This window comes from Giraffa tippelskirchi, chromosome 4 (genome assembly GCF_054371585.1).
Source record: "Giraffa tippelskirchi isolate mGirTip1 chromosome 4, T2T-mGirTip1v1.2.pri, whole genome shotgun sequence".
In the NCBI taxonomy this organism is placed as follows: Eukaryota; Metazoa; Chordata; class Mammalia; order Artiodactyla; family Giraffidae; genus Giraffa; species Giraffa tippelskirchi.
In genome coordinates, this window is record NC_137278.1 from 63,287,988 (window position 1) to 63,360,076 (window position 72,089).

Here is a 72,089-nt window from a genome sequence, read left to right on the forward strand (position 1 = left end):
TACTGAGACTTAAGAATGCAAAAAGTCAACTGACAGTTTTTAAGTAACCACATACTGCATGTAGATAGATGTTGGATGATTATTATATACATTTATCTCATTTAATCCACACAGCAGTCCAGTTCGTACCCTTATCTTGATGTGCCAGGTGAAGGAACCAAGTTTTGGACTGGTTTAGTAACTTATTAAGTCACATACCTAGAGGTTTATAATGCCATAATTTTACTCATTTTGTGTATTATCAGAAACCAGATTCTGTTATCATGAAATGCATTATGTTCCTGGATCTGTGTTCTTTATTATCACCAAAACATCTTCATTGTTTCCTATTGATTAATTTATTCTTTCCTATGCTGAGCCTGTGTCCTTTACTTTAGCCTACATACCTGATTGATTTAGGGTTTGTAAATATGTATCTATCCATTTTAACTGTCAGGCAATCCATGCTATTGATTTCCTGGTTAACAGGTATAGTAAAGAGAAATGTGATTTACACAGGTTATTTTACAGCATTATTGTGAAACTTTGGAAGCAAACACATTCATTTGATATGCATTCAATAAGGAAAAAGCCAGTGGTCCCAAATTCCTTGATACCATTCAGAAAAAAAATCATCAAATATAATAGGTTTACTAATATTTTTTCTCATTAAATCACATGTGGATTTATACTATACAAAGGCAAGGCCTGTATATCTGTTGCAAAATCAGGCATGTCTGAAAGATGAAGTCATTCATAGTTGTCAGAGGATATTAATAATATGACTTCTAAGAGTGGAAGTGCTGTTCTCTCTCTGTCCACCTGCCAAAAGGATAGCAGAGAGGGCACAGAATGCCAGAAAGTCTGCAGCTGCACTAATATGACAGCTCCAAAATGATTTGAAAGTGGAAGAAAGTAGAATTATTGATTTTTAGATATTATGATATGTCAGTTCCAGCTGTGACCAAATCCAGTCTTTTGTGAAAAATGGAGAATTCATAAACAAAGTAAATTAAATTAATTTGTCATTCTTCCTCCTGTTCGGAGAAGGCAGTGGCACCCCACTCCAGTGTTCTTGCCTGGAGAATCCCAGGGACGGGGGAGCCTGGTGGGCTGCCGTCTATGGGGTCACACAGAGTCGGACACGACTGAAACGAATTAGCAGCCGCAGCAGCAGCAGCTTCCTCCTGTTCACAGCTAAATTTATATTTTCTATTTGAAGATAGTAGATAGGTAATGAGAAGCAGATGTTTTACAAAGTAGATAAACCTGTATGCAGAATGCAACTAAATTTGCTATTTAAGACAGTATTTGAGCTTGAAAAGCTTTAACTTAAAGACTTAAGCAACACAAAAATAAGTTGCACTTATTTTTTAGGTTATAGATAGAATGAAAACAAAATTGCCATTCATTTCAGAGTTTTACTTTAATGCTTCATGGATTGTGTTTTATAAACTTGTGCTACTCTCTCACTAAGTGGAATTTATGTAACTCTAGAGGACACAACGGTGATTTTGGCTCTTTGGTTGTGGTCTTTTTGAATCCCTACCCTTTACTACTCACATGTGTACTGCAAGTGGGTTGTCATGCCCTCCTCCAGGGGATCTTCCCCACCCAAGGATCAAACCCACATCTCTTATGTCTCCTGCATTGGCACAGTTGGGTTCTTTACCACTAGCACCACCTGGGAAGTGCTTACCACTCACATGCCCTGCCCAAATCCCAGCAAATGCCCCTGTGTCAGAAGGAAAATAGGAGCTACCTAACATAAACTCTTTCAACTTTCTGCCCCACCACCCATAAATTTATCTACTTCTGTATAATTACTTTACTTACAGAGGGAGAGGGTCAAGACCTATTGTTTTCTGGTCCTCTGTAACCCATCCCCTCCTGTTATCTACCTCTAGTTTCTTATTATGTGTTTTATCATTTGATCTCTTCTTAGCTATTAATCTCTTGAACTTCACTGGTTTCTTTTTCTCAATTTATACATATTCATTAATTCAACAACCCTTTATCAAGAATCTGTTTAATAGCAGGCTCTTTTCTAGGCACTGGAAATATGGTATTGATTGAAATGGACAAAAATATATATTTCTGTGGAGGTTAGAGTCTGGTGAGCAGAGAATAGATTTTAAAATTAAATATGTAGTTTTCCTTTCTGGCTTACTTCACTCTGTATAATGGGCTCCAGTTTCATCCATCTCAGTAGAACCGATTCAAATGTATTTTTTTTTAATGGCTGAGTAATATTCCATTGTGTATATGTACCACAGCTTCCTTATCCATTCGTCTGCTGATGGACATCTAGGTTGCTTCCATGTCCTGGCTATTGTAAACAGTGCTGCGATGAACATTGGGGTACACGCGTCTCTTTCAATTCTGGTTTCCTTGGTGTATATGTATTATCATATGTGAAACAGAACACCATTCCATGTTCGATGCATGGGACAGGGGCTCAGGGCCGGGGCAATGGGATGACCCAGAGGGGTGGGATGGGGAGGGAGGTGGGTGGGGGGTCCAGGAAGGGGAACACATGTGAACCCATGGCTGATTCATGTCAATGTATGGCAAAAACTATTACAATATTGTAAAGTAATTAGCCCCCAACTAAAATAAATAAATTTATTAAAAAAAAAAGAAAAAAAAAAAGATGCTCAATATTAAAAAAAATAAAAATTAAATGTGTAATACAGAAGATGATAGGGACCAATGAGGCATTCACTGTAAAATAAGGTAATCTAGGAAGGCTTCACTAAGAAGATGATATTTGTACAAAAGTGTCTAGAGTGTAGAACATGCTGATCTGGGGAAGAACATTTTAGCAGATGAAACATGGAGTAGAAAGATCTTGAGAGGAGCATGCCTGCCATATGCAAAAACAACTAAGCCAAGTGGCTGGAGCAGTCAGTGAGAGAGGGTGGTACAGATTCTGCAGGGTATTTGGGCAATTATATAAACTGTAAAATAATAAAAATGTATGGTTGATAAAGAGGGGAGATATAGAATCTTAAGAATGCTCAATTAATATAAAAGAAGGCAAAAAAGAAATTAAAAAAGAACAAATGGAATAAAGACAGCTAGAAAGTTGTAGACTTGACTACAACCTATTGATAATCATATAAATGCTCTAAACCCACAATGTAAAAGACATATATTGTCAGATTGGAAATAACAGAAAGACCCAATTCTGTACTTTCTGCAAAAAACCTAATTAAAACATAGAAAAAACAAAAAGGGTAAAATATTAGGATTGAAAAATATATACCATGTAAATAATAAAGAAAGCGAGAGTAGTTGGACGAATGTCAGTTAAATAAGACTTCAGAAGAGGAAACAGCACCAGAAGGAAAGGATATTTCATAACGTAAAGGAGTCAATTCTCCAAGAAGGCTTATCAATTATAAATAGCTATGTACCAAAAGAAGAGCAAAAACTGACAGAATTTAGGAGAAATAAGAAAATATACAATTTTAGTTGAAGATTTCAACTCTCCTCTCATTAACCAAGACAGAAATTGAACTTGCATATAGATGACCTGAATAATACAAACCAAGTCAATCTAATTGACATTTATAGAACACTCCTCTCCACACACATACACACTCACACACACATGCAGTAGAATATACTTTTTTTTTTTTTTTTTTGCAAATACACAAGGAATCATCACCAAATTTACCATATTCTAGGCCATAAGATAAACCTTACAAACTTAAAAGAGTAGAAAGCATACAAAATGTGTTCTTAGATCCTAGAGGAGTTACACTAGAAATAATAAATTTCTAGAAAGTACCCAAACATCTCAACTCTTGTTGACTTACCTGTGGCCCCCTCTAGATATGCTTCTACCACCCTCACATCCTGTGGCTAAGAGTCAACAGAGGACTATAATTGAATCCGCTGATCCATTCCTCATTGGTTTTAGCTTTTATTTTCACTCATGCTCCTGTATTTTTGATGTGAGATTGATCTTGATTTCCTTATCTGGACCCTTGGTATTATTTTAGGACTTTGATTAAATACCATTGCCTCCTTTTTCTCTCTACTCCTTTCAGTGGGATGCCCAATACAAGTATGATCCTCTAACCTCTGTTGCTTGACCCAAGGTCCATAAGATTAACATTTGGTAGTAATGTCTTCCCAGAAATGTCAGTCTCTCTCTAACTTACACGCTTACTGTATCTTGCCCATGATTAAATGAAATATATAAAGAGCTGATGCAATCCTTAGCATGTGGCAAGTTTTCAGTAAGTACTAGTTGTTTATATAATTTTTTGATCTTTTTCTTGTTATATTGATATATTTGTTCAGTTTTAATTTCTGGCTTCTCACTCAAGCTCATTTTATCTTTGTATTGATTATAGATAATATGATCACCAGGCCCCAGTTTTTCAATTTATAAAACTGAAGTTGTCTTCAATTTCCGTTTTTCTCCAGTCATTAACTACTGTAGAGTTTATTAAACCTTTTGAGTGCCTATCATATTTTTTATCATCCTCTCAGTTCCTGTTGCTCTTATCTCTTTGTACCTTGCCTGAGCTAGTGTATTATTTTCTTAACTAGATTCATTTTCTTGAAGTCATCCCCTACTGTGATTCTGGAAGTGTATTTCCAAAATGAGATATGATCTCGTGTTTAAGACACATTATTCATTGTCATTGGGAGGCACATGATCGTTCGTTATATCATCCTTCTGAGTCAGTTCAGTTCAGTTCAGTCGCTCAGTCGTGTCCTACTGTTTGTGACCCCATGAACTGCAGTACACCAGGCCTCCCTGTCCATCGCCACCACCCGGAGTACACCCAAGGCATGTCCATTGAGTCATTGATGCCATCCAACCATGTCATCCTCTGTCGTCCCCTTCTCCTCCTTCCCTCAATCTTTCCCAGCATCAGGGTCTTTTCAAATGAGTCAGCTCATCGCATCAGGTGGCCTAAGTATTGGAGTTTCAGCTTCAATGTCAGTCCTTCCAATGAATACTCAGGACTGATCTCCTTTAGGATGGACTGGTTGGATCTCCTTGCAGTCCAGGGGACTCTCAAGAGTCTTCTCCAACACCACAGTTCAAAAGCATCAGTTCTTCGGCCCTCAGCTTTCTTTATAGTCCAACTCTCCCATCCATACATGACTACTGGAAAAACCATAGCCTTGACTAGATGGACCTTTGTTGACAAAGCAATGTCTCTGCTTTTTAATATGCTATCTAGGTTGGTCATAACTTTCCTCCCAAGGAGTAAGCGTCTTTTAATTTCATGGCTGCTATCACCATCTGCAGTGATTTTGGAGCCCAGAAAAATAAAATCAGCCGCTGTTTCCACTGTTTCCCCATCTATTTGCCATGAAGTGATGGGACCGGATGCCCTGATCTTCGTTTTCTGAATGTTGAGCTTTAAGCCAATTTCTTCACTCTCCTGTTTCACTCTATTCAAGAGGCTCTTTAGTTCTTCTTCACTTTCTGCCATAAGGATGGTGTCATCTGCCTATCTGAGGTTATTGATATTTTTCCTAGCAATCTTTATTCCAGCTTGTGCTTCATCCAGTCCAGTGTTTCTCATGATGTACTCTGCATATAAGTTAAATAAGCAGGGTAACAATATACAGCCTTGACGTACTCCGTTTCCTATTTGCAACCAGTCTGTTGTTCCATGTCCAGTTCTAACTGTTGCTTCCTGACCTGCATACAGGTTTCTCAAGAGGCATGTCAGGTGGTCTGGTATTCCCATCTCTTGAAGAATTTTCCAGAGTTTATTGTGATCCGCACAGTCAAAGGCTTTGGCATAGTCAATAAAGCAGAAATAGATGTTTTTCTGGAACTCTCTTGCTTTTTCAGTGATCCAGCGGATGTTGGCAATTTGATCTCTGGTTCCTCTGCCTTTTCTAAAACCAACTTGAACATCTGGAAGTTCACGGTTCATGTATTCCTGAAGCCTGGCTTGGAGAATTTTGAGCATTACTTTACTAGCATGTGAGATGAGTGCGATTGTGCAGTAGTTTGAGCATTCTTTGGCATTGCCTTTCTTTGACCTTTTCCAGTCCTGTGGCCACTGCTGAGAGTAACCAGTCTCATTTCTGATTATTACATTAAATGAATTCATCAGTGTCACAGCAGTTCTTCCATATTACTCACATCTTTTTGCTTTGGGGCTTCCTTGGGAGCTCATATGGTGAAGAATCCACCTGCAATACAGAAGTTGCAGTTCGATCCCTGGGTCAGGAAGATCCTCTGCAGAAGGGAATGGCTAACCTCTCTAGTACTCTTGCCTGGAGAATTCCATGGGCAGAGGAGCCTGGTGGGATATAGTCCATGGAGTTACAAAGAGTCGAACATGACTGAGCAACTAACATTTTAACTTTTCTGCTTTGGTACATAGTTTCTGATAGAAAAAGTATTATACCTCTAGTTTGTTGGTATGAACACAATTTATATGCCTCATTTCCAAAGCCTTCACTAATAGTTAACTGCTAGTCTATCTTCTTTAGTGAGGATGCACCATATATCCCATCAAATTGGTGATTAACAAGGGTGTTGTTATTTTAGATTCATTTGTCTTTTTTTTCACTATATTTTGAGTTTTTTGAATTCAGGCATAGCTAGCATCTTCTTAATGTGCTTCTTCAACCCTTTATCCAATCCTGGACACATGGAAGATTGCTAATATTAGAATGATGACTAAATAGGAGAAAATAGAATAGGTTGAATTAGGTTCAGTTATCTCCCATGGAACTTTCCAGACTTATGATTCCATAATGCACTGAAATTGAATAGAAACAGATAAACGTTTAGAATTTGTTGAAATTATTGAGATGTATAAAACATATAAAATATTATGTAGTTTCTTCATTTTCAAAGCATTAAACTCATCAAAAAATTCTTTGTCTGAATTTTCTAGCATTGTACCATATGTAGCCTGTAGATGTATGTGAATTTAAATGTTTCTGAATTTTATATACACAATATTTATTCTTTTACTTCAAAAAATTGGTAGAAATTTGAACTATTGATCTTTACCTACAGAAAAACTGTGTTCTGTGCATAAAATCTAATTCTGTATATTTTATTGAGTGTTGAAATGTTATGTGTTGTAAACTTATCTGAAGACATGCTGAAACATGGTCAGTGATGAAGTCGTTAACCAAGAAATTTTGAACTAAATGAGATACAATATCCCCAAATTGTCTGTTGATTACAGTGGCTATTTGACCTCTTTATTTGATCCTACCAGGATCAAAAATTGGATGTAGAGAAGACCACTGTTGTGTATACAAACTAATTGTGTAATCCGCTATCTTTGTGCCCTCATATTGTAAGGGCTGTGCTTGTAATTCTTCCTTCTGAAGAGTTACAATAGCAGTATACCTAGATTCAGTAAATCAACATTTTTGAGTTCCTACTATGTGGAGTACATTTGAAGATTTATTTAGAAAGAGTCTCTGCTTCCTATACACTTACATTAATAGCTTGATGTCAAGGAAATACCATTGTTACTGCTCCTAATTTGAGACTATCAACAACAATAATATTTAATGTTTATGTAGGCAGAGGAACAAGAGATCAAATTGCCAACATCCACTGGATGATCGAAAAGGCAAGAGAGTTCCAGAAAAACAACTATTTCTGCTTTATTGACTATGCCAAAGCCTTTGACTGTGTGGATCACAATAAACTCTGGAAAATTCTTCAATAGATAGGAATACCAGACCACCTGACCTACCTCCTGAGAAATCTGTATGCAGGTCAGGAAGTAACAGTTAGAACTGTACATGGAACAACAGACTGGTTCCAAATAGGAAAAGGAGTATGTCAAGGCTGTATATTGTCACCCTGCTTATTTAACTTATATGCAGAGTACATCATGAGAAACGCTGGGCTGGAGGAAGCACAAGCTGCAATCAAGATTGCTAGGAGAAACATCAATAACCTCAGATATGCAGATGACACCATCCTTATGGCAGAAAGTAAAGAAGAACTAAAAAGCCTCTTGATGAAAGTGAAAGAAGAGAGTGAAAAAGTTGGCTTAAAGCTCAACACTCAGAAAACTAAGATCAGAGCATCCAGTGCCATCACTTCATGGGAAGTAGATGGGGAAACAGTGGAAACTGTGTCAGACTTTATTTTTTTGGTTTCCAAAATCACTGCAGATGGTGATTGCAACCATGAAATTAAAAGATGTTTACTCTTTGGAAGGAAAGTTATGACCAACCTAGATAGCATATTCAAAAGCAGAGACATTTCTTGGCCAACAAAGGTTTGTCTATTCAAGGCTATGGTTTTTCCTGTAGTCATGTGTGGATGTGAGAGTTGGACTATAAAGAAAGCTGAGCGCCGAAAAATTGATGCTTTTAAACTGTGGTGTTGGAGAAGACTCTGGAGAGTCCCTTGGACTGCAAGGAGATCCAACCAGTCCATCTTAAAGGAGTTCAGTCCTGAATATTCATTGAAAGGACTGATGTTGAAGCTGAAACTCCAATACTTTGGCCACCTGATGTGAAGAACTGACTCTTTTGAAAAGACTCTGATGCTGGGAAAGATTGAAGGCGGAAGGAGAAAGGGACGACAGAGGATGAGATGTTTGGATGGCATCACCGACTCAATGGACAAGAGTTTGGGTAAACTCTGGGGGTTGGTGATGGACAGGGAGGCCTGGCATACTCAGTCCATGGGATCTCAAAGAGTTGGACATAACCGAGCGACTGACCTGAACTGATGCATCTAACTCCGTTCCAAGGAATTTTATCTATTTTAAAATTTAAACATCACAGAAAAACCCTTTGTAGTAGATATAGTTACTATCTCTATGTAACCACAAAGTTCTATGCATTTTAACAAACTTATCCAAAATCACACAGTTATTAAGCAAAGAGTCAGACACAACTTAGTGACTAAACAACAATTTTGTAATAGAGCTAGAATATCTACCCAGTCTTATGCTGGAGCTTGTTCTCCTTATCACTGTAGCCCATGTCCTCCTTTCTGTCTTTTCTATTGTACCTCCTTACTTAAACAATCCCCTTGAAAATCCAATTTGATAGCAAATCCAGAATTATGCAAGTTAACTCAATGTATTTTTCCTGTACACATTTTTTAAAAACGTACTGATTAAAGTTTTGCTTTTTGGGAATTCATATAAAAACTGAACCCCTGCTTGCATATATAAATCAATTAGCCTACCCACATATACATCAGGCTTAAAATGATGGCTTTTGTTGAGTTTTTGCCAAGTTAGTTAGACTAAAATATTCTCAATATCTTGCAAATATGTCCCTTTAAAATAGCCATACAGTAATAATAAATGTCTGGCTGTAGCCCATATAACAGTTTTTTAATATATGTTTTTATAATACACCTTCATTTTTACCTTAAAGTTTCTCTTCATGATACCTTGGGCATTCACAAAATTCTGAAATAACTGCATTCAGTCTGAATGAATAGGACTGAAGATTTATGATGCAGCCATATGACTATATAAAAGTGAAGTCATGTGATGATGATTTTCTTTGTAAGAAAATGCCTTTTAGAAAATCAGTTGAGCATTTTTTTCTCTCTCCATTTCAGTGTAGACCATCACCACTTTAGTTATAGCTTACATTAGGTTTTGTATAGAAAGAGGAAAAGTAAAGATTTGTTTGAAAGTGCTTTCTACGGTTGATTTATTGAAAAAACAACCTCAGTAGGAATAATTCTAACCCTAGCTTTCCCAAAGAATCAGCAATTTAAAAATACAGAACGCCTTCAAATAAAGATATACTGATGCCAAGAATATTTAGGCTAGTGTAAACACATTATTTTCAAGGTGGATCTATCTAGAAGAAACTTAATTCAGATGGTTTTATGTATAGAGTTCATAAAATCTGTAATATGCTTGAGGGCATAAGGCAGTGAAGGAGTGGGTCTCATAAAGTAACTTTTGTTTGCAACACAAGATTTGAATAGGAGTGGCACAAATCCCTAAGCAAAAAGTGTACAGTGAAGTTTATGATTTTATGAAACTGCTTGACTATTAGAGTTCATTTTGAGCACCTGTGATTTTATTTTCTTTGAGTGAATCTGTTTACAGAGAAACAAGAAGCCCTTGATGTGACTGATTTGTTACCTTCCAAAATATCTTAGTATGTTTTAGATATGATGATGATTTCTTGATTGACTCCAATAGGCTGTAATATGCAATTTATGTCTCTAGCACCAAGATTATATTAAACATTGAACATGCCACACTGTTTAAGAAATTTTAAATAAAAAGGACCGCATTCATAATAATTTCTAAAATGCACGTCCTTGCCTGTTAGGATATAAGTATAGATGCAAAACCACTGATTTGTGAGTCACATGGCTGTGGTTCTAATCCTGAGGTCTTTGCGTCTCTAAACTTTTGTTTATTCTTTCCTAAAAATAGAAAAACATATTATATCATGTGGCTGGTTTGAGTAAAGAAAAAAATTATGTCAAGGAGCTTTGCAAATTACCCTTAGTAGGCAAGTGTTAATTATTCTAGTCATTTTTCATAATAGATATATAGTTATTAGCTTAAACTTTGTTAAGGTTAATAATAATATGTAGTACTACAAACAAAGCAAGTGGAGGTGATGAAATTCCAGCTGAGCTATTTCAAATCCTAAAAGATGATGCTGTAGGTGCTGCATGTAATATGCCAGCAAATTTGGAAAATTCAGCAGTGGCCGCAAGACTGGAAAAGGTCAATGATCATTCCAATCCCAAAGAAGGGCAATGTCAAAGAATGTTCAAACTACTACACAATTGCACTCATCTCACATGCTAGCAAAGTAATGCTCAAAATTCTCCAAGCCAGGCGTCAACAGTACATAAACTGAGAACTTACAGATATTCAAGCTGGATTTAGAAAAGGGAGAGGAACCAGAGATCAAATTGCCAACATCCACTGGATCATAGAAAAAGCAAGGGAATTCCAGAAAAAGCATCTATTTCATTGACTATGCTAAAGTCTTTGACTGTGTGGATCACAATACACTGTGAAAAATTCTTAAAATGATAAGAATACCAGTCTCCTGAGATATCTGTTTGTAGGCCAAGAAGCAACAGTTAGAACTGGACTTGGAACAATGGACTGTTTCCAAATTGGGAAAGGAGTACATCAAGGCTGTATGTTGTTACCCTGCTTATATAACTTCTATGCAGAGTACATCATGTGAAATGCAAGGCTGGATGAAGCTCAAGCTGGAATCAAGATTGCTGGGAGAAATATCAATAACCTCATATATGCATCTGACAACAACTTAATGGTCGAAAGTGAAGAGAAATTAAACAGCCTCTTGATGAAGTGAAAGAGGAGAATGAAAAGGCTGGCTTAAAACTCAACATTCAAAAAACTAAGATCATGGCATTCAGTCCCATCACTTGATGGCAAATATATTGGGAAACTGGAAATAGTGACAGATTTTATTTTTGGGGCTCTAAAATCACTGCAGATGATGACTGCTGCCATGAAATTAAAAGATGCTTCCTCCTTGGAAGAAAAATTTTGACAAACTTAGACAGCCTATTAAAAAGCAGAGATATCACTTTGCTGATATAGTCAAAGCCATGATTTTTACAGTAGTCATGTATGGATGTGAGAATTGGACCTTAAAGAAAGCTGAGCACCAAAGAATTGATGCTTTCGAACTGTGGTGCTGGAAAAGACTCTTGAGAGTCCCTTGGACTGCAAGGAGATCAAACCAATCAATCCTAAAGGAAAACAACCCTTAATATTCTTTGGAAGTATTAATTCTGAAGCTCCAATACTCTGCCACCTGATGCGAAGAGTCACTCATTGAAAAAGACATTGATTCTGGAAAGATAGAGCCAGGAGGAGAAAGGGGCCACAGAGGCTGAGATAGTTGGCATCATCAACTCAATGAACATGAGTTTGAACAAACTCTGGGAGATAGTGAAGGACAGCAAAGCCTGGCATCCAGCAGTCCATGGGGTTGCAGAGTCAGACACAACTGAGCGACTGAACAACAAAAGTTTGTACAGCCAGAAAGTCATTTCTACTTTCCTTTTAATATCCAGGTTTTCTCTTGCCAGACCTTTGAGCAAGTTTTCCTGTTTTGGTTAATTCATCTGTGTTTGATTGAAGGTCATCTCTCCGCAAGGATAGGACAGGACAGGAAAGGACAGTGAAGAGATGGTGAAGGACAGGGAAGCCTGGAAGCACTGCAGTCCATGGAGTTGCAAAGAGTCAGACACAACTGAGTGACTGAACAACTTCTTTCCACAACGAGTTGCTACTTATTTAACCCTCTCTTTTGGAAACTCCCAAGCTTCATTCAACTATTTGAGTAACTTCTGGTTGAGCTGAGTGAAACCTGTGTTTGAGAAAACTGATCATTTTAAAAACACAAAATTCTTACATATTTGAAAGGAATCCTAAAGCCAGAGGGAGAAAAACTAAATATTTGAGCTTGCAATCTTTTACTAGGATATCATCATTTAATACAGTATTGTGTGTTTGCTTATTTGATATGGTAAAATATTCTGCTACACATCAACAGATCCTGACAATCTTTCTAATGGATTGCTATAAATAACTTATGAAAAGAATTAGTACCAAAAGACATTTTTATGGATTTCTCTTTGATCTGAACATCAGTTGATATCTATAAAGGGATCTGATATGTCAAATAATTAGAGAATAGTTGATTAACTCTTTACAGAAGTAATCCCAGATTGCCAGAAGAGCAAAATCAAATAGTCATTTTGAGGTATCCAAAGCTAATACAATGTTTTAAAATGCTTTTATGTACTATATTAGACCTTACAGAACACAGTATTTATCAATTTTATTAAATTAGCAATTAGATGATTCTAAACCAGGACGGCAGAATCTACATGGTATTAGCTTTTGTGTCAGGAATGAAGAAAAGTGCTATTTTAAAATTAGCTACAAATATATTTCATTTACAAGTTTTCTAAAACTTTTCACCATTATCATGTATTATACCATACAATCATAAAATGTTGATAATAAAGTTTTAATCTGAACATTTCAGTGGAATCCACTTATATGGTATACTCATCAGAAATTCACCACCAAATAACATTGACTTACTGGGTCACATAAACAAATTCTGAGGCTTTAAACCCCTTTGTATCCAAATGAGATGGCATCTGTTGAGATGGATAGAATTCTCTGGTTGGTAGTGTTTGGTTGTCTAGCAACTAGTCACCTGGTATTTGGGGAATTAGGCAATGAGCAGTAAGTCTGACAAAAGAAAGAAGCCACCAGATCTTTTAACTGTATGTAATTGTTGTGTATATTAACAATTAATTGTATGGCTTTATAATTAATTATACTGCCATTAAGCAATATGGCAGTAAAGCAAGTCACAGGAACTTTCTGGTTTCCTAGCTCCTATAAAAGTTATGTTTATACTCTATTGTAGTCTATTGTGTGCAACAGCACTATGCCTTAAAAAATGTACATACCTTAATAAAAAAATATTTTATTGCCAAAAAAAGATAACCATTATCTTTATAAACAAAACAATTGTTTTAAGCTATTATAAACAATTAATGGCTTAATTGTATGTATATTAGCATCAGTTTTAACTCCTGCTTAAGTGTATAAAGTAAATGAAGTTAGACCAATAGAATCTTTGGTTAAGCTTCACTACAGAGAAAGATGGATCTGGCAAGAGATATTATTGATTTGCTCATATAATTTCTTTAGAAGGTAAAGATTATATTCTTAAGATACTTCCAAGATGTTCAGTGCCTATAATATGAATTGTAATGACCTTGGGAAATATAACTTGAAAAAATGTTCTTTGAAATTATTAGCAGTAGAAATTTGAATTTATGCAATTGATTATACTTCATTATGCAGATATAGGCATAACTTATTTTACTGCACTCATTTCACTTTATTGCAATTCACAGATATTGTGGGTTTTTGTTTTTTTTTTGTAAATTGAAGGTTTGTGGCAACACTTGGCTGTTAGATGATGGTTATCTTTTTTTGGCAATAAAATATTTTTTTATTAAGGTATGTACATTTTTTAAGGCATAGTGCTGTTGCACACAATAGACTACAATAGAGTGTAAACATAACTTTTATAGGAGCTAGGAAACCAGAAAGTTCTTGTGACTTGTTTTACTGCCATATTGCTTTGTTATAGTGGTCTGAAACCAAAGACAGAATATCTCTGAGGTATGTCTGTGTTTATGTCTTTAGATTAATTCTCATCACATAATCTTTTTCTAGAAACCTTGTGACTTCTTGATATAAAAATTTTCATGACAAAAAAATGGAAGTCATCTAATAAAATACTACTTATTGTACTCTTAATTGCATCTGAATTAGGTTAATGCTAAAATTCTTAGATTAGTTTCTGTAACATTCAGCATGAGCTACAATTCAAACTCTTCTCTACCAATGAGAGTCTAAGATCTACTCATTATGACTTTCTTAAACCCCCTGGGAAACAGGCAGTGTAAAATTAAATATGATTGAGTTTTTGAGTTTCCATAGAATTATTATGAAAAGATATATAAAGAAGTATTTAGCAAAATCTTTAATCTAGAGTGTGGTACCTGTATAACTATACTATAGAGAAGGTCTAGAGCATATTATTTCCCTCTTGTTAATATTAGACTTAACTGTTTACATTTAACTTAACATTTACTTTTTAAGTATCATGAATATTAGGATTTTAAAAAATTGAGACATTTGCATGACATAATATTTATTACTTTAGCAATTTTAAAGTATACAAGTCAATGATTTTTGGTATTTTCACAAAGTTGTACAACCTTCACCACTAATAAGACATTTTTATCATCCCAAAATGTAACTCTTAATTTATTAGCAGTTACTCCCCATTCTTTTCTTCCTCCCAAACCACTAGCAAGAGCTAATGTACTTCCTGTAAGAGTGAATTTGCTTATTCTGTATGTTTCAAATAAATGTAATCATATATGGTATTTTATGTCTGGCTTCTATCATTCAGCATAATATTTTCAAGATTCATCCATGGTGTAGCATCAGTACTTCAGTCCTTCTCAAGACTGAATAATATTTCATTGTATGAATATATCACATCTTTATTCATTCACTGATTGATGAACATCTGGGTTGTTTTCACATTTTGGCTACTATGAATAATACTGATGTATCACTCATGTATAGTTTTTTGCATGGATATATACTTACTCTCAGGTGTATACCTCACAATGGAATTGCTGAGTAATGTTAACTCCAATTTAACTTGTTGAGAAACTGCCAAATTGTTTTTCTTACCACAGCTCCACAATTTTATATTCCCACCAGCAATGTATGAGGGTTCCAGTTCATTCACATCATTGCAATAGTTTTTATTTTCTGTTTTGTTTGTGTGTTATAGCCATCCTAGTGGGCATGAAGTGATAACTTAATGTGGTTTGATTTTCATTTCCCTAATTAGTAAAGATATTGAGCATCTTTTTATGTTGTCCATTTGTGTGTATTCTTTGAAGAACTGTCTGTTCAAAATTTTTGCTCATTTTTTATTGGGTTGTTTGTCTTTTTGTTGTTGAGTTGTAAGTGTTCTTTATGTATTCTGAATGCTAGACCCTTACCAGATATATTATTTGCAAATATTGGATTCCATTTTGTGGATTGTCTTTTCAATAACTTGATAGTGTCCTTTGGCTTATAAAAGTTTTCAATTTTGATGAAGTACAATTTATCTGGTTTTGTTTTGGTTACATATGCTTTTGATGTCATCTTTAAGAACCTGTTATACAGTCCAAGGTCATGAATGTTTATACCTCTGTTTCTCTTTAAGAATTTTATAGTTTTAACTCTCACATTTATTTTGAGTTAGTTTTAGTGTTTTGTGTAATGTAACAATAAAAATTCATTATTTTGCAAGTGGATATCCAATTAGCCCAGATATATTTTGGAAAAAAATATTTTTTTTCCTGTTTGAATGAACTTAGTCCCCTTATTGTAAGTCAATTATATGAGTTTATATCTGGATTCTCAGTCTGTTGATCTATATGTCTATTCTTATGCCAGTACTACATTGTTTTGACTCCAATATAGTTGTAGAAAGTATTAAAATTGGGAAGTGTGAGTAACCCAACTTTGTTTTTCATTTTCAAGATTGCTTTGGTTACTCTTGATTCCTTGCAATTCCACATGAATTTTAGAATTAAATTAGCTTGTTAATTTCTGCAAAATCAAAAAAGGAAATTAACCATTTAATAGGGACTGCATTGGATCTGTACATAAGTTTGATCATTATTAACATATTAAGTCTTCAATCCATGGACACAGGATTTAAAATTTTTTTTTCAATGATATTTTGTAGTTTTCAGGGTGTAAGTCTTATACCACTGGTTAAATTTTTTTAAGTATTTGACTTCTTTTTGATGCCTTAATAAAATAAAATTGTTTTCTTATTTACATTTTAAGACGGCTCACTACTAGCATAGAACAATACAACTACTTTTTATGTTGATCTTGTATCCTATAATTTTGATAACTCTTTTATTGGCTCTAATAATTAATTTGTGAGTTCTTTAGGGTTTTTTGAGTATAAGGTCATGTCATATGTGAATAATTTTTTCTATTTCTGAAAAATATGGGTAAGGATTTTGATTGGAATTTCACTGAATATGCAGATCACTCTGGATAATATGAACATCTTAACAATATCAAGTTTCCAAGGCATGAGTGCAGCCTGCCTTTGCATTATTTGTGTCTTCTTTAATTTGTTTCAGCAATATTCTGTAGTTTTCACTGTACAAGTTTTTCACCATCTTGGTTAGGTTATTACTAAGTATTTTATTTCTTTGTTGCAGTTGTAAATGGGATTGTTTTCTTAATTTTGTTTCAGATTATTCATTGTTAGTATATAACTTTTGGTTCCCTTTTATAATTATTTCCTTTTGTTGATACTATCAGTTTGGTGAGTCATTCTCATAGTTTCTTTTTGTTCTTATGGCATGATTTCATTTAGTTTTTGAACATATTTAAATATTTGTTTGTTTATTTAGGTGCATCAGGTCTTAGTTGTGTCATGTGGGATCTTTAGTTGTGGCATGTGAACTCCTAGGTGCAGCATGTGGGATTCAGTTCGCTGACTAGGAATTGAACTTGGGCTCCCTGCACTGGGAGTGCAGAGTCCCAGCCAGAGACTGTCAGGGAAGTCCCTGGACATACTTAAAATAGCTATTTTAAATTTTTGTTTAGTAATTTCAATGTCTAAGCTTCCTCAGAGAGAGTTCCTATTAATTTCTTTTTTGATGTGGTACGAGTCATGCTTTCTTGTTTTCTTATTGCCTTGTAATTTTCTTTGAAAACTTGACATTTTGACTATTATGATTATGCAAACTTGGAAATTATATTCCCCTCCTCCCTTTGGCTTTTTGTTGCTGCTTGTTGTTGTATATTTGGTGGCTTTTCTGAACTAATTTTGTAAAACCTGTGTTCTTTCTTATGTTTGGCTGCTGAATTTTCTGTTTTGTTGCCTTAGTGATCATCTGGTGATCCCTAAATTCTTGGAACTAAAGTACAATCTCTCAGTTTTCAGATGGGCTCTGTGCATCATTTTGGGAGATAGCTTCAGTACTCAGCCAGTTTACAGCTTTGTTTTAGCCTTCACTTCCTGCTTGTGCATAGCCTGAGAATCAGTTAAGGGGAGAATTTAGGGCCTTCTCATGTCTTTTCTGAACATGCATACATGGTCTTTTGGATTGTTAGTATTATCTTGGAGCTTTTCAAAACTTTTATTCCTCAAACTATCTCATTCTATGATCTTCCCAAGCTTTCTGCTTAGTCTATTATTTGCCCCAACTGTCATCCATTGCCCTTAGGCAGCCATGACTAGTATTTTTGCTTGTAAATTTGGTAAATACCCCTCCTCAGATAGCCACCTTTCAGCTCTGCAGAAGTTGTAAGTTAGGCAAAATGAAAGCAAACAGTTTGATCCAAGGAGTCACCAGACAGGTCAACGTCAACCCACATCTTTGTGAATGAAGTCTGTTTTAAGTCTCTGTGGTAGCACTCTGTATTGGGACTGTGAGCTGTCAAGTCAAGGCCACTTCTGAACACAAAATTGGTTAATGGGACCAATGTAAAAGTACCACGTGCTCTTAATTTTTATCAAAAGTCCACCAGTTTTTCTTGTTTAAACATTATCTTAGTTGCTTCAAACTTCTGATTATTTTCCAGAATTCCAGAAAAAGTTCATTCTGATAGATTTTGCCAGTGTTTTTATGATTTTATGACAAGATAGATTTAGATTTTAGTGCTGTGCCATTTTTTATTAACCTTATTCTCTTCAGGATTTTAATAAATTATAACATTGAATATCTACTAATGAGAATCCAAGCTAAAATATCCATATCTTAATGCAGTGTGATATATTTTATTACATTATATATAACCTACATGATACTCCATACCTTGACCCATTTTAATCTGTGTATATTTTTCTTTCTCAATAATTAGAAATAGAACTTGGTATAAAAAACAGGAGAGTTAAAGCCTCTTTAACCTTCTTCATCATTGCCCTCCCTACTTGCCAAGACTCCGTGTTGGTGTAGTCAGTTAGCAGTTACCATTAGATAACATTTTCCATTTAACAATGATTACCTTCAGTATCACACACTAATAAATACCAAATGTACTTCTGTGCTTCTTTCTTCTCTGTAGGTACTTCCCCAGCATCACTAACTCTCAAATGTGGCATCCTCACATAAGAGTAGAATTGTGTGGGAGATATATATTGACTTAAAATTGTTTGCCAAAAAATATAATTTTCTGCAGCTATACAGGGAGATACTAGAATGGTAAAAAAGGATTTTTCTACTTTGAATATTAAGTTTAGTTGGCATATTCTCTGTGTTACATATGTTTAAAAAATTATTGACTACTGTTGAAAATAAAGTTCTAGTATACTTTTTCAACTTGTTTAATTTTAGTAAAGAGACTTGGGAAAGTTGTTCCTGTTATTCAAGTATATACCCTAGATATTAGTAATTGATATAGAAATGTATGGTTTATAAATTTATGTAATAAATTTCGACAGTTTCTTCATATTACTGTCTCTTTAAATTATAAAAAAGTATAATCACAAAGGGGAAAATATTCAGAAATGTTGAGGATAACCTGAGGTCAAATCTATAGTAATTGACCAAACCAAGATAAACTATAAATCATATACTTTTTTCAGTACCATTCATTTAAAAATAATGTGTACATGCTTGAGTGACAGATGCTTAGTGTGAATCATTTCTCTAACTAAGCAATTCATGGAGCTGATTGAATACAATTCTGAAGTTCTACCTTAGTATATCATCTCAAGGGGACCATCATTAAAATCATTCCTTAACGTAATGGTGTAAATGGGTTCTCCAATATTTCAGGCTTGTCTCCAAGGAGGGATTTGCTTGAAACCTTTGATGTTTTATAATTAGAGAGCCTTTTTGATCTTGCTTGGTTATACCAATTTGGCATAATACTCCCCAGTCAATAATAATTCTATCATATCAAAATTACTCTGCTTTATCCTTGATGGTCATCAAAGAATATTTGTTTCAGCCAAATTAATTGCCTGTGGTATAAATGCAACCAAGGGATTAATTTCTGTGAGAAGTTTTAAAGTTGTTTCACTATCTAAGTTTAAAGTATCTATTGGGTTAAATTTACTTGAGCCTTTATTTCCAACCTTGGGAGAGAACGAAAGTCACACCACTATTCAAAATTACCTTTGATATGTATCAGAGTTTTGGAAATACCAAAATAAGTCTAGATAACCAAAGAGAATAGAAGTGTGCTTGATTTAAAAGTAAGCTATTGATATTTGAATTGTACAAGAAATGGAAGAACCTCTGTGTAAACCTAAAGAACATTTATTAAGAAGTCAGTGTGCTGAATCTCAGTGAGAGTAGTAATCATAGGCATTCTTCTGTGAAAAAACATGCCTGGATGGGTGGATGAATGGGTGGAGGGATGGGAAAAATGAGTTTCAAGTCAGACTCTTTAGTCTTGTTTTTCTGTTTGTATACAGGATTATCGTGTGTCTGGGGGGGAATAAAAATGAAAGAAATGAAAGAATGAATGAAATGTTTGAAAACTAAGCTGGATCGTGGTCATAAAGTACTTTTATTACTTAAGAGTAATAATTTTAATAATTCTTAAGAGAGTGTATTAGTGTGCTGCATCAGATATAGATGTTGGAAGGAGACTTCCTAGTGACCCCTTCTTAAGTTTGCCATCGCAGCAACATTTCTAGCCTTGTCTCACTAGTCAGTGGAGAAGAAGTCTCAATTCTTAGCTCTCCCTCTAATTCAAGTGGTATTATAGGTTCAATTGAGATAAAGTAGGCTAAAGCCCAAAAAAAAGAAAAAAAAAAATTTATGAGTCACATAGCCAAATCTCAAAAACAGTGTTGGCAGTAACTCTAGGATAACTGGAATCTGCATTCAGACAAACTCATGGTTTCCTTTACATTTGACTCTGATTCTCTCATTGGTTTCTTCATGTTGGCTCTACCCTCATGATCTCATCAAATCCTAAGTACTTCCCAAGAGCTTTATCTCTTAGTGAAAGTGAAGTCGCTCAGTCTTGTCCGACTCTTTGTGACCCCGTGGACTGTAGCCCACCAGACTCCTCCGTCCGTGGGATTCTCTAGGCAAAAATACTGGAGTGGGTTGCCATTTCCTTCTCCAGGGGATCTTGCCCCCCCAGGGATCGAACCCAGGTCTCCCGCATTGCAGGCAGACGCTTTAGCCTCTGAGCCACCAGGGAATCCCCTTATCTCTTAATACCATCCCATTGGATAGCAACATATGAATTCTTGAGGAAACAGCATGCAATGCATAACATTCCATCCCTGGCTACCAAAATTTATGTCCTTCTCACATGAAACAAAATCGTCTCAACAGTCCCCAAAGTCTCAACTCACTGCAACATCAGCTCTAAAGTCCAAGATCCAAAGGCTCATGTAAATATCATCTAAATCAGAAATGGGTGAGATTTAAGGTATCCTTCACCCTGAGGCAAATTTCTCTTCAGCTGTGAATCTATGAAACCAAATATGTAATGTGCTTCTAAAATACAGTAGTGGGACAGGCATAGGGTTGATATTCCTGTTCCAGAAGGGAGAAGTAGGAAAGAAGAAAGGGTTAATGAGTCTCAAATAAGTCTAAAACATAAGGCAACCAGCAGTAAACCTCAAGGCTTAAGAATAACCCTCTGGCTTGATGTTCTGCTCTCCAATCCCACTGGGTGGCATACTACCCTCATGACAGGGTTCACTTCAGTCACTCAGTCATATCTGACTCTTTGCGACCCCACAGACTGCAGCCTACCAGGCTTCCCTATCCATCACCAATTCCCAGAGCTTGCTCAAACTCATGTCCATCAAGTTGGTGATGCCATCCAAGCGTCTCATCCTTTATTGTCCCCTTCCTCTCCTGCCTTCAATCTTGCCCAGCATCAGAGTCTTTTCCAGAGTCAGTTCTTCCCATTAGGCAGCCAAAGTATTGGAGCTTCAGCTTCAGCATCAGTCCTTCCAGTGAATATTCAGGATTGATTTCCTTTAGGATAGACTGGTTGGATCTCCTTGCATTCCAAGGGACTCTCAAGAATTTCTCCAAAACCACAGTTCAAAACCATCAATTCTTGGACACTCAGCTTTCTTTATGGTCCAACTCTCACATCCATACATGACTACTGGAAAAACCATAACTTTGACCAGACAGACCTTTGTTGGCAAAGTAATGTCTCTGCTTTCTAATATGTTGTCTAGGTTGGTCATAAATTTTCTTCCAAGGAGTAAGTGTCTTTTAATTTCATGGCTGCAGTCACCATGTGCAGTGATTTTGGAGCCCAAGAAAATAAAGTCTGCCACTGTTTCCATTGTTTCCACATATATTTGTCATGAGGTGATGGGACCGGATGCCATGATCTTAGTTTTCTGAATGTTGAGTTTTAAGCCAACTTTTTCACTCTCCTCTTTCATTTTCATCAAGAGGCTCTTAAGTTCCTCTTCATTTTCTGTCATAGGGATGGTGTCATCAGCATGACAGTGTGGGACAGTCTTAAGTGAGTTTCTGCAAGGGCCCTGCTCACATAGCAACTTTCTGCCTGGATTTTATGGCTCTCTAGGTTTAGATCCAGAGAAGGCAATGGCACCCCACTCCAGTAGTCTTGCCTGGAAAATCCCATGGACGGAGGAGCCTGGTAGGCTACAGTCCATGGGGTCGCTAAGAGTCGGACACGACTGAGCGACTTCACTTTCACTTTTCCCTTTCATGCATTGGAGAAGACAATGGCAACCCACTCCAGTATTCTTGCCTGGAGAATCCCAGGGGTGGCGGAGCCTGGTGGGCTGCCGTCTATGGGGTCGCACAGAGTCGGACACAACTGAAGAGACTTAGCAGCAGTAGCAGCAGCAGGTTTAGATCATGTGCCTGTGGCTCTTCTGAGGTCCTGAGCCTGTGGCTTTGCTGAGTGGTCCCATTCTTTGAAATCTAGGTGGAAATGATGCCCCGTGGCTCTGCTGAACACAGCTCATGCTTAGTTCTCTGCAGGGGCTCAACCTTTGAGGCACTTGATAGGAGCATCCTGGCTTGTCTGGTGACCCCCTCCTTTGAAACCATTCTTTCCAACCCCTTATCCCCCTACTCTTCTGCACACCGACTCTGTGATGGAGGGAGCAGCCTTGAGCAGCCTTTAGTTCACCTTTGGGGTCATTCTTTAGTTGTCTTGAATAATTCCTGGCTTCTGTTGAAATGACTGATTCGTGCTAAACTTATCAAAGAACTGCCTGTCCACATCCTTTGTGTTCTTATTTTTCCGATTATGGATAAGCTGAGAATTTTCCAAATCTTTAACTTCTGCCTCAACATTTGCTTAACAATTCCATCTTTCAGTCATTTCTCTCTTCTCACATTTTAAGTAGTCAGGAGAACCCAAGCTGTACTTTCAACTCTTTACTTAGAAATAGTTTTAGATTGATACCCAATTTCATAAGTTCTACCTTCCACAAACTATGCCAAAGCCTTTGACTGTGTGGATCACAATAAACTGTGGAAAATTCTGAAAGCGATGTGAATAGCAGACCACCTGACCTGCCTCTTGAGAAACCTGTATGCAGGTTAGGAAGCAACAGTCAGAACTGGACATGGAACAACAGACTGGTTCCAAATAGGAAAAGGAGTATATCTAGGCTGTATATTTTCACCCTGCTTATTTAACTTATATGCAGAGTACATCATGAGAAACGCTGGGCTGGATGAAGCACAAACTGGAATCAAGATTGGTGGGAGAAATATCAATAACCTCAGATATTCATATGACACCACCCTCATGGCAGAAAGTGAAGAAGAACTAAAGAGCCTCTTGATGAAAGTGAAAGAGGAGGGTTAAAAAGTTGGCTTAAAGCTCAACATTCAGAAAACTAAGATCATCACATCCAGTCCCATTACTTCATGGCAAATAGATGGGGAAACAATGGAAACAGTGGCTGACTTTATTTTGGGGGACTCCAAAATCACTGTAGATGGTGATTGCAGCCATGAAATTAAAAGATGCTTGCTCCTTGGAAGGAAAGTTATGACCAACCTAGACAGCATATTAAAAAGCAGAGACATTACTTTGCCAACAAAGGTCCATCTAGTCAAGGCTATGGTTTTTCCATATGTATGAATGTGAGAGCTGAACTATAAAGAAAGCTAAGAGCCGAAGAATTGATGCTTTTTAACTGTGGTGTTGGAGAAGACTCTTGAGAGTCCGTTGGACTGCAAGGAGATCCATCCAATCTATCCTAAAGGTGATCCATCCTGGGTGTTCATTGGAAGGACTGATGTTGAAGCTGAAACTCCAATACTTTGGCCATCTGATGTGAAGAGCTGACTCATTTGAAAAGACCCTGATGCTGGGAAAGATTGAGGGCAGGAGGAGAAGGGGATGACAGAGGATGAGATGGTTGGATAGCATCACTGACTCAATGGATAGGAGTTTGGGTAAACTCCGGGAGTTGGTGTTGGACAGGGAGGCCTGGCATGCGAAGGTTCATGGGGTCGCAAAGAGTCCGCCACGACTGAGTGACTGAACTGAACTGAACCTTCCACAAAACACTGGAACATAAACACAACAATTTAGCCAAGGTCTTTGCCACTTTATAGCAAGAGTTACCTTGTCTCCAGTATCCAATAACATGCTCTTCGTTTCTGTCCAAAATCACATCAGAATGGACATCATCATCTGTATTTCTACCAACTTTTTGTTTCAGAATACTTAAGTATCCTCTAAAGAGTTTGAAACTTTCTCTACAGGTTTTCTTTCTGAGCTCTCTCCAGACTCCCTTAACGATCCAGTCATGGCAATGTAGGCTTTTTCTAGCATGTACCTCAAAACTGTCCAAGCTTCTACTATTACCAGTTTGTTACAGCAGCATATCCCCTTCTCAGTATTAATTTCTGTCTTAGTCAACTTGGGCAGCTATATCAAAAATGCCATTGACTGGATGGCTAATAAACAACAAAGATTTCTTTCTCAGGGTTATGGCGAGTGGCAATCTGAAATCAGGGTGCAAGTATAGTCAAGCTCCTCTTCTGGGTTGCAGAATGCTGACTTCCTAATGTATCCTCACATGGCAGAGAGCAAAGAGAAAGCAAGCTGTCCTATGAATCTTATAAGGTTATTAATTCCACTCACGAAGGCTCTACCCTCATGATCTCCAGTCCTAATTACTTTCCAAAGACTCCACTTCCTAATAGCATTTTCTTTTTTCTATTGAAATATATTTGATTTACAAAATTATATTAATTTTAGATGTACAACATAGTGATTCAACATTTTTATAAATAATACTCTATTTAAAGTTATTACCAAATAATAGCTATATTTCTCTGCTGTATAATTATATCCTTGTGTGTATCTATTTTATTCATAGTAACTTGTATCTCTTAATCTCATACCCCTCTTTCCCCCTCTCCCCAGTGACAGCCACTAGTTCATTCTCTGTATCTATGATCTGTTTATATTTTGTTGTATATATTCATTTATTTTTTAGATTCCACATATAAGTAATAACATATTTGTCTCTGTCTGACTTATTTCACTAAGTGTGCTATGGCTAAGTGATATTCTGTTTTGTATATATATATATATATATATATATATATATATATATGTACATACCACGTCTTTTATATACATTCATCTGTTGATGGACATTTAGGTTGCTTCCACATCCTGGCTATTATAAGTAATGCTGCTGTGAATGTTGGGGTGCATGCATCTTTTCAAATTAGTGTTTTCAATTTTCTTCAGATATATATCCGGTATACAAAAGTTCCTTTTCTCCACATCCTTATCAATATTTATTTGTGGTCTTTTTGATAGCCATTCTGACAGGTGTGAGGTGATTATGTCACTGTGGTTTTGATTTGTACTTATTTGATAATTATCCATATTGAGCATCTTTCCATGTGCTGTTGGCCATTTGTATATCTTTGGAAAAATGTCTATTCGGTCTTCTGCCTATTTTAAAATTGTGTTGTTTGGGTTATTTGATATGATGGAGTTTCAACATGTGAGTTTTGGGACAAGTATTTGGTCTATAACATATGTATTTGCCACATTTTGTTTACTCTGTCATCCATTAGTAAACACCTGGATTGTTTCCACCCTTTAGTTATTGTGACTAATACTACCGTGAACAAGGGTGCACAAAATTTTTCACGACCTTGCTTTCAATTATTTTGGTTATTTACCCAGAAATTGAATAGCTGGATCATATGGTCATCCTGTTTTTAATTTTTTGAGAAGCCTCCAGACTGTTTTTATGGTGGCTGGACTATTTTACATTCCTACCAACAGTATGCAAGAGTTCTAATTTCTCCACATCCTCATCAACACTTGCTGTTTTCTGTATATTTTTTTGATAGTAGCCATCTTGCTGGATGTGAGGTTATATCTCATTGTACAAATTTTTCATTCTTAAGCTGTGTCTCCATCGCCTTCTCTTCCACTTAATGTTATAATGTGAATGAATTGGAGTGATTTTATTGTGTCTAATCATGAATCTGTTGTAATTCATTTTTAATTGTTACAAATTTAATAAGTTTCCTATTTCTGTGCTGTGCTTAGTCACTCAGTCATGTCCATCTCTTTGTGATCTCATGGACTGTAGCCTGCCAGGCTCCTCTGTCCATGGGGATTCTCCAGGCAAGAATACTGGAGTGGATTTCCCTGCCCTCCTCTAGGGGATCTTCCCAACCCAGGGATCAAGCCCAGGTCTACTGCACTGAAGGCAGATTTTTACCATCTGAGCCATCAGGGAAGCCCCAAAATACTGGAGTGGGTAGCCTATCTCTTCTCCAGGGGATCTTCCCGAACTGGGGCCTCCTGCATTGTAGGCAGATACGTTACCAGCTGAGCTAGTCCAGTTTTCCTATTATTAGTGATAAATAATATACAACCTACTCCTATGTTATATTGTCCAGAAAGAGTTATAAATGGTGGCTCTGAATTATGATGATAAAATTGTAGTGTGCACACAAGACTAAGTTCTTAAGTACATTCCTACTTCTTTGCCTAAAAAAAAGTGTTGATTCATATTTTCCATTTTCTATCAGCAGTCCTTCTTTGCTACATGATTTTTTTTTTACTCCATAATCTATGTTAGCCTTAGTTCTATTGCTGTTGTTGTCCAGTTGCTCTATTGTGTCTGACTCTTTGCGACCCCAGGGATTGCAGCACACCAGGTTTCCCTATCCTTTACTATCTCCCAGAGTTTGCTCAAACTGATGTCTATTGAGTCGTTCTATAGATACAATTGAGCAATTGAATATATATTTCATAATGATTACTATCTAGTTTTGGAAGTGTACATCAGTAACCAAATATTTATTTAATTACAATTGTGATAAATTCTGTGAAAAGAAATCACATGATGCTGTGTGTACCTTAATGGGGACTGGAACTAAGCAAGAATGAGGAAGGGAAAGAAAGACTTCTCTGAGAATGGACCCGTGTATTGAACTTGAATGATGTTTAGTAAGATGATATGGTGTAATGATATACATGACTATGCATGGATGGGAGAGGATTTCAGGCTAGGTTAGGAAATATGAAAAGATCCTTAAGATGGAAAGATATTTGATTTAGGAACCAAATGTAGGCCTGCTTGAATGAAGCATAAAGAACAGGAGAGAAATAGGTAGGAGCATCGGAGGAGAGATGGCAAGACCTAAATATTACAGGCTATGCTAGACCACATTTTTGAAGAATTTTTTTGGGCTTTTGATCAAGATTGTACATGAGTTTATATGAATTCCTTCAATACTAAGCAAATAGCAATGATATAAAACAGTATATATAAAAACAGTAGCAATCCCCCCAAAAAATTATGCAGTTGGGGTCCAGAACAAACTTATTTATGCAGATCAAAAACATAACAGAAACTCAAGTAGTATAAAGCCATGAGCTTTGGTATCTGATACCTTCCACTGTCAGTGGCGGCATAAGAAATTATTGGCTTCTGTAGCCTATTGGGCACACAATTCCAAAAAATAAAAATAAAAAAACACATGATGGTGAATTAGTCTATCGAATCAACAGTCTTTCCGTGAATTTTTCTATGGAAAACAGAAATGAGCAAATTCATTTTAATGAGTCTAGTGTAATATTGAGATCAAAATGAGCTAATAAAACTTTAGAAAAAATTATAGAAAATCACACCTATGAATTTGAATGGAAAAAGTCTCCCAAAATCCTAATATATTTAACTCAGCAATATATAAAAAAATACATCTTGACTAATTGCAGTTGATCCCAGGAAAGCAAGGATGCTTCAGTATTTAAAAAGCTATCAAAATCATATATGATTAATAGACCAAATTTAAAAATCTATATGATTATTTCTGTAGAAGCAGTAAAAATAAATGTAATTTCAGTGCTGCTTCATAGATTAAAAAATAAAATCTCCTAGCAGATGAAAGGTAGACAAAATGTGTCACTTCTGTTTTTTATTTTTTTATCCATCCAATACCCATTCCTAAACACTTTTTTCTTACCTACTTCTTACTATCAAGGTGAAAAAGCCAACTATTCACTTTTCTAGTCTCTCTTGTGTAGGAATGGTCATATGACCCAGTTCAGTCATATGAACCCAGTAAGCTACTACTTACCAGTAAAAAGAAATAACATTATAGAATACATAATAAAACACTTAGGAATTGACCTAACAGAATTTTATACACTTTTAAAAAGGAAATAATTTCAAAGTGTTTCTGAAGTACTTAAGATGAATAAAAGGAGGTAAGTTTTGGAATTTAGTCACTCATCTTAAAGAGACATTGATTTGCCTCAGTTTAATACTAGATTTTTTATTGTCTATTCAGTGTCTAGTGAAACTTTAAAAGGATTTATTGGAGGTCTTTTATAGCTCTTCATAAAATGAATGTGAAGTTACAAAGGACCAAAAATACCTCAGATAATTTTTTTAAATGCAAAATAGACCTTACCTAACTTACTTCTCAGCATAATGATTGTGATTAGAAATAGAAATAGAAATATGGGATTTTTTAGGGATCTGAAAGCACCTATGTGAATCCTTAAATTCTTATATTCCAGAGGTGTCATTAAAATTATTGGCAAAGACTGACCAAGTATGTAAACAGTCTGGGAAAATTAGGTTTCCTGATGAAGACAATTGGATTCCTATTTCACCCCACATAAATAATTAGGTGGATGAAATAATTAGGTTTATGAACTTGAATTAAGAAATGAGTTAAGTTTCAAAACAGCATAAATCTTAAAGGAAATTATTAATGACTTGACTATATTCAAATCAAAAGTTTCTGGTCATCAAGAGACACCATAAAAATTAAAATATCAGCCATACATGAGAGCAAATATTTGAAATATCTAGAAGTATTTGAAATGCATCTAACAAAAAGTTTGAATCTAGAATTAAGAAAGAATTCCTACATATAAATAAGAAAAAAGTAATGATACAAAAAGTGAATGAACATAGGAGAGGAAGACGGGACAGAAATGGAAGCCTAACCCAAACCCATAAACATATCCTCAGTTTCACTTATTATTTGGGGAACTCCATGTAATAGCTATTAAGTTTGCAGAATTAAAATCCACTTTGACAATTCAGTAAGTTGATGAGAGTAAGGAACTATATGAACTCTCATTTATGTTGGTGGCAGTAGAATTTAGCATGATTCAACAATGTCAGTGGTGGTCATACCCTTCACGCTTTTTATACATCCTGGGGAGATTTTGCTAACACAGGTTTAAAAAAGATGTTCTTGGAAATATTGCTTGTCATAGGAAAGACTGAAAATGACTTAAATATCCATTAACAAGAAAACATAAATGTTGTTACTTTACAGTAGAATATTTACCACATGTTGCACAAATGAATGAACTAAAGCTACACAGTTGCACTTCAAAATCATCATATGAAGCAGAAAAAGTCAAGTTTCCCAGTGAGGTGCATTTTTGTAAAGTTTGAAAAAAGAAACAACTCTTCTACATAATGTGTATTCATACATGCACAAGTAGTCATAGATAATGTGCATGGGAATGATGAATACCCGATTTCAAGACAGTGTTATCTCTGGGGAAAAAGAAGGGAAGAGGATGGAAGAGACATGCTTTGGGGCTTCATGAAATAATATTTTTTAAGCTGAGCGTCTGTTATATAGATGTTTATTATTTTCTTTTTATGAGTTTTTATACCTTAACTATTTCACAATCCTATCTTATCATCCATTGATCTATCCACTATGTGTCATTCATGTATCTATCATCTATTTCTTTACCAGTCATCATCTGACATCTGCTTATCTGAAGCATGCACAGTAAAGTAGATAGTAGATCTGTAAGTATTCTGATATTCTTGTTACTTTGCTGCTATTTTAAACGTTATTTCCTAAAAGGTTATACTTGCTAGTGTGTGGATAGTGGATCAGAGTAGGTAAGAGGGAGTGTGAGACGTCATTGAGTTTTATTGCAGGAGCAGATGGAAGAAAATAGTGAATTTGAAAACCATTTAGGAAATGGAATGGACACTTGTGAGACAACTTGAAAGTGAAAATTTAGGGAAAGGTTGATGCAAGGATGGTTCTAATGTTTCTATCATGAGCCCCCTAGTGGACAATAAAATGACTTCTAGTGCTAGAAAATACATGCAGAAAGCATGATGTTGGTGGTTGGGGGTGAAGTGATTTTAATATTTACAATTTATGTTTGTTGAAACATTTCTTGAGGTGTTGTATATCCTAAAAAATGCATCCTGGAGCCTTTGTCAGAAGGAATTTTCTGACATGGCTTGCTTCCTTTTGAAAAGTCTAAGTTACAATGTTCTGTTTAAAAAAGTAGATCATTTAGATGGCATATTCGTAGTTATTACAGAACTGGCTGGCGTGAGGTGATTTAGGAAAGATATATTGCTTGGTCCTACTTGCGGACAGTATGGGCTTTGGACTATAGAAATGCTGATTGGATTGAAATAGTGTCTGCAGCTGAGAATCACCTGTCAGGGAAGGGATGTTACCCAAAGATGCTGGCTGGAAACTGCACAATATGCTGAACTGTGTACTGGAGAGGGCCGTGAAAAGCACATTGTGCAAGGCTTCCACTGCTCATAAGAACTCGGGTGAAAAATGTGTGTTGCTGCACTTTTTAACCCAGCATGACTTTTGCGGATGTTGCTAACTGATCAGAACAAAGCATGTTGCTTTGTGGTTATTTAATTTCTGTACTAGTTCTAGATATAGGATCTTTTAAAAAAGTTTTTATACTTTTTAGCAATGGTAGGGAGTCACAGAAACAGTTCATCCTAACCTTCATAACCCAAAGTTATACACAATTTTACCAGAGCACAGTTTACTTGTGCCTGATCAAATTCTTGGCAAATCACAGAAGCTAGTGCTTCTATTCTTAGTGCTGATCCTCTTTTATAGGATATGAAAAGAGCTAAGGGATACTATTAAGTATTAATAAAGTGAGCAAATGAAGTTGCATAAGAATGAAACTACGCTTATGAGCCATCCTAGATTCAACTATGTGTCAGTTTTATTAGATAGGTGTCACTTTTCCAATGTTGACTAATTTTATGACCTCACCCTTTATTCTGAACTGTGAAAAGTGAGTATATATTTAAAACTAAAGTAAATACAGTATTTAGGTTGTTAAGCAGTTTTATACCATTTGTGGAGAAAACAAGCCTGGTAAATGGAGAGTTCATTTCAGTTAAGAATAAAAACTACCAATATATTTTGTTCACTGAACCAAACATGGACTATAATTTTTTTAGCTAGGTTCCAAGAATTCACCAGTGGGAAACTAGACAAGCAACGAAACAGAACAAACACCAAATGATATCTTGATAGTGGAAGAGGGAGAGACTCAAAGGCCTGTCTGTCCTCTCCTTATAATAAAACAAACCTTTTATAGATTTTCTACAAGGAAGTTTTGCCAAGTTATACTCAGGCATTTCAGGGGCAAGATGGTGTTTCTGATTTGCATTCTCAGCAGTCACAATCAATATCCAGTTTGCTAGAGGAGAAGCGTCAAGAAAAATTAATATTCCAGGGATTCAATCCTAGGTTATCAAGATTCTGAGAGTGCCTCATAGATCTTGTGTTCCTGTACTGTGTATTATTGAAGACTCCTGCTTTTATCTTCTACCGAATCTCACACATTCTCAGCTGCATTCAAGCAGCCTGGACGTTACCTGTTCTTCTGGAAGAAGTACAAATTTACAAAAGCCTCATCCTTGGACCTATCCCCATCTCCTTTCTAAAATCACAGATGGTCTCACCTTTGCCAGATTCCTCTGATTGGTTCATCTAGGGCAGTTTCTCAATGCTGGCTGTTGATTCTTTGTTGTGGGATCTGATCTATGCATTGTAGGATGTTTATCATCTTCCCCAGGCTCAATAATCTACTAGATGCCAGTAGTACTCATACACACAACTGTGACAACAAAAAATATCTTTAATTCTTCCCAAATGCCCCTTGAGGGCAGAACTGTTCCCAGATGAGAACAGCTGTTCTCAGTTCTGTTCAGTTGCTCAGTCGTGTCCGACTATTTGTGACGCCATGGACTGCAGCATGCCAGTCCTCCCTGTCCATCACCAATCCACAGTTTACTCAAACTCATGTCCATTGAGTCAGTGATGCCATCCAACCATCTCATCCTCTGTCGTCCCCTTCTCCTCCTGCCTTCAATCTTCACCAGCATTGGGGTCTTTTCAAATGAGTCAGCTCTTCGCAACAGGTGGCCAAAGTACTGGAGTTTCAGCTTCAACATCTGTCCTTCCAATGAATATTCAGGACTGATTTCCTTTAGGATGGACTGGTTGGATCTCCTTGCAGTCCAAGGGATGCTCAAGAGTCTTCTCTAGCACCGCAGTTCAAAAGCCTCAATTATTCGGTGCTCAGTTTTCTTTATAGTCCAACTCTCACATCCATACATAACTACTGGATAAGCCATAGCCTAGACTAGATGGACATTTGTTGACAAAGTAATGTCTCTTCTTTTTAATATGCTGTCTAGGTTGGTCATAACTTTTCTTCCAAGGAGTAAGTGTCTTTAAATTTCATGGCTGTAGTCACCATCTGCAGTGATTTTGGAGCCCAAAAATAAAGTCAGCCACTGTTTCCATTGTTTTCCTATCTATTTGTGATGAAGTGATGGGACCGGATGCCATGATCTTAGTTTTCTAAATGTTGAGCTTTAAGCCAACTTTTTCACTCTTCTCTTTCACTTTCATCAAGAGGCTATTTAGTTCTTCTTTACTTTCTGTCATAAGGGTGGTGTCATCTGCATATCTGAGGTTGTTGATATTTCTCCCGGTAATCTTGGTTCCAGCTTGTGTTTCTTCCAGCCCAGCATTTCTCATGATGTACTCTGCATATAAGTTAAATAAGCAGGGTGACAATATACAGCCTTAACGTACTCCTTTTCCTATTTGGAACCCGTCTGTTGTTCCATGTCCAGTTCTAACTGTTGCTTCCTGACTTGCATACAGGTTTCTCAAGAGGCAGGTCAGGTGGTCTGGTACTCCCATCTCCTTCAGAATTTTCCTCAGTTTCTTGTGATCCACATAGTCAAAGGCTTTGGCATAGTCAATAAAGAAGAAGTAGATGTTTTTCTGGAACTCTCTTGCTTTTTTGATGATCCAGTGGATGTTGGCAATTTGATCTCTGGTTCCCCTGCCTTTTCTAAAACCAGCTTGAACATCTGGAAGTTCACGGTTCATGTATTGCTGAGGCCTGACTTGGAGAATTTTGAGCATTACTTTACTAGCGTGAGAGATGAGTGCAACTGTGTGGTAGTTTGAGCATTCTTTGGCATTGCCTTTCTTTGGGATTGGAATGAAAACTGACCTTTTCCAGTCCTGTGGCCACTGCTGAGTTTTCCAAATTTCTGACATATTGAGTGCAACACTTTCACAGCATCACCTTTTAGGATTTGAAATAGCTCAACTGGAATTCCATCACCTCCACTCGCTTTGTTTGTAGTGATGCTTCCTAAGGCCCACTTGACTTCACATTCCAGGATGTCTGGCTCTAGATGTGTGATCAGACCATCATGATTATCTGGGTCATGAAGATCTTTTTTGTACAGTTTTTCTGTGTATTCTTGCCACCTCTTCTTAATATCTTCTGCTTCTATTGTCTTCTCGTTCTACTTATTTAACTTCATGCAAAATGCTAGCTGGATGAATCACAAGCTGGAATCAAGATACCTGGGAGAAATATCAACAACCTCAGATATGCAAATAATGCCACTCTAATGGCAGAAAGAGAAGAGCAACTAAAGAGCTTCTTGATGAAGGTGAAAGAAGAGAGTGAAAAACCTGGCTTAAAACTTAACATTCAAAAAACGAAAATCATGGCATCTGGTCCCATCATTTCATGGCGAACAGATGGGGAAAAAGTCAAAAACAGTGGCAAACTTTATATTTCTTTGGGCTCCAAAAACCACTGTGGATGGTGACAACAGCCATGAAATTAAAAAATGTTTGCTCTTTGAAAGAAAAGCTATGACAGACTTAGGCTATATATTAAAAAGTAGAGACATCAATTTGCCAGAAAAGGAGTATATTGTCAAAGCTATAGTTTTTCTGGTAGTCATGTATGGTTGTGAGAGCTGGACCATAAAGAAGACTAAACATGAAAGTTTTGATCCTTTTGATTTGTGGTGCTGGAGAAGACTTTCAGAGTCCCCTGGACAGCAAAAAGATCAAACCAGTCAATCCTAAGGAAATCACCCCTGAATATTCTTTAGAAGGACTGATACTGAATCTGAAGCTCCAGTACACTGGCCACCTGATGTGATGAGCCGACCCATTGGAAAAGACCTTACTACTGGGAAGATTGAAGGCAGGAGAACAAGGCAGGACAGAGGATGAGATGGTTGGATGGCATCACCAACTCAATGGATATGAGTTTGAGCAAACTTTAGAAGACAATGAAGGACAGAGAAGTCTGGCATGCTGTGCTCCATAGAGTTGCAAAGAGTCAGACATGACTTAGCAACTGAACAACAAATACCTGAATGGCCTAGTGCTTTTCCCTGCTTTCTTCAGTTTAAGCCTGAATTTTGTGAGAAGGATCTCATGATCCAAGCCACAGTCAGCTCCAGGTCTTGTTTTTGCTGACTATATAGCTTCTCCATCTTTGGCTGCAAAGAATATAATCATTGCATAATATGACTTTGATATTGACCATCTGGTGATGTCCATGTGTGAAGCTGTCTCTTGTGTTGTTGAAAGAAGGTGTTGCTATGACCAGTGTGTTCTCTTGACAAATCTCTGTTAGACTTTGCCCTGCTTTATTCTGTACTACAGGCCAAATTTATTCCAGGTATGTCTTGACTTCCTACTTTTGCATTCCAATCCCCTATGATGAAAAGGACATCTTGTTTTGGTTTTAGTTATAGAAAGTCTTGTTGATCTTCAGAGAACTAATCAACTTCAGCTTCTTTGGCATTCATGGTTGGGGCATAGATTTGAATTACTTTGATGATGGATTACTGTGATGTTGAATTCTATATTGATCGATTTGCCTTGGAAATGAACCAAGATCATTCTGCCATTTTTGAAATTGCACCCAAGTACTTCATTTTGGACTCTTGTTGACTGTGAGGGCTACTCCATTTCTTCCAAGGAATTCTTGCCCACAGTAGTAGATATAATGTCATCTGAATTAAATGTTCCATTCCCATCCATTTTAGTTCATTTATTCCTCAGATGTCGATGTTCACTCTTGCCATCTCCTGCTTGATCACATCCAATTTACCTTGATTCATGGACCTAACAGTCCAGGTTCCAATGCAGTATTGTTCTTTACAGCATCGGACTTGACTTTCATCACCGACCCCCATCCACAGCTGAGCTTCATTTCCTCTTTCACCAGGCCTCTTCATTCTTTCTGGAGCTATTAGTAATTGCCCCTTGCTCTTCCCCAGTAGCACATTGGACCCCTTTTGGCCTGGGGGGTGGGGCTCTTCTTCCAGTGTCATATCTTTTTGCCTTTTCATACTCTTCATGGGGTTCTTAGGGCAAGAATACTAGAGTGGCTAGCAATTCTCTCCTCCAGTTTCGTCAGAACTGTCCACCATGACCCGCCCATCTTGAGTGACCCTGCATGGCATGGTTCATAGCTTCATTGAGTTATGCAAGCCCCTTTGCCACCATATGAGTGTGATCCATGAAGGACAGGTCATTATTTTATTAAGTATCTCTTTTATATATAGCACATGTATATGTCAATATAAAGTGAAAGTGAAGTTGTTCAGTTGTGTCCGACTCTGCGACCCTGTGGACTGTAGCCTACCAGGCTCCTCCATCCATGGGATTCTCCAGGCAAGAATACTGGAGTGGGTTGCCATTGCCTTCTCCAGGTGTCTTCCCGACCCAGGGATCGAACGCAGGTCTCCCACGTTGCAGGCAGACGCTTTAACCTCTGAGCCACCAGGGAAGCCCATGTCAAAATAAGTTTCCCAATTTATTGCCTCCTCTATTATCCCCCAGTAATCATAACTTTGTTTTATATATCTGTAACTGTTTCTGTTTTGTAGATAAGTTCATTTGTACCTTTTTATTTTTTCAGATTCCAAGGGGTTCCTAGGTGGCTCAGTAGCTAAAGAATCTGCCTACAATGCAGGAGACGTATTTTCGATCCTGAGGTCAGGAAGATCCCCTGGAGGAGGGCATGGTAACCCACTCCAGTATTCTTGCCTGGAGAATCCCATGAACAGAGGAGCCTGGAGGGCTACAGTCCACAGGGTTGCAAAGAGTCGGACACAACTGAAGTGAATGAGCATGTGTGCTTGCACGTAAGTGATAGCGTATGATGTTTATCTTTTTCTGTCTGACTTATTTCACTCAATATGCCAATCTCTAGGTTCATCCAGGTTGCAGTAAATGGCATTTTGTTCTCTTTTGTGGCTGAGTAATATTCCATTGTATATATGTACTGCATCTTCTTTATCTATTCCTCTGTTGATGGACGTTTAGATTGCTTCCATGTTTCGGCTATTGTAAATAGTGCTGCAGTGAACATTGGGGTGCATGCATCTTTTCAAATTATGGTTTTCTCTGGATATATGCCCAGGAGTGGGATTGATGGTTCCTTAAAAATAGTTACCATGTGGCAGGTCCTATTTTTATATTGATTTGTCTATACCTACTGGTTTGTCTATATCTCTGGTAAAGACAATTCCAAAATGCATATATGAGCTCAATGACATCAGTGGTGCAGTTTCACTTACGGGATAAAGACTACACTTATTATGCTCAAGAAAGCTTTTTGCATTCTCAATCCTGTCCTCCTGTCCGTTTTCCAGTCCTACTTTCTATCAGTTCCACACAGCAAGATACATTAGAGTTCAATGCATTTGTCATGCCATTACAGTCATTTAAACTTTTTCTTTTAAAGTACCTTTGACCCATAGGTTATTTAGAAATATGCTGTTTAGTTTCTATATATTTGGTGATTTTCCAGCTACCTTTCTGTTATTGATTTCTAGTTTAATTCTGTAATTAATTTCTAGTTTAATTCTAGGCCTGGAAACATCCTTTGTATGGTTTCTATTCTTTAAAATTTGTTGACATATTTACTATGGTCCAGAACGTGGTCTCTCTTGGTGAACATATAGGCTTGAAAAGAATGTGGTTTTGGATGTTGGCTGGAGTATTCTACAAATAGCAGCTAGATCAAGTTGGTTGATAGTGCTATTCAGGTCATGTATATTGTTACTGATTTTTTGCCTACTTGAGCTATCAACAACTGACAGAGAGAAGTTGAAACCTCCAACTGTAATACTGATTTCATCTATTTATCCTTGCAGTTTTCTGTTTTTGCTTCATGTATTTTGACATTCTTTAGTAAGGTGCATTCACATCTGGGATTGTTATGTCTTCTTTAAAAATTACCCCTTTATCATTATATAATGCCCCTAATGATCCCTGCTTAACTAGAAATTAATATAATCACCCAGTTTGTTTTTGATTAGTGTTAGCATAGTAAAGCTTTCTCTCTGTCCCCATAATTTTTACCCATCTGAGTGAGTGTAAATTTAAAGTTTATTTCTTATGGACTGCACACAACTGGATCTTGTTTTCTTAAAATCTACTTTGAAAACATTTGTCATTTAACGGGTGTGTTCAGAACATTTATATATAAAATGAGTTATCGATATAGTTAGATCATTATCCTCTATGTGTGTAAATATTCATTGTATTTGTTTTTGTTTCTTACCCCCATTTTTCTCTCTTCTGATTTTGAGTATTTTATATGATTATATTTTATCTCTTCTCTTTAGTATATCAACTATACTTTTAAGATAATTAGACTTTATTTTTTACAGCAGTTTTAAATTTGTAGAACAGCTGAACAGAAAATACAGAGTTTTCATATACTCTCTTTTCCCCCACTCCCATCATTTCTTCTTGCATTGGTGTGGTATGTTTTAACAATTGATTAACAAATACTGATGCATTACCATTAACTGAAGTCCATTTACATTAGAGTTGACTGTTTGGTTGTACATTCTATGAATTTTGACAGATGCAGAATATTATGTATCCACAATTTTAGTATCATACAGGGCTTAGTTTCACTTCCCTAAGAATTCTCTGTGTTCCACTTAGCTCCCTCTTTCTTTTCTCCCCTAGTACCATACTCCTTTCCCCTGCCACAACTGAACTGGCAACTACCTATCTGTTTATTGTCTCTGTAGTTTTGTTTTTCTGGAATGTAATATTATTCAAATTGTGTAGTGTGTAGACTTTCTGACTGGCTCCTTTCACTTAGCAATATGCATTAAAGGTTCTTCGATGTCTTTTTATGGCTTGATGACATATTTCTAAAAGTTCCATTTAGAACTTTTACCCACTTTTTAACTGAGTTGTTTTCCTATTGTTAATTTTTAAGAATTCTTTAAATATTTTAGACACAAGCAAATCCTTACAAACAGTTTCTACCAGCTATGTCTTATTTTTTTCATTCTTTTAATAGTCTAATGGTTCTTTTCATTCTTTCCTTTGCAGAGAAGCACTTTTTTTTTAATTTTAATGAAATCCAATTTATCATTTTTTTCTTTCATGGATTATGCCTTCAGTATTTCATCTAAATCTGTGGCCAAAACAATGTTCAACTAGAGTTTTTCCTGTTATTTTCTAGTTTTATAACTTTATATCACACTCTTAAGTCTATAGTATAACTTAATTTTTGTGAAATATTTAAGGTCAGTGTCTTGAGTCTTTTTTTCCCCTTTTCTTTTTGGTATGCAAATGTCCAGTTTTTCTAGCAACATTTTTTGAAAAGACTTATTTTTACTCTGTTGAATAGCCTGGGTTTATTTATCAAAGATCAATTGTCTATATTTATATGGGTCTATTTCTGACCTCTTTATTCTGTTATATTGCTTGTTGTTTGTCTAATCTTTTGTCAGTACTATACTGTCTTGATCACTGTAGCTTTGCAGTAAGTGTTGAACTCAAGTACTGTCAGTCCTCTGACTTTCTTCATCAGTATTGCATTGGCTAATCTGGGTATTTTACCTTTTCATGTAAATTTCTTGACTTATTCTAGAATGCAATGTCTAAATTACCCTTTAGAACCCACCTCAAATATCACTACCTCAGTGAAATCTCTACTAATTTATTGCCCACCCTGCAACCCTCAAGAATTTGTACTTTCCTGTGACTCCCAAAATATCATCCAAAATATTAGTATAAATTTACTATAATCATTTTTTTTAATAAATTTATTTATTTTAGTTGGGGGCTAATTACTTTACTATAATCATTTTTAACAATATACATGATTTTATCTTTCATGGTGAGCTGTGTATTTAATTCATCTCTGTATTCAAAATAAGTATTTAGAACACATGCCAGTACATAGTATACTTTCACTAAATATTTAATAGATAAATTTATCATGACAAATTACAAAACTTATTCTTGTATACCTCTCCAAGGTTACAAAACCAGCATTTCCATGAATTTTAGTCCAACTAACCATAACCTAATATGGCATGAGAAGCTTCGCTTACCTGGATATCTGTATTCCTTCCAACTGAAACCTTGTTACTATATAGATAGCTACTTTAGGGTCTGCCAAATATTTACATTAGGGCAACTGAATTTATATTAGTGTTCTCTCTCCCACCTTGGGTGATAGTCAATAGACTGAAAATTATAAAATGGAAGCTTTGATCACAAGTAGTTTAATAAAGCAAATGAAGAATTTTTTGAAATGTTTCATATCATTCTAATTTATAAGGAAGCTGCTGTACAGCATATGCTTTATATAAAGCTCATTTTAAAAATATGTATACATTGCTTCTTAAGTGTAGTGGGACTTCTTTGTGGTATGTGCATGGTAAGTTGCTTCAGTCATATCTGACTCTTTGCAATCCTATGGACTGTAGCCCGCCAGGCTCTTCTGTCCATGGAATTCTCCAGGCAAAAATACTGGAGTGGGTTGTCATGCTGTCCTCCTCCAAGGGATCTTCCTGACCCAGGTATCAAACCTGTGTCACTTGCATTTCCTGCATTGGCAGGCAGGTTCTTTACATCTAGCACCACCTTTTTGTGGTAAGGACTGTATTTTATCTCGCCTTTATCATCTAAAGAACCAAATAGACTGACAGGTGGATATTAAACACTTGAATCATTTCTTAAATGGTCATTAATCAGTTAGCCTAATCTTCAAAATAAACTGTTTTCTGTTTTTAGAACAGTATCATAAAATTATTACTGTAAATGCCATCTACCATGTTAAACTCTATTAGACGTCTTTATGCAAAGTAAAGCATCCCCTCTGGCTTGCTAATCACTAGCTCTTAATAGAATGTCAGGTTCTGAACCTGTACATCAGGTACATCACTTGGGAACATAGGAGCATGACAGGCTTTATAATAAAACACTGTGAGTGTATTCCTTATACATATGTTCTTCTACATTAAAATTCTCAATTTTCTCAAAAATAAAAACAGTGCTTTTAGTGGATCTGCCAAAAGATGACAATTTGAATTATTTATATATGATTTAGATACTAGGGTAATTTCCTACTTGAATATTTCATGTAGTTGACTGTAAATATAAAAGTAGGGAAAACTGTTAGGTTGATTTTTCTCATTCTGAAACAAATCTGTGCTTTTATGTTGTATAACTTCCTCAGGGGATATCATGGAAATGAATGGGTTGGATGGCTACATACAGTGACTGGAAGCTGCAGTTGGATAATGCTCTACATTATATTGTTTTGCGCTGTCATATCTCTGTCTGTTTATCTCAGTTCCAGTCTCCAGACCTCAGAACTCTCTGTCACTCATTTGTTTCCAGCAAGTTAGCAAGACTGATCACATAGGAGAAATTCATCAGTAGTAGAGAAAATTTCATTTCAGCAACATTTATGATTGACTGATACTTCAGAAACAAGATGACCTCAATATAGATTAGTCACAGTGTATAAAATTTTCTAGCAATGAAAGATCAAAATAATATAAAGATAAAAAAAAAATACCCTGAAGGGAGGGGGAGCAAAAAGCTTATTTGAATAGAAAAGCAAAAGACTAATTTAGAAGCCTTCAAATCTCCTGGATTTGTTTGATTCAGTGTTAGGAAATGACTGTAATAATAGTAGTGTTCATTTCATCTGAATTCAGGTGTACTTCCAATTTCAGTCCTAGTTGTTTCTTCATTATGACTCTGTTCAAGCCTGCATCCTCTTTCACTTTTTGGTTTTTTGAGCCAGACCAGGTAGCTGACTTTTTCTTCCTTTTCTTTCTTTTTTTGGGTGGGTCAGCGATTGATTTACATATTTACAAAAATATTCTAAAGACCATAGTTTATTGCTGAGAAAAATAAAAGCATACTTTTTTTTTTAATTTAAGAAGTTTAATTCAAATAAAAGTAATAAATGGAGCTATTTAAAATTTTCTTTTGACAGCAGGATTGTGTTGCTTTGAATGTGACTTTCCCTGGAAATTAGGTTACAACTGGGTCTTTGAAATTATTTGGGTAAAATATACAGATGCCTCTTCGATACATAAGTCATAGTGGTTGCTCAATAAATCATACTAGCTATAATGTTCATAATTACTTCTGGCTGCCACTTCTTTTTCTTAGGCTTAATATGATAGCTCTATTTTCAGGCACCCAGGTCTTTCTTGCCTCCAGTTTTGCCTATCCCTCATGGAGAGATACTACTTTTGCAAGGCCCAAAATAAAAATCTGGAGCATTGCTGTGAGACATTAAATTCAGGTATGGCACAAAGGAGTAATTCCATTTTCCTCCTTCACCATGCATCATTTAAGGCAATAGATCCTGAGGAAACTGTCAAAAATACAAGCAGCACTAGTAGAGAGAAAATTTGCAGTCACAGGGTTTGGGAATTGTAGAACCACATACATCCTGTTCTCATTGTCATGAGTATATGCATTTGTAAGGTCCCTAATCTCATAGAAAAACATTTCTGCTTTATTGACTATGCCAAAGCCTTTGACTGTGTGGATCACAATAAATTCTAGAAAATTCTGAAAGAGATGGGAATACCAAACTACCTGACCTGCCTCTTGAGAAACCTGTATGCAGGTCAGGAAGCAACAGTTAGAACTGGACATGGAACAACAGACTGGTTCCAAATAGGAAAAGGAGTACGTCAAAGCTGTATATTGTCACCCAGATTATTTAACTTATATGCCGAGTACATCATGAGAAACGCTGGGCTGGAGGAAGCACAAGCTGGAATCAAGATTGCCAGGAGAAATATCAATGACCTTAGATATGGAGATGACTCCACCCTTATGGCAGAAAGTGAAGAAGAACTAAATAGCCTCTTGATGAAAGTGAAAGAGGAGAGTGAAAAAGTTGGCTTAAAGCTCAACATTCAGAAAACTAAGATCATGGCATCTGGTACCATCACCTCATGGCAAATAGATGGGGAAACCATGGAAACAGTGGCTGACTTTATTTTTCTGGGCTCCAAAATCACTGCTGATGGTGATTGCAGCCATGAAATTAAAAGACACTTGCTCCTTGAAAGAAAGGTTGTGACCAATCCAGACAGCATATTAAAAAGCAGAGACACTACTTTACTGACAAAAGTCCCTATAGTCAAAGCTATGTTTTTTGCCATGGTCACATGTGGATATGAGAGCTGGACCATAAAGAAAGCTGAGCACCGAAGAATTAATGCTTTTGACCTGTGGCGTTGGAGAAGACTCTTGAGAGGCCCTTGGACTGTAAGGAGATCCAATTAGTCAATCCTAAAGAAAATCAGTCCTGAATATTCGTTGGAAGGACTGATGTTGAAGCTAAAACTCCGATCCTTTGGCCACCTGATATGAAGAACTGACTCATTTGAAAAGACCCTGATGCTGGGAAAGATTGAAAGCCGGAGAGGAAGGGGCCGACAGAGGATGAGATGGTTGGATGGCATCACCGACTCGATGGACATGAGTTTGAGCAAGCTCTGGTAGCTGGTGATGGGCAGGTAAGCCTGGCGTGCTGCAGTCCATGGCATCATAAAGAGTCGGACACAACTGAGTGACAGAACTGAACTGAATGATGCTCTAAGTTATATAGTTAGTATTGCTGTTTCCATTTTCCTGTTGAGAGAATGCAGATACAGATATACTTAATAACTTGATCAAAATTGTTTAGCTTAGTGAGTGGCAAAGGTGGGATTCAAACATCCAACCGTGAAGCTTATGATCTTAAACACTACAGTAAATTACTTCCCATGTTAAATTGGTTTGAAACATAAGATAAATAAAAATTGTCTGCTTCAAATTTATTTTTAGAAAGGACTGCATACAACAGTATCCTCTCTAAAGTGAGTTTTCAGACAACGAGCTGACATACAGAATCAGGGCACTCAGTACCTAACCCATTCAGTGTTGTAAATGAGTTTCTTTGTAGAAGGCTTTAAAACTGTCTACAGGTTAATGAGCTTGATACAATAGACTTGTAGGCTTATAAAAGAACAGCACTGGCTGACGAGAGAACAGTAAATTTAGCTCCTCTCAAGTTGACATGTTGTACAACTCAGATTTCCCAATGCATTGAATTTTAAAATGACAATAAGATTTAGGCACATTTACTCAAATGCTTTTAACTTTCTTTCCAAAGGCCCCAAGCTCATTAGAAATACAAATGAAACTACAATCTTACCAACTTCATGCAGCTGAAGAAGTCTTCTGCTGCTGATGCAGCAACCTGAAATGAAGAGAAAGTGATTCATTTGATATTTTCCTTAACATACACACAGTACACATTATGCTTCTATCAACTTGAATGCAATTATCCATCGGGGATCTCTAACAATCAGCCAAGTCAGGCCAAGGTGAAGTGGCTGGAAGTTTTCCGAGCTGATTTCTTCAGCCTCTTGGGAGCTGATCTTGTCCATCTCTTTGACATGTGCTCTCTGCATATCAGAAAATGCTGTTGATCACATCAAAGCATTCATGAATTCAGTCATTTTTTTTCCTTCACCAAACGTTCTGTTCTTTTTAGATCTTTGTCAGTGGTGTCACAGCTGAGTGAGCAATTCCTGGCTTCCTGAATTTCCCTTGAGGGCTAAACTGTCAACATCTATGTTCATCATTGAAACCTTCAATTTAAGAAGAATAATTTTATTTTAATCATGATTTTATATGTAAAATGGAGGCCCTTTAGATCTTTTATTTGTCTAAATTTGTTCCCTTATGAGTTTAGTTAATTTAATTTTGCTAGAATCCCCCCACAATGAAATTTTCCTCTTGTTTGATTTCCTTCCCTCTTTCTTCCCTTCCCCTTCTTCCTACTCTTCTTGTTTATTCCTACCTTCCTTCCCACTTCCTCATTCTTATTTTTAAAATTGTTTTTTTCTGTCAACATTAATTGAATTACTGCTATTTGCCACACATTACGGATGTAACTATGGTTGCAAATGTCCTTGCCTGTGAAGGATTCACAATGACCTCTTGCTCTTCATTCTTACTCACAAAATAAGCAGCTTCCTTCTTTTATTCATGGGTTTCCCTGATAGCTCAGTCAGTAAAGAATCCGCCTGCAATGCAGGAGACCCCAGTTCGATCCCTGGGTTGGGAAGATCCGCTGGAGAAGAGATAGCCTACCTACTCCAGTATTCTTGGGCTTCCCTGTTGGTTCAGCTGGTAAAGAATCCACTTGCAATGCAGGAGACCTGGATCCAATCCATGAGTTGGGAAGATCCCCTGGTGAAGGGAAAGGCTACCCACTCCAGTACTCTGGCCTGGAGAATTCCATGAACTCTATAGTCCATGGGGTCACAAAGAGTCTGACACACTGAATGACTTTCACTTTCACTTTCCTTTATCCATTTTTTTTCCCAAAATCACTTCTCTATCCTCTCCATGTGCTTAGCTGATTTATGCCAAAGTTCTGGGTGTGCCTAGTTGGGTTTATCCTGCTTCACATGCCTGGAAATGACAGTTAGCTAGATTATAACTTTGCTTTTGCTTTAGAAGAATGGAAATAGAACTAGGTTTAATGGAAGATACAGCAAAGAAAGGGGGAAGGGACTTTGAATTTAGTCTCGCAGGATGATGTTGGGGAGGCAGAATTTCTACTTTTTAACCTGATATGGTCCCTCATGGACTACCCAATTGCTTGAGATCATAAGTGTCATAGTAGAAGTAAAAACTTTAGGTGTATATTGTAAAAGTCTATTGAATACATATAATTGGTTGTATCTCCCTTTTTCATACTTCACCCCAGTTTATTCTCTATGTTGTCATTAAAAATCACCTTTTTAACATATAAGTCAGATTATATTGCTTCACTACTTAAAACCTTCTTGTGGCATCTGATTACCTAAATGCAAAAGGCAAAATTTACCAACTTTGTATGTTAGACCATTTATATTGTGACCCCTGCAATCTCGCTAGTTTTCTGTCTTGTTCATCTCACCTATTTATTTGACCACATGCACTCTGTTCAGAATATATGAATTTACTTTTAATTCCCTGAAGGTTCCATGTGATTTCATACTTTTGTTCCTCTACATACCTGTCTTCTCTATCTGGAATTTTCTCTTTCCCCTCCATTATTCATCTACCTGAGAAAGCCCATCCGTTCATCAAAGTCATAACCTGGCATCTTCTCCTTTAAAGATTTTCCTTGAATTTCCAAAGTGGAATTAATCACTGATTTTTCTGTAGTTCTATTTCTTGTACTTATTTTTTTTATTGACTTTCTCATCTTGCCACACAATCACTCGTATGTACATTTGCTTCCCTATTACACTGAGATCCTTGAAGATAGAGTTTGTGTTTGTAACGTTACTGTTTCTGGCTACCTTATCAAATACTTGAACTATCATAGGTAACTAATAAATATTTGTAGTATTGTAATGCATTAATATAGATTTATATATTCTGTTTATTGTCTCTTTTTTTCTATAACAATCTTTATTTTCCAAGGAAACTTAATAGCAAGTTTTATATATGTTCACATACCATGCTGTTACTTGTATTACCTAACACCCCCAATTGGACTTTTAAGATACTCTTCCTTACTGATAGGTAGCCTAAATGTACAATAGGTATTCTGACTTAACATGTTAAAGGAAGTCTCTTTAGTTCTTCTTCACTTTTTGCCATTAGAGTGGTATTATCTGCATATCTGAGGTTGTTGATATTTCTCCCGGCAATCTTGATGCCACCTTGTGATTCATCCACCCTGATATTTACCATAATGTGCTCTGCACATAAGTTAAATAAGCAGGGTGACAATATACAGTCTTGTACTCCTTTCCCAAGCCTGAAATACTTTCCCCCTCCTAGAGTCTGTGCATAGTTTGGGCTTCCCTGGTAGCTCAGCTGTTCAAGAATCTGCCTGCAATGCAAGAGACCCTGGTTTGATTCTTGGGTCAGGAAGATCCCCTAGCAGGGATAGGCTACCCACTCCAGTATACTTGGGCTTCCCTGGTGGCTCAAATGGTAAAGAATCCCTGCCTGCAATGTAGCAGACCTGAGTTCGATCTCTGGGTTAGGAACATACCCTGGAGAAAGGAACAGCTACCCACAACAGTATTCTTGCCTGAAGAATTCCATGAACAGAGGAGCCTGGAGGGCTATAGTCCATGGGGTTGCAAAGAGGTGGACTCAACTGAGCGACATTTGCATGTACATAAGTTTAGATCTAAGAAAGGACCATGTTTCTGGAATTGAGATGCTGTTGTCCTGATAGTGATAATGGATTCTGATACCTTTTATTCAAGTTCTCAGGAGTGATCAGAGGATATTAGTGGGAGGGCTGTGCAACAGTTGCTGTATACCCCTCCAGTCTGGCCAACCACCCTGGCAGAGATAAGTGGTCCAGCTATATGGATGACAGCCTCAATCTTAATAGATTAAAGATGTACATTAAGGTTATTTTTTTTAACAGGGCTACTAAATTCAAGGATGGAGCGGAGCTACCTGTACATCAGAATTTCAAGGGAATCAAAATGTACCCCAGTGCACTAACAATGGACACTGTCCCATTGCTGATGACTTTAGTTGACATGCTTAGACTTTTATCTAATTTTTGACAATGTTTTCATCACTGATAGAATACAAAAAAATTCATGTAGTATTATAATCATGATTTGCTAATATTCTTTTAGTGAGAAGGCAAAAGGATAGTTCATTTATATCATATTTTTGAGAAAAAGATTCAGTGTGCCTTTTCTAACACTTCAACATTACTCTTTGAAGAAAAGGAGATAGACTATTTCATATTAGAAATATCCATGAAATCCTGGGTGTATATAATGACTTTGCTTATAAGAGTTGGGCAACATGGCTTTGAGGATTACATTTTGTGGTTGTGGGTAGAGGGTAGAAGGAGTACAGAACCTTAGAACAAGATGAAGTGTGATCTTTTCATCTACAAGATTGAGAGCTTCACCAGAATGTAAATGTACTAGGTAACTAAGCACACCAGTTAGTTCAGCTATTTTATATATAGCAAGACTTTATGCAAGAAGCAGCATGAAACTCTGTTTAGTGTAACCTCTTAGCTCATGGCAGACCTCATTTTGAGTAGCATCATTTTAAGCAATGGGAAAGAGTCAGGAAAAAGGGATATCTTTGGAGCCAAAAGGAAGCATAGCCTGCTTTTGTTGAGTTCTAATTGAATGGGTTTCTCTATTCAGATTGTTAAAATTACCATTTGTAACCTTCATTTATTGATTATTATTCTGTGCTTCAGTGGTGGCTTCCTTGAATCTTCCCCACCCCCCACACTAGGCTATAATCATCAATTCCTTTAATAATTCCCCATAATACTTGATTTTCAAACCCTTCATCATCCTCTTCACCATTATTAGAATGTACCATATTTTATCAAGGTTGAACTCATACCTGTTATATATACATGCTAACTGGAGCAGAGAATATGGGAGCTATTTTGTCCTGGATTTTGTGCCTTTTCCCCAAAGCCCATGATTTCATGTTTGTTCATGGATATGTTTCAGTTCTTAATAACATTAAATGTACTGTTAGCTGAAACCCCATGCCTTTATACTTCACATGAACTGGAGTTAAACTTTCATCATCTGGTACTTGTGAAGCTGAGTTTTTGAACTTACTTGCCTGATATTTCATTCATCATTACTGACAAATGGCTTAATTTTTTCTGTCCTTCTGATCTATGATTCATTAGCGATTCTGAGGTGCCAGGGCATAGAATAAATTGTTTCAAGGTACTATCAAGGCATTTAATGAAGCATCTGGAATTATGTTATATTACAAATAACTTATATACTCATTCAGTGATGTATTGGATTTTATGTAAGTGACAACTCTTGTGAAGGGACTAAAAACTTAGATTTTTTTTCTTTAAAAATCAACTGCAAATGTGAGCATTTATTCATTTACCCTTGTTTATAAATGTCACCAAATTGTGGAAATTACTGTTTGCAAAATAAATTTCTGAATATTTTGGAAAATGTTATTTAGCTTTACTATAATAAAGTCTTAATTTTCTCTTATATAAAATAGTAATTAAAAATGCACTTTACAGAAATGTTTTGAAGATAAAATGTGATTAATAATAATTTCATTTTGCAAATTCCCATTTATAATAAATATTTCCTGTAATTAAGTTTAATTTGAAATCTGAGTTACCACTCATGGTAGTAGTGAGAAAGGCAACATTTAGTCATTCTTGAGGTTTGTACAAATTAGAGGTGGAATTTGAACATGAATTTGAAAGAGGTAGATCTCTACATGGAATGATTGGATGGATTAGGGAGTGACAGTTTAGGCAATTCAAGGAGAGGGATTATCACAGAAGAAGTATCAAGTAGGAGAGGCCAAGCTGAGTTTGAAACTAGAACTCAGTCTAGTGTGCTTGAAATATCAGCTATGCATTGGAAGAAATAAGAGAGTAAAGTAAGACAGGAGTGGAATTACATTCACAACTGTTTACCCAGATGTGCTAGGCTGAGTTGGCAGGTTCTGGTCCTCTGCAATTAAATACTTTGGGGCCATCAAATTCTTATGAAGATGAAAGTGACATGGTTACCTTCATGTTTTTAAAGATAATTGAAACAAATGTGGTCATGTTTGGAAAGGAAGTGCTTGAAGTTAGGAAGCCCCATTAGAACATATTACAGTGGTCCAGCAAGTGAGACAGGAGGCACAGCCTGGGGAGTGATGGAGAGAGCAGGAAGGAGGCAGTTCTGAGGGAACATGACATTGGGTTCTTTCTGACAGTAAAGCGCTCGCATTAGAAATACTCATCCTCATCATGAGACTCTGTTCCTTCTTCCACTTCAATAAACCACTGACTAGGTAGTCGGAGTCGTGCATTTTTCTACCTCCTACCAATGCTTGTCTCTAGCTTGTAATAGCAATTTGTTTCTTAGTGAATGCAGCTACTAGTGAAAATTGACTTACAATCAATATGTAGTGGGAATTAGCAAAATAAGTTCAACTTAGAATAAAGATAGATGTATATTAATATTTTGGAATATATGAGTTATTTTTATGATCATTTTGTGCCTTTATAATTTAAAGATCAGTAACTAGATAAGGTTAAATAAGTATTTTATATTTGCTATAGTTGAAGGTAACTAAATAATATGATTGATTCCTATTAAGCTCTAAGACAAATTGAATATGGGTTAACTAAATAAGAGTATAAGTTATGTCCTCTGGCTACTGGTATTAAAATTGATAGAAATCAGAAAACTATAAATATAATATACCATTAATTGCTGTTAATAGATTTTTCAATCATACCTAAAATAAAAGAATAGGACTTTTCATGTGTGATGTGCTTTGTGGCCTACAATGCACATCCTTGGATAGTCTCATTTGACCCTCAGAACTTTTGGAATCTCTTAAATCTTATTTGTAAAATGGAGTTAATAGTTGCCATGAGGATGAGAGAAACAATAAGTACAATACCTAACCCAGTAGGCAGTCAGTTTTGATTTTCCTGTTTAATCTTCCTTTTTTTCCCCACTTTCATATTAGGAAAATTAAAGAATGGAAATAATTTATCATTTGTCTTTTTTCTTAACTAAAGTATCCTATCTATGTGTTTCTTAAAGATGACCAGCAAAACAGTGATAGAACAAACTATCACACACTTTAGATTTGCTAACTTCTTATAGGGAACATTAGAAGCAGAGTGCCCTGAACTAGTTGGGTATGCTGCTGCTGCTAAGTCGCTTCAGTCGTGTTCGACTCTGTGCGACCCCATAGACAGCAGCCCACCAGGCTCCCCGTCCCTGGGATTCTCCAGGCAAGAACACTGGAGTGGGTTGCTGGTTCCTTCTCCAATGCATGAAAGTGAAAAGTGAAAGTGAAGTCGCTCAGTCGTGTCCGACTCTTAGCGACCCCATGGACTGCAGCCCACCAGGCTCCTCCATCCATGGGATTTTCCAGGCAAGAGTACTGGAGTGGCACAGAAGGCATGATTTCAGACACCAGCATATGTCAAAGACAGTGAAAGCTAAAGAATTTTCATCAGCAAGGCTAGCTGCCACTTTCCATAATGAAGGCACATTTCTAAAATGTACCTTGAGTAGTTCTCCAGAGCAGGCAATCAGAAACCTCCCATTTTAACAGCCCATTTAGATTTGCTCTATCTACTCCACTCTATCTTTCTTGGTAACAAGAAGACATAGCTATTTGTCAGGATAAGTATTCCTTGTTAAAGCTCATTTTTAAGTGAATTTATCTTTGGGCCACATATAATAGGAAAGAGACTCTTTATGGGTCTTTGGGATATCATAATAGATGAAGGCACCCATGACCATGATGTAATGAAGCAAAATCAAAATAATAAAAATTGATATAAGATAATGAAAATGTTAGAAAGTAAAATGTACTGTATAATGTTCCAGTGGGGCTGGGCTGCAAAACTATCTTATTCTGTAATTAACTATATTTTTGGAGATCTGGCCCCAAAACAGTTTTTTCTGAGATGTAAGAAAGTATGCCTATTTTCTCTTTATGCCATATCTGGGCCATAGAGACCATGAAGAAGGAGACTGGTAGTGAAACCCATTTAAGGACTGAGTCACAAATCAGTCATCTGCAAACTTGACCAGGGAGTTTGGACCTCATATTCTCTTGTGCAGTAAATCCTTGCTAAATAATCTTCTGTAAAACTGTCTTACCTTTAAGTGGGATAAAGAGAGAGTGTGGTGTAGGGAGATTGGGAAGAATCATGATTTATTTTTAGGAGCTTCCTACTCTGGTTCTCTGCAGCCCAGTAGATGTGAGTCTTATTTTCCTTGATTTTTGATTTTTGTCCTTAAGTTATCCTCAGCAGTGGACTATTTGTTTCTTTACATAAGAAAGGTTTCCTCTGAGTATGGTGTCCCCTGAAAGCAGACATCTCCATCAATTCTACTAAGTCCAGGAGTGATTTTCTAATGCTAAATTTTAACCCTGTCCCCTGGAGCTGAAAGTTCATAGAGCCAAATATAGAGTAGGCATTATTTCCACTCTATAACATCCACAAAGAGCACATCATAATAGCTGCAATATGATGAGGAAACGTGAACCTCTCCTCAACAGAAAAGCCTCCAAAACTAGCATAGAAATCACAGACTAAGAGATTTAGCTCCTGACTTGGTGACCTAGAGATAATTGCCCATTCATTTATTGTCTTATTTATTCCCTCATTCATCAGACAATTAATAAGGTCTCTTATATGTCCTTTTGTGTAATGTATAGAGGAGTTAATTACAAAAACCACATATTGCAAAGCAAGGCACTTCTGGAGCTCAAACCTGACCCTTTTTTTTTTTTTTTCCTGTCCTGGCAAGTTACATAAACTAGTCTATGCTTTAGTTTCTTCGCGTATAAAAGGAAGAAGTGAATATTATAACATACTTTTCTTAGTCGATTAAGTGGTATCACACAACACTAGTTAATTCCCTTTGCTTTTTGACCTATCTTTCCTTATGATTCTGGAACTGATGCAGATAAGATGATGTGGTTTCTGTCCCTGAGGAACTGACTGAAACTGATGCTTGTCAAAACTATGGAAAGCCTTTCAAATGAGTTAGTTCAGACATACTTAGCATAGGGACACAAAAATTGTTAGCATACATATGAGGGGAGTAAACATATCTGTCTTTTGTCTAGTTTTGGATTTAGAGGCTTATCAGAATTCCCGTCACTTTCCAGTGAAGCACAATTCCTGTGCTTTTCAGTAAATACTGAATGGATGAGAGAGCCTGAAAGAAGAAGAGATCAGGGACTAAATGATTTTGAGTGAGGGAGAAAGGATTTCTTACATATAAGATATTGAGATCAGGCACTTGAGACACAGATTCTAAGGTTGAGATTTGTGTGCAGAAATGTTATTAGAGATGGTCTCAGGATTAACATGTACAGTATACAAGGTAAGGAAGCAGGATTGGGCAGAGAGGGGAATTGGGCTGTGTGATATATTCAAAAGATTCAGTAAATCCACTGGGATCTCAGAGACTGGAGCAGGTTTTTGGAGTTTTCCTGAGCACCCTCACTTTGGGCAGATATGCAGGCTACCCTTGAGAAGTGAATATAACATTTAGCTGAGGGAAATTCCTGGTTAGGGCTGACAACTGAGGATTGTAGGGGCAGGCTTCTAAGCAATAAGGAAAATTAGCCTTTATTACTGAAGGGAAGGTCTGTGAGTGCAGTGTAGTGTCCACTACAGTCCACGTACTTCTGATCAGATCTACTTCTTCCTGTATATCTAAGCTATTCTATGGTTCACTTCTTTTCCTGCAGAAACTTATAATAGAAAGGTTAGTAAGATCACTTCAGACTCTGCTGCTGCAGCTTTTCTTGAAATCATAACTGATGCTCATCATCTCTTTCCTCTGTCATCATTCAGTCTTTACTTCAGTCACAGCCAACCTCTGCTGGTCTTAGTAGCATACCTGGTGTTGTGATTCCAAGTCTGGGAACACTGCTTCCCACCGTCCAGTCCCCTAATATATGCTGTGACAAGTCACACCCTTGTCTTCAAGGTATAGGAAAGCGTATGTAGGAAACATGCTGTTAAATAACTACTCCTGTCTCACTTTCCCAGTCTAGGAAAACTTTCTTTCCTCTCTCTTGCATCTTTCTAAAACTCATTTTCTTTGATCCCCTCTCTTTGGAGATTTCCAGAGTAATCCTCTCAGTGAGTTTATGTCTATACAAATAAAAGAATAGCTCTTGACTTCAAACTGCTTCTTATGTTAACCCTAGAAAAAAGGAAATACCAAAGACAAGAAACTACTAAGGGCCTGGCTACTATATTGGAGAGAAGGAGGAAAACTAAAGCCAACAGAAGGCAAATTAATGCACACAAAAGGGTCATGCTAAAATGATCCAGTGCTGAGTCCAACAAACAGGAGATGCTGGGGGAGAATGGTTTAGTGGGGTGAGAAGATAGACAGTGTGGTTACGTAACAACACAGTCAGCAAAAGAATTTTAGGAGACCAGAAGACCCTGAAGATCACATAATCCAATTCTTTTCTTCTGCACTAGGGTAATCTGAGGCTCCGAGCTGGAACCAAAGTCCAGGGCTCTTAATTACCAGCCTAATCTCCATTTCAAACTCTTATTTTTCATGTCTTGGAGGCCTGCTTTTTCTCGTTCAAACCTTGGTAAAGAGTGAAGTGCTGAGCTCTTGGCAGGTTGACTGTGAAACTCATGCTGCAACCAGTTTAGATTTTGGATTGTTTTCCTGCATGCACGCTACCGTGAGACCACAAGGAACTGTGAGCTCTGATCTGCCATCATAAATCAAGCTAGAGATATTTAACTAAGGTAGTTAGTGTTGTGAAAATGAATGTATTGTAATGCTGTACACTGACAAAAACCTCTTTTTCCGTTCCCCTTCCTTGTTGAAGCTGAAGGCTGCTACATAATCAAAAGTGACCCTTTGAAGCCAGCAGTGCTAGCCTTCCCAAACTTGATAAGAATATTTAATTCCTTTTATCACCAGACAGGGCTTAAAGGAAAGTACAGTTCAGACATAAAGAGACCAGGCAAATGGTTCCAGGACTGTATGTGCTTCTGCCCTACCTGCCAGAATTTCTGGCAGAGCATCAAGCAGCTTTGCATACCCCAACCCAGATGCTTGTTGAGGGAATGGATAGTTTAAAGAGGTTGCCTTGTGTTTCAATCAACTGACGGATAAATGGCAATGCTCAATGCCATCTACGTTCTCTTGTTAAAATTATAGTGAATATATGAACATGCAAGAATAGGTATATGTAGTAAATATTTGTATTTCTCCTTTTACCCAAATTTCCGCTCCTGCTTCTTCTAATATTAGAAATGAAATTCCCTTTGGGGAATTTGTATTCTCTGCATTATATGCGGTCTGGGCATTGTTCTCCATTGATGTGCCTTGTAGAATCCTGGTAAACACACACCTGAGGCTCAGCCAAAGAACGTCTCTCCAGGTTCTTAATCTTTAGTGGCATGACCCAGAATGGAAAAATGGATGTGATTCTTGTCAGAGGCTGGTTCACTCTAGCATAGTGTTATCATGGATAACACTGCGATCATGAAAATAAGATACATCCATGCTATCTAATAACTGCTAGCCACGTGAGAATACTGAGCACTGAAGCATGGCTGGTATAACTCGATAGGGTTACTAGTACTCGATAGTATAACTAGCTAGAGTAACTTAATAACTGCATTTTTAGTTTTATTTAATTTTGATTAATTAAAATGTAAATAACCACCTTTTTACAGTAACTTCTGTTTTGGACAGCAGAATTCCCTGGGGAAATTAGGCACTGACATTTACTGTCTGGTTCTATTTTGAACCTGATTTTTTAGCTATTTCTTTGACTCTCTGAGCTACTTCAGTCCAATGTTTTATAATAATTTCCTCCTTTTCCTTGTAGCTAGAATCAATTTTGTTTGCTTGCAACCAAAGAACTCTAACTGAAGAGCTTAGGTGGGGAAACTCACTAATTTATTGTCTAATCAATAAGTTAAGTATCTATATATGTGTCAAAGACTAAGCTGGTCTTTGGGGATGAGAAGGTATAAATAAATGTCATCCTTACCTTTCAGGTGCTGAGACTAATGAAGACAACAGAAATATAAATAGTAATAATGTAGTGAGAGAAATCAGATATTTACAAAGAATTCTGGGTTCCCAGTGGATGTTTCATTAGTTCATTTCATTAGTTCATTAGTAGGTTGAAATATGTTGTTGAACTCATGCCAAGTTTATTTTCTTAGATTTTCCTTCAACTTCACCCATAATCTCAGAGTGAAGTTGTATCACGGTTTATCAGTCTTGCCACGAAATGTATACATTGAATTCCTGGCACTGTATTCTACAAAAAGATCTTCAGAGCCCCATTAGATTTTATTGACTCAGCATATACTTTTGATTGTCTTCTGTCTTAGCTCATAAGGCATTTAGGCAGCTAGTTGCAGTGACTCACTGTGCAGTGACTTAACACAGTGACAAGGTATAGCCTATTATTTAGAAGAAAGGAAGTTATAAAACAGATACAAAAAAGCAATGTACAATGGACAGGAATCATGTAATGCAGAGGTTAATCATTTTACATCCCTCAACAACCTACACTGTTATAATGGGTACTATTGATATTATAATGAATCTATAGTAATATTAAAATGATAATTATAACTTAATTATTCAAATGATAATTGTATTATAATTATCAAAGCAGACTTAACTTATGTTCGGTATATTAGAGAGGTAGAGAATATATTTTTTAAGAATGTCACAAACTAAGTTTTTGCACAGTCACCATGAAAATATTTATTTGTGATAATCATAAGTCAGTTGGACTTCCCTGGTGGCTCAGAGGTTAAAGCGTCTGCCTCCAATGCGGGAGACCTGGGTTCGATCCCAGGGTCGGGAAGATCCTCTGGAGAAGGAAATGGCAAACCACTCCGGTATTCTTGCCTGGAGAATCCCATGGACGGAGGAGCCTGGTAGGCTACGGTCCACGGGGTCACAAAGAGTCGGATACGACTGAGCGACTTCCCCTTCCTAAGTCAGTAGGACCAACACAGACTTGTCCATTTCAGCACCAGGAGGAGTATTAACATTTATAAACACATCCACAAGTGCTCAGTAGGTGGGGCTGGTAGAGCATGGGGCTGGTGAAACCACTGCCTCAACTGCAGAGAAATCCCCTTCACAGAAGGAACCAAGCTGTGTCTGAGGCTGCTTTATTCCCCAGAGAAGCCTCCAGAATCTGAGCTCGACTCAGGAAGGACTGCGTTGGTATCGAAGGGCCTGAGTTAATGTCCCATTCCTCCTTTGGGTCCGGTTTTGCAATTATTGGCTGAAATCCCCACTAAAATTATAAATTAGAAAAGATGCAGCTCTAAAGCCAAGCACATTGAAAACATCACCCACATGCTTCTTATCCTTCGGGGGCTACATGGAGTAAATTAAAAGTTCACTTCCATTTCCCCAAATGTCAATAACTATACCTCCCATCATCAAGACAATGGCATACTCATTAATTTCAAAAAGTTGTACTTGAAATGGCAGACCTTACTTAGGTGAGTAAGTCCCTTAAGTGTTCACACTGAGAAAGACTGGGAAGTTCTAAGAGCTCTGAACAATGACAAGTCTGCCAGGTATAAAGCCTGAAGCTTCTGAAGACCATCAATCTTATCTATGAGCATTTATGTGGATGTATTTCCTACAACTGTACATATGTTACATTTTTACTCTTTGGCAATATGATGTTACAAAGAAATTGCCTTTTCTTCTGTTACTGTTCAGTTCTGTCATCTTCATATGTGCTTAGTCCTTACCAGCCTCTTGTGTTATTTCATTTTGCTCTGTTTTATTTTTCCTTTCATTTTCCTTGGTGTATCAATGTCTTAGTGTAGTGCAAATGAAAAACCATATTTTATTGCTGTCAATTTACTGTGGTGTTTTGTATTTTGGTTGTGTATTAAAATATAATCATGCTATGTTTGGAGAAAAAAAAAAAAAAAAGAAAAGCCTGAAGCTTCTAAAGACAAAGAAATCAGGTTATCATGTGAAACTGGAATATTTACTATGACTTTAAACACAAGTAGGGGATCACTGAAGGTACACAGGGGATTACGTTTAACCTGGTAGGTAGACTCTCTCTCCCTCTCTCTCTCTCATACAGATACACACACAGAGACAAGCAAATACACATATGAAAACATTCAGGACCATGTCTTTGGGTTGTGGAGGCCCTGTAGCAACCTTGTACATCCCAGCACAAGTACAGCCAGTCTAAGATTGTACTGTGAAATCATTTGTTCTTGATTTCAGTCCCTGTGGTGTCCTTTGTACTTACAGGAATCATGCTGCCTACTTTTCTCTCAGGGTCATCCCTCTTCTCTATTGGACTTATTTTCTGCAGATATTATTTCCAGTCATTCTTTCAAATGGTACAATCTCTCCAACCCGCATCTAAAAATAAAAACTCCAATAGCATCAATCCAAGCTTACCTGATGTAATACTGAGGGTATTATTATCTTTACAGTTATCTAATTGTAGATTTGTCTCATTAAAGAAACCTTGGACAATACAGGAAGAGTTTGAACTCTTGAAAATGGTGGGGGATTTAAGTGTAAAGGAATTTCATATCATCCAGCTGGCTAAGAAGCAAATAGCAGCTTTTCAGGAAATATTGGGGCCTCTTGGGCCTTCCCCCGTGGCACTTCTGGTAAAGAACCCACCTGCCAGTGCAGGAAAGGTAAGAGATGAATTCAGTCCCTGAGTTTAATCCTTGGATTTGGAAGATACCCTGCAGAAGGACGTGGCAACTCACTCCAGTATTCTTGCTTGAGAATCCCATGGACAGAGGAACCTGGTGGGCTTAAGGCCATAGGGTCGCAGAGTCAGACACTACTGAAGCTACTTAGCACTTGTCTTTAACTGGATGTGTTAGAGTGTTGCTCACTGCTGTTAGTATTATTACTATGCTTATGGTGGTGGTGGTAAGGGTAGAGTGATCACATAGGTATGGTATTAAGGAAAATTGTGGATGCATACCTGACAAGGGCACCTTCTGCATTTGGTGGTTTGTGGTCCATACTCCTTAAGAAGTTACATTCCTCTTCCACTGTTGAAGATATATAAATATGATTAAGTGAGAAATATTGAGGATTTTTATCCTCTTAAGTGAGTTTCATAGTTTTAAAAACCCATTGATCATATAACCATCTGTTGCCATTCAAGCTAGAAGATAACTTGTGGTTTGTTTTGTCACAAGAATTCAGTGCTGTGCCTCGTAGGGCTGGATTTACTTTTGCCTGATGGTGCACATCTGACTTTTTTTTCATCTTTGAGGCAAAACAGGGAAAACTGCTCTCTTCCCATAGAGTTATTTTCAATAGTTGCAGTTTATTTTTTTAACTGACCACTCTTTCATACTTGTGGTTTGAAATATCCTTCAGTGATCTTCTGTAACTTGGTAAGGAATTCCTTTCAGCTGAGTGTAATTCCTCTCCTCTTGTCACATCTTTGACATCTTACAGAGTGTGTAGAGATAACAAGACATCTGGAAGATTAATCAGGTATTCACACTACCAAAAATACAAGCTTTCACATAATAAATTGGCATACTATGTGATATGATTCCCAGGGCATCATTGTGTCTTTAAAAGATAAAAACTCACTAGACTGAGTGAAATCAAACCTAGAGGAAGAAAATGCTCTGTCTTCCTGCATTCCACCTGGCCTTCATATACGGGTATACAAAATTAATGTTTTTAGTTTCTCATGTTGACACTTAAACAGCAGAAGAAGGTTAGTGGTTCAAATTCAGTATTCATTTTTTCCTAGACTTGCCCTTCACAAAAAATTTCATCACTGCAGCCCAAAATAGACCAACTTATGAAAAATTTAATCAAACTTCTTTACCAGAGGAAAAAGAACAAACTCTTACTCTATCATGTTGCACAAATGGTGTATTTTCTCTTTTCTAAATAATCAGACACCAGGGATGCTCCTATGTATTGGTTTATCAGAATGCAGATTCTGATTAAGCTAACACTTACTGAGCAAAAACTGCATGCCAGACACTGCCACATATTTTAATGAAACTGTTTAATCACACGGTATAATAATTGCAGCTACAATGTGTAATTGCCAACTATATGACAGACAATTTTTTCTCATTTATTGATGTTACCCAAAGCTATCTATTCAGGCAGAGAGTGCAAGAGACAAAATCTGCTCTTCATTTTGTGTAGCACCAAAGCCTTTTCTCTAGTATTTCTTAGCCAGTGCTGCCTGACCAAATAGGGTAATTTCGCCTTCCCTTGAATTGTACTACTCCTCTCATAATCTCTCTCCCTGGATGATTAACTTCTAAAACTGATTTACCCATTTAGATCATTAAAACACTTGACTGTTTTAAGTGATTCTTCAGTGCACAAATCCTCCTGAGAGGCTAATGCCTTAAGCCTTTCTTGGCTAAAAGTACAGTAGGATGAAATTTGAGCCAGGTCCTGGGACAGTGAGATGCAGGCAAAGTACTCATGGGTATGTGGTTGCAAATATGTGCTTGATGCAATGATGGAGAGAAGCATTGCAAAGAAAGCTAGAGAAATCCAAGTCCTTGGTGCTTCATAATATAAAGAACCGTTCTTCATCTGCCTTGTGTACAATCAGAACTGTTCCACCAAGAAAACTTACAGATCCTTGTTACCGATTTATTGTAACCTCTTCCTTTATCTTTCCTTTATTCTTTTAGCTGCTTGCACTTTATATGCCTCCTCTCATCAGTTTCATTACTTGAGGCTAGTATTTGAACCGGAGAAGGCAATGGCAACACACTCCAGTACTCTTGCCTGGAAAATCCCATGAATGGAGGAGCCTAGTAGGCGGCAGTCCATGGGGTCGCTAGGAGTCGGACACGACTGAGCTTCACTTTCGCTTTTCACCTTCATGCATTGTAGAAGCAAATGGCAACCCATTCCAGTATTCTTGCCTGGAGAATCCCAGGGACTAGAGAGCTGCCATCTATGGGGTCCCACAGAGTCGGACACAACCGAAACGACTTAGCAGTAGCAGCAGCAGTATTTGAACTTGCTTTGCAATCTTGTAAGCATCCTCCACGAACTTTTACACATAGCAGTTTTCAGTAGAATGAAATTGTTGAAGTTAACTTCTTCCAGGAAAAGTATTTCACAGTGCCTATCCAAGGTGGATGTCCATCTTATTATGTAAATTTTGCAACAGTAACTGAGGGTAGATGGGAGATATAACCCCCAGGATATATTCATCTAGTAAAATACAGAACTAAATGAGCAAGGATCCAAGAGTAGGAACTGGAATGTAAATTCCAGAACCTGTTTTCATTTATATAAGTTGATGTTGGCACTGGTGTCAGTTTTTTTATAATCATTCATGGTAAACGAGCAAAACCATGTTTGAAACCTGGTTAGGTTAAGTTGCATGGGAAACGTGGAGTTGGGCAAGTGAGGACTATTGAATTAACAAGAGAAGTGAAATATATTGAATTAACAAAAATTTATTCATTATTTACTATATTCCTGGCACTGGCAGTGTGGACTGAGTTAAAGTTAGAATATATTTTTGTAATAACTTCAAGTTTTCTTCAGTGCCTCAATTTTCCCCTTACTGGTCACCTTCCTCTCAGATGGCTTCCTTCAAGAATTTTTATTTTGATGTGTTTATCCAGAATTTTCTGAGTAATTATTGGTAAGAAATCACGGAGAATTACCTTATAAGGTTATTTGCAATTTAAAATAATTGTGTAAGACCAGTTGGATAAATAGAAAGGACATTAGCTTTGGAATGTGACTTTTAAAAAAAAATTCTGCTTTACCATTTAATATACTTCTGCTTTTTTGATAAGTCATTTATCTTCTCTAATCCCAAATGTCTCCATCTATAAAATGGAGATAAATACCGTCTGGTTTGGTGTGAAATGTGAAGATTAAATGAGATAATGTATGTATCGAACACAATGCACAGCCCCAAGTAAGGGCTCTATAAATAACCCTAACTGCTGGGCTCTTCTATTTAAATCACCCAGAACAGAGCTTAGAATATATTAAAATCACTGTAATTCTTATTTCACTTCTCTTCCCTTTAATATTCAAGACCTGAGTCTAGGGGTAGAATTTCTGTCCCTGTAACTGAGAGAAGTAGATGCAGATTTGGCTCAAAGGAAAGAGGAAGAAAAGTGGAAGGAACTTTCTGAGACTCTTCAAATTAAACCAGCTGTGACCTTAAATCCTCTTTGAGTTAAGCTCTGTTCTGCTAGTGGAAGATTTCAAAATGCAGTTTTTCTTTCCTTTACTGACTTAAAATGTGTCTGGACAGAGAACAAACAAGCAACCTCTTGACATTCTTTATTTTGTTATTTGAAACTCATCTACCCAGATCTCCAAATTTGACTGCTAACAATATAGCTCTGATATTTGGGGAAACTGTAGTTTCTTTTCTTTGTCAGTAGCTGCTTTGTTATTCTCTCAACAAATATTCATTTTTATAGTTGGAGGGTGGCAGGATGGGGGAAGGGCTATTTTAGTCATTTTTTATTTCAAATATCATCTGTTCCTACAATTTATACATACAGTATAAAGATTATACAGATTTTGCTCAGCACACCTAGGAAAGAATGCTTAGGCTTTCAGATTTTAGTTCTTCCTTACAGTGGCAAATTCTCTCCAAGATGGTGGCTGAGCATATGGAAGTAGAAATAAGATTTAACATGATGTTATGTAGGACAGGAAGACTTATAGAACCTTGTGGGGTAATGTGTCTGTTTTTTCCAGTCTCAGCACAGAGTCTTTTTTTCCTCCCAGGTTGCGGCTTGCGGAGAAGGCAATGGCACCCCACTCCAGTACTCTTGCCTGGAAAATCCCATGGACGGAGGAGCCTGGTGGGCTGCAGTCCATGGGGTCGCTAAGAGTTGGACACGACTGAGCAACTTCACTTTCACTTTTCACTTTCATGCATTGAAGAAGGAAATGGCAACCCACTCCAGTGTTATTGCCTGGAGAATCCCAGGAACGGCGGAGCCTGCTGGGCTGCCATCTATGGGGTCGCACAGAGTCGGACACGACTGAGGTGACTTATCAGTAGCAGTAGCAGCAGTTGCGGCTTGCTCATCTGATATCCCTGGCTGGAAGGCGTAGCTGATGTAACTTCTCTCTTCTTCTCAGGGCCTCACTCATTCAGCTTTAACTGAGCTGCTCTTGGTCTAGACTACTTTTAGTTCTGACTGTATCTCCCCTTCAACCAGGTACCAGGAGTCTGAAATACAGTTGTCATCAAAGCCATTCTCTCTCACTCCTGGGATCTCCTCTATAAGGTTCCCTAGCCAGATCTTCAGCTATTTGTGGGTCCTGTCAATTCCCTGTTGGTTTCAGGGGGCTCATGATCATGGAATCTCACTGCCTTTTAGTGACTATCCTTTTAATGACTATGCCTTTTAGTGACTATCCCGAGCCATTGGGTTTACTTTTTACAACTGTGGCTCTCAGGCTTTCTCTTCTTATAATTCCAAAAGAAGGGTGGATATCCACCCTAATCACTACCACTTGTCTCATTAACTCTCCTCTTCTGAGATGAAGACTGAAGAGGGTAGACTGAAGAAGAGACTGAAGGGGCTTCTTTATTGAACCTAAATGATGATGAGTATTTCCTCCACTTTAGAGGGAGAATTCTATATGTTCTCACGTTAGCCTTCGACTTGTTAAATGATAGCTTAAAGAGTGAAGCAATTTCTCTTTAAGAAGCCTGGCTTTTCTGCCTTTTGGTGTGCCAAAAAGGTGAAGTACTGATGGTTTACTTCTTGAGAACAATTTGATTAATTTAGGAGGAAAGTTGCAGTGTAACTATGATAAAAGGGGAAGTTAAAATGCACTTAAGGAGAAGATGGCGGAGGAATAGGACGGGGAGACCACTCTCTCCTCCAAAAATTTATCGAAAGAACATCTGAACGCTGACCAAACTTCACAAAACTACTTCTGAAGGCTGGCTGAGGACGTCAGGCTTTCACAAAAACTGCGCATTATCTTCAAAAGAGGTAGGAGAAATTATAAAAGATAAAAAGAGAGACAAAAGAGTTAGGGACGGAGACCCGTCCCGGGGAGGGAGTCGTAAAAGAGGAGGAATTTCCAAGCACCAGGAAACCCTCTCACCGGCGGGTGTGGGGGAGGATTTTTTATCTCGGAGGGCAACGTAACTGGGAGGAAAAATAAATAAAATCGACAGATTACGTGCCTAAAGCAACTCCCAGCAAAGAACCCCAGACGCTCGCATCATCCGCCACCAGCAAGTGGGGGCTGAACGGAGAGGAGCGGGCGGCATTGCCTAGGGTAAAGACCGGGCCCGAGTGCCCCGAGGGCAATCTGAGGGAGCTAACGTGAGATAGTAACCTAAACTGTGGGACAGCGAGAGAGAGAACTATCCCGCGAAAAGCCCAACTCTAAGGCACTGCCGGCCCGCTCACAGAACAAAGGACTGAGCGATACCAGAGGAGAGCTAGCCGGCTGCGGACTGCGCCATGCCCCGCCGGACACAGCGGGCAGGCGGGGCCCGCCAGAGCCGGAAAGGGGCAAACTCGGCTCCAGAGAGGGCACCCCCTACCAAACTGCAAACAGGCTCCCAGTTTTTTAAGCAAAGACTGCCTGAGATCCCGGAGGGTCGACAGCAGCCGGGAGGGTCGCAGCCAGAGACCAGCTCCCCAGAACCGACACAAAGCACACCGGAGCCGGGCGCGCCCGTAAACCGAGGCGGGGACCAGGGAGGTGATAAGCCGCACCGCCCCAACAGGGGACAGCGCCCTCGCCAAACTCCTGGCCGCCTGGGCAGCTCCGACCGGGAACGGCACAAGCCGCGGGCAAAATCGAGTCTGCGCCTTTGTGGAGTAACCGGGAGCCTGAACCTGAGCGGCTTAGTCCTGGGAAGTGCACGCAGCTCAGGGCCCGCTCCCCGGCCGAGTAACCTGAAGCCTGAGCAGGGTAGACGGGGAAAGCACACACGCCGTGAGCGGGGGCGAACCCAGTGCGGCCGAGACACTGCGAGCTTACCACACACACGCCAGAATTGCAGTGTTCCTTCCTCCCCACAGCACGATTGAACAAGCGAACCTAAAGAGATCACCTCCACCGCTTTGATGCAGGGCGGAAATTAGATACTGAAGAGATCTCCAAACAGAAGCCAAATAAACAGAGGGAAGTGCTTTGGAAGGGACAGGCCAACAGATTAAGATCCCTGTAGCTAATACCGACTGCATTAAAAAGGACCTACAGATCTTGAAAAGTATAAGCAGGAATAAGGATCTATCTAAAACTGAGCAGATCCCACACTGCTCACAACAGCTCCAGAGAAAGTCCGGGATATATATATTTTTTACTATTATTATTTTTTTTAATTTTTTTTTAATTTTTTTTTTTTTAATTAAAAAAATTTTTTTTTCTCTTCTTTCCTTTTTCTTCAAGTCCTCTATTACACCTTTAAGTTTCATTTTCATAACCCACTATTAACTTGCAAAAAAAAAAAAACCCTATTTTTGAAGCAAACTACATACATATATCTTATACCTTTTGTGTTTTTTTTTTTTAATGTTTTTTTCCTGTTCTACATTTTTTTACTGTTTCTTTTTTTACTGTTTTACTGGTTTTTTTTCTTTTTACACTGTTCCCTTTTTTCTTTTTTTCTTTTTTTTTTTTAGATTGTAAGTTTTATAAGAGTCTAACCTCTACTCTAGATTTTTAATCTGTGTTTTACATATTTGATATCAACTTTGTACATTTAAGAACCCAATCTTTAGGACCCATTTTTACTCAGGAGTGTGATCACTGGCCTGATCACTCTGTCCCCCTATTGATGCTCTTTCTTCTCCCCCAGGGAACCTCTATCTCCCACCCTCCTCCTTCTCTTCTCAACCCAATTCTGTGAATCTCTGAGGGTGTTCTGGGTACCGGAGAACACTTCAGGAACAGGATACTGCCCAGATCTCTCTCTCCCCTCTTAATTCCTCCCTTTCTACTCATGCTCACCTCTGTTACCTTCCTCCCCCCTCTCTATGTATCTCTGTGAATCACTCTGAGGGTTCCAAACTGTGGAAAGCACAGAGGGAAGTGCTTACTGGCTAGATTGCTCTCTCCACATTTGAATTCCCCTCTTCCCCTCCTGGTCACTACAACCCACCCCCCCCACCTCATCTCTCCATGTAACTCAGTGAACCTTTCTGGGTATCCCTCACTGTGGAGAATCTTTTCACCATTAACCTAAAAGTTTTATTATTGAGGCTGTATGGAAGGAGAAGTCTTGAGGCTACTGCAAGAATAAGACTGAAAGCCAGGGGAAACATTAATTAATAAGAGACCATCCAATAGCCTCCATAAATTCACTGAAACCAAGCTCCACCCAAGAGATAATAAGTTCCAGAGCAAGACATACCACGCAAATTCTCCAGCAACGCAGGAACATAGACCTGAGCATCAATATACAGGCTGCCCAGAGGCACACCAAATCCATAGACATCTCAAAAATTAATACTGGTCACTCCATTACACTCAAGAGAGCAGAAATCCAGCTCCACCCACCAGAACACCGACACAAGCTCCCCCAACCAGGAAACCTTGACAAGCCACCTGTCCAACCCCAACCGCAGTGAGGAACCTCCACAACAAAGAGGAACTTCATACTACCAGAATACAGAAGGGCCACGCCTAACACAGCAATCTAAACAAGATGAAAAGGCAGAGAAATACTCAGCAAGTAAAGGAAAATGAGAAATGCCCACAAAGCCAAACAAAAGAGGAGGAGATAGGGAATCTATCCGAAAAAGAATTTAGAATAAGGATAATAAAAATGATCCAAAATCTTGAAAGCAAAATGGAGTTACAGATAAATAGCCTGGAGACAAAGATTGAGAAGATGCAAGAAATGTTTATCAAGGACTTAGAAGAAATAAAAAGGAATCAATATAGAATGAATAATGAAATAAAGGAGATAAAAGACACTCTGGAGGGAACCAACAGTAGAATAACGGAGGCAGAAGATAGGATAAGTGAGGTAGAAGATAGAATGATGGAAATAAACGAAGCAGAGAGGAAAAAAGAAAAAAGAATCAAAAGAAATGAGGAAAACCTCCGGGACCTCTGGGACAATATGAAACGCCCCAACATTCGAATCATAGGAGTCCCAGAAGAAGAAGATAAAAGGAAAGGCCATGAAAAAATACTCGAGGAGATAATAGTTGAGAATTTCCCTAAATTGAGGAAAGAAATAGTCACAGAAGTCCAAGAAACCCAGAGAGTTCCAAACAGGATAAACCCAAGGCGAAACACCCCAAGACACATATTAATCAAATTAACAAAGATCAAACACAAAGAACAAATATTAAAAGCAGCAAGGGAAAAACAACAAATAACACACAAGGGGATCCCCATAAGGATAACAGCTGATCTTTCAATAGAAACCCTTCAGGCTAGAAGGGAATGGCAGGACATACTTAAAGTAATGAAAGAGAATAATCTACAACCCAGATTACTGTACCCAGCAAGGATCTCATTCAGATATGAAGGAGAATTCAAAAGCTTTACAGACAAGCAAGAGCTGAGGGAATTCAGCACCACCAAACCAGCTCTCCAGCAAATGCTAAAGGATCTTCTCTAAACAGGAAACACAGAAAGGATGTTTCAACACGAACTCAAAACAACAAAGTAAATGGCAACGGGATCATACTTATCAATAATTACCTTAAATGTAAATGGGTTGAATGCCCCAACCAAAAGGCAAAGGGTTGCAGAATGGATACAAAAACAAGACCCCTATATATGCTGTCTACAAGAGACCCACCTCAAAACTAGGGACACACACAGGCTGAAAGTGAAAGGGTGGAAAAACATATTCCATGCAAACGGAGACCAAAAGAAAGCAGGAGTCGCAATACTCATTTCAGATAAAATAGACTTTAAAATAAAGGATGTGAAAAGGGACAAAGAAGGACACTACATAAAGATCAAAGGATCAATTCAAGAAGAAGACGTAACAATCATAAATATATATGCACCCAACATAGGAGCACCACAATATATAAGGCAAATACTAACAAGTATGAAAGGGGAAATTAACAATAACACAATAATAGTGGGAGACTTTAATACTCCACTCACGCATATGGATAGATCAACTAAACAGAAAATTAACAAGGAAACACAAACTTTAAATGATACAATAGACAAATTAGATTTAATTGATATTTACAGGAGTTTCCACCCCAAAACAATCAATTTTACCTTTTTCTCAAGTGCACATGGAACTTTCTCCAGGATAGATCACATCCTGGGCCATAAATCTAGCCTTGGTAAATTCAAAAAAATTGAAATCATCCCAGCCATCTTCTCTGACCACAATGCAGTAAGATTAGACCTCAATTACAGGAAAAAAACTATTAAAAGTTCCAACATATGGAGGCTAAACAACACGCTTCTGAATAACCAACAAATCACAGAAGAAATCAAAAAAGAAATAAAATTATGCATAGAAACGAATGAAAATGAAAACACAACAACCCAAAACCTATGGGACACTGTAAAAGCAATACTAAGGGGAAGGTTCATAGCAATACAGGCGTACCTCAAGAAACAAGAAAAAAATCAAATAAATCAACTAACTCTACACCTAAAGCAACTAGAGAAGGAAGAAATGAAAAACCCCAGGGTCAGTAGAAGGAAAGAAATCTTAAAAATTAGGGCAGAAATAAATGCAAAAGAAACAAAAGAGACCATAGCAAAAATCAACAAAACTAAAAGCTGGTTTTTCGAGAAGATAAACAAAATTGATAAGCCATTAGCCAGACTCATCAAGAAACAAAGGGAGAAGAATCAGATCAACAAAATTAGAAATGAAAATGGAGAGATCACAACAGATTCCACAGAAATACAAAGGATCATAAGAGACTACTACCAACAGCTATATGCCAATAAAATGGACAACTTGGAAGAAATGGACAAATTCTTAGAAAAGTATAACTTTCCAAAACTGAACCAGGAAGAAATAGAAGATCTTAACAGACCCATCACAAGCACGGAAATCGAAAGTGTAATCAGAAATCTTCCAGCAAACAAAAGCCCAGGACCAGACGGCTTCACAGCGGAATTCTACCAAAAATTTAGAGAAGAGCTAACACCTATCCTGCTCAAACTCTTCCAGAAAATTGCAGAAGATGGTAAACTTCCAAACTCATTCTATGAGGCCACCATCACCCTAATTCCAAAACTAGACAAAGATGTCACAAAAAAGGAAAACTACAGGCCAATATCACTGATGAACATAGATGCAAAAATCCTTAATAAAATTCTAGCAAACAGAATCCAACATCATATTAAAAAGATCATACATCATGACCAAGTGGGCTTTATCCCAGGAATGCAAGGGTTTTTTAACATCCGCAAATCAATCAATGTAATACACCACATTAACAAATTGAAAGAGAAAAACCATATGGTTATCTCAATAGATGCAGAAAAAGCCTTTGACAAAATTCAGCATCCATTTATGATTAAAACCCTCCAGAAAGCAGGAATAGAAGGAACATATCTCAACATAATAAAAGCTATATATGACAAACCCACAGCAAACATTATCCTCAATGGTGAAAAATTGAAAGCATTTCCCCTAAAGTCAGGAACAAGGCAAGGATGCCCACTTTCACCACTACTATTCAACATAGTTTTGGAAGTTTTGGCCACAGCAATCAGAGCTGAAAAAGAAATAAAAGGAATACAGATAGGAAAAGAAGAAGTAAAACTCTCACTGTTTGCAGATGACATGATCCTCTACATAGAAAACCCTAAAGACTCTACTAGAAAATTACTAGAGTTGATCAATGAATATAGTAAAGTTGCAGGATATAAAATTAACACACAGAAATCCCTTGCATTCCTATACTCCAATAATGAGAAAACAGAAAGAGAAATTAAGGAAACAATACCATTCACCATTGCATCAAAAAGAATAAAATACTTAGGAATATATCTACCTAAAGAAACAAAAGACTTATATATAGAAAACTATAAAACACTGATGAAAGAAATCAAAGAGGACACAAACAGATGGAGAAATATACCGTGTTCATGGATTGGAAGAATTAATATAGTGAAAATGAGTATTCTACCCAAAGCAATCTACAGATTCAATGCAATCCCTATCAAGCTACCAATGGTATTTTTCACAGAACTAGAACAAATCATCTCACAATTTGTATGGAAATATAAGAAACCTCGAATAGCCAAAGCAATCTTGAGGAAGAAGAATGGAACTGGAGGAATCAACCTGCCTGACTTCAGACTCTACTACAAAGCCACAGTCATCAAGACAGTATGGTACTGGCACAAAGATAGAAATATAGATCAATGGAACAAAATAGAAAGCCCAGAGATAAACCCACGCACATATGGACACCTTATCTTCGACAAAGGAGGCCAGAATATACAATGGAGAAAAGACAATCTCTTTAACAAGTGGTGCTGGGAAAACTGGTCAACCACTTGTAAAAGAATGAAACTAGAACACTTCCTAACACCGTACACAAAAATAAACTCAAAATGGATTAAAGATCTAAACGTAAGACCAGAAACAATAAAACTCCTAGAGGAAAACATAGGCAAAACACTCTCCGACATAAATCACAGCAGGATCCTCCATGACCCACCTCCCAGAATATTGGAAATAAAAGCAAAAATAAACAAATGGGACCTAATTAAAATTAAAAGCTTTTGCACAACAAAGGAAACTATAAACAAGGTGAAAAGACAGCCTTCAGAATGGGAGAAAATAATAGCAAATGAAGCAACAGACAAACAATTAATCTCAAAAATATACAAGCAACTTCTGCAGCTGAATTCCCGAAAAATAAATGACCCAATCAAAAAATGGGCCAAAGAACTAAACAGACATTTCTCCAAAGAAGACATACAGATGGCTAACAAACACATGAAAAGATGCTCAACATCACTCATTATTAGAGAAATGCAAATCAAAACCACAATGAGGTATCATTTCACACCAGTCAGAATGGCTGCTATCCAAAAGTCTACAAGCAATAAATGCTGGAGAGGGTGTGGAGAAAAGGGAACCCTCTTACACTGTTGGTGGGAATGCAAACTAGTACAGCCACTATGGAGAACAGTGTGGAGATTCCTTAAAAAACTGGGAATAGAACTGCCATATGACCCAGCAATCCCACTGCTGGGCATATACACCGAGGAAACCAGAATTGAAAGAGACGCGTGTACCCCAATGTTCATCGCAGCACTGTTTACAATAGCCAGGACATGGAAGCAACCTAGATGTCCATCAGCAGATGAATGGATAAGGAAGTTGTGGTACATATACACAATGGAATATTACTCAGCCATTAAAAAAAATACATTTGAACCGGTTCTACTGAGATGGATGAAACTGGAGCCCATTATACAGAGTGAAGTAAGCCAGAAAGAAAAACAACAATACAGTATACTAATGCATATATATGGAATCTGAAAGATGGTAACGATAACCCTATATGCGGGACAGAATGAGAGACACAGATGCATGGAACAATTTTATGGACTCTGAGGGAGAAGGTGAGGGTGGGCCGTTCTGGGAGAATGGCATTGAGACATGTGTATTGTCATATGTGAAACAGAGCACCATTCCATGTTCGATGCATGTGACAAGGGCTCGGGGCCGGGGCAGTGGGATGATCCAGAGGGATGGGAGGGGGAGGGAGGTGGGTGGGGGGTTCGGGAAGGGGAACACATGTAAACCCATGGCTGATTCTTGTCAATGTATGGCAAAAACTATTACAATATTGTAAAGTAATTAGCCCCCAAGTAAAATAAATAAATTTATAAAAAAAAAAAAAATAAAAATAAAAAATAAAAAAAAAAAAATAAAATGCACTTAACATATTTACAAAAAATGATCTCCATTACCTATTATGTCTTTGGTTTGAAAACTTCAGTGGCTTCAGTGTGCAAATTAATTTCGAAAATGAACCAATCACAATGATCTGTTAATGAATTTTCACCTTTAGTGCATAATCTAATGGAGAACAAGGATTGTGATGAAAAATATATCAGCACAGTTTTTGCTTTGTAATAGGCCCTCATTAAATAATTTGTTAACATGTAATTCATGATAACCTACACTCAAGTCTGTATTGGTCATGGCCTACGATAATATCCAAAGAGGAAACATGCAGAACATAACTGCATTGATATAACATTTTTAGAGGCTTTCAAACTCCATTTGATATTCTTTTACTATTGGGCATTTCTGTGGCTTACTTTGTCCTTTTTTCTCACCTACCCCAACTTTTGTTTGGTGGAAGGAAACATGCTTTTGGTTGTTGAAATCAAAGCTGATGCCTATTTATTTCCTTTTCACTTTAGCCATTAAACTTTTCACAGTTTCTGAGTCTTGTCCTGGTAGTCTTTTGTTTTGACAGCTGGCTTCAAGTCTGAAGGCAAACATTTGAGCAACTCAGCTGTATAGCCAATAACTGGGTATCTGCATTATATGGGCAAGCCCTACCCACTACTAACTGTGACTGTACAGAGATCATCTGTGTGCTATATTGCAGCTTCAAAATGCCCCAAAGTAGAAGCAAAACACATTTGTAACAGTAAAGTTAGAAAAACCAAAGGAAACATGCTACCATTTGTGAGCCTAAAAAGTTTCTGCTAACTCTGTACTTCTCTTAGTGTTTCAAACAAATATATTTCCCAGATCCTACATCTCATTTTATACTGGGTCCATATGCATCAAATATTCTAGATAACATGAGACAAAAATATAATTTTTTTTCTGAATCATCAAAGTAATTAAACCAGTGTATGTTTACCTTGACTGTCTGAATATTTTCTTTTAATGATCTAACCTTAAAGAATGTAGGAATGACTAATTTAGTCATCTGTTCATTCAATAAATATTTAGTGAATGCCTAGTATGCATTGAATGCCCCTCTAGGAAGAGAGGATGTGAATAAAAAGTGAATAAAAGACAGAAATCTTTGCCCTTAAGGAGCTTATAATGGATGCAAATACAGGAGAAATGTTTGTCATATGAAATCAAATAATTAAATATTTACTGAGTATTTACTGTATCC

General features: G+C 37.3%; 1 long non-coding RNA gene across 1 annotated transcript; it reads left to right on the top strand.

The window, feature by feature from the left end:
* The first annotated feature begins 13,168 nt into the window (after positions 1-13,168).
* Positions 13,169-39,194, top strand: LOC145545326 (uncharacterized). Its single transcript, XR_014082002.1, has 2 exons — positions 13,169-13,237; positions 36,087-39,194. It is a non-coding gene; the product is annotated as an uncharacterized LOC145545326 (long non-coding RNA).
* The last annotated feature ends 32,895 nt before the right edge of the window (positions 39,195-72,089 follow it).